The 69022-nt window shown below is 39.4% G+C and overlaps 2 protein-coding genes across 2 annotated transcripts; one reads left to right on the top strand and one right to left on the bottom strand.

The window, feature by feature from the left end:
• Positions 1-8489: 8489 nt before the first annotated feature.
• Positions 8490-54264, bottom strand: LOC128643969 (ubiquilin-4; the record flags this gene model as incomplete). Its single annotated transcript, XM_053696735.1, is given in 2 exon segments — positions 8490-8641; positions 54092-54264. Coding segments are annotated over 2 exon segments (290 nt in total), but the record flags the coding sequence as incomplete, so codon positions are not given.
• A 505-nt stretch (positions 54265-54769) lies between these two features.
• On the top strand, positions 54770-64891 carry LAMTOR2 (late endosomal/lysosomal adaptor, MAPK and MTOR activator 2). Its single transcript, XM_053696732.1, has 4 exons — positions 54770-54924; positions 60076-60238; positions 60655-60744; positions 63585-64891. The coding sequence occupies exons 1-4, from the start codon at positions 54857-54859 to the stop codon at positions 63639-63641; spliced, it is 378 nt and encodes a 125-aa protein (XP_053552707.1). The 5' UTR covers positions 54770-54856; the 3' UTR covers positions 63642-64891.
• The last annotated feature ends 4131 nt before the right edge of the window (positions 64892-69022 follow it).

The raw sequence follows: 69022 nt of genomic DNA, 5'->3' as shown, positions 1-69022 counted from the left end.
CAGTGAAGGGGTTAATTAGGGATCTTGTAGGGACCTTGAAGGGTTAATTTTAGCTTTAGTGTAGTAGACAACCCAAAGTATTGATCTAGGCCCATTTTGGTATATTTCATGCCACCATTTCACCGCCAAATGCGAGCAAATAAAAAAAAAAGTGACATTTTTCACAATTTTAGGTTTCTCACTTAAATTATTTACAAACAGCTTGTGCAATTATGGCACAAATGGTTGTAAATGCTTCTCTGGGATCTCCTTTGTTCATAAATAGCAGACATATATGGCTTTGGCGTTGCTTTTTGGCAATTAGGAGGCCGCTAAATGCTGCTGCGCACCACACTTGTATTAAGCCCAGCAGTGAAGGGGTTAATTAGGTAGCTTGTAGAGAGCTTGCAGGGTTAATTTTAGCTTTAGTGTAGAGATTAGCCTCCCACCTGACACATCCCACCCCCTGATCCCTCCCAGACAGCTCTCTTCCCTCCCCCACCCCACAATTGTCCCCGCCATCTTAAGTACTGGCAGAAAGTCTGCCAGTACTAAAATAAAAGGTGTTTTTTTTTTGTTTTTTGTTTTTTTAATTATTCAGCTGTGATGGACCCCTGCCTTAACCCCCAACCTCCCTGATCCCCCCCAAACACCTCTCTAACCCTCCCCACCTACCTAATTGCCACCATCTTGGGTACTGGCAGCTGTCTGCCAGTACCCAGTTTTCCCCAAAAAATAAAGTGTTTGTTTTATTTTTAAATGTTTTATTTTTATTTTTTCTGTAGTGTAGCTGCCCCAACCCCCCCCCCCCCCCCCCCACCAGATCCAGATCCTATTATTATTAAAAAAAATGCTAGTTTGCTGCCCCCCTCCCTCTTACCAAAATTCATTGGTGGCAGTGCCAGTGATTGCTGCGCGCGCGCGCGCACACACACACACGCGCGCGTGCACGCAGCCCCCCGCACGCTCCCGGCATCCGGCGTGCACAATGCACTTGAAGGAACCGGATGCCGGGTAGCGATGGGCCGCCCACCCTCCTCCCTGTAAGCTCCCACCCACCAACGAACGGCCCCATTGCTACCGGTGCAGAGAGGGCCACAGAGTGGCTCTCTCTGCATCGGATGCTTTCTAAAGGGTATTGCAGGATGCCTCAATATCGAGGCATCACTGCAATACCCTGAGAGCTGCTGGAAGCGATTGCGATCGCTTCCAGCACTCTCTTAGACAACTGACGTACCAGGTACGTCCATTGTCACTAACTGCAAGTTTTTGCAGGACGTACCTGGTACGTCAGTTGTCATTAAGGGGTTAATTCATCAAAATTGACATTTCACCGTTTTCTTCAAAAACTTACCTTTTAATCTTGAATGCCACTCCAGCGATTCCCCCGGCCGTTGGAAGCCTCTGCAGACGTTAGAAATGACAAATCAGGCTTCCTCCAATCACAGCTTCCCCCCCGGGGGAATCTTGGCGTGATGCAACACTGATTGGAGGAAGTCGGATTCGTCATTTTGGACCCGAAAAGACGGCTTGCGACGGGCGGAGGAAGTGCGGGAGTGGCTGCCAGGATTAAAATGTACGTTTTTGAAGAAAACAATGAAATGTCAATTTTGATGAATTAAAGTGCCCTTGTTTTTAATAGGTTTATTAAAAACCGGGCACTAATTCATCAAAATGGACCTTCACTTTAAAGGGTTAAAGGGACAGAAAAGTAAAAATTAAACTTTTATGATTCAGATAGAACATGCAATTTTAAACGACTTTCCATTATAAACTTGCTTTGTTCTCTTGGTATCCTTTTTTGAAGAATAAATCTATTTCAGCTCAGGAGAATGCACGCCTCTTTAGTACTCTATGGCAGCAGTGTTTTGCAACATTATATGTAACAGTATTATACATTGTTTACATTTAGTAAGAAATGGCTTTATAAATTTGCATAAAATGTGGTACAGAAATAGGATTGAGATACAAAGTATTCTTTAAGATTTACTTTGACAGTAAAACCATTTGCAAAACTTTGATCAGTCATGATGGGGGTTCATGCCCAGTTGTAGTCAGGGAACACTGAATTATTGATAGGTTAATAACCAATTTAGGTGAAATATTGTGTTTTTTCTTTCGCAATCACAACAAAACTATAAAGTTAACTTGTTAAGTAACTTTTTGATATTTAAAAGGGGTCTATTCCAATCCTGCTTTGTATTTTTTTAATATTCAAGGCCACCCAACTTATTATAGCTGATCATGTCATGTGTCTACCCAATTTAAAGGTGTAAGAAAACCTGACGTTCCAGTTATATAGCAAAAATAATTTGAATTTACACTTATGCTTAAATGCCATAGAAAAGGAAGCCAAAAATGCCTGAGATGAATAGGATTACATTGATGGGTTGTCATGCTGTTCAAGAGGAGATTTAATGGAAAACATGAAAAAGGACAGCGAAATAAAAAAGAAAGAAGCCAGAAAAACAAAATTTATGCTTACCTGATAAATTCCTTTCTCCTGTAGTGTGGTCAGTCCACGGGTCATCATTACTTCTGGGATATTAACTCCTCCCCAACAGGAAGTGCAAGAGGATTCACCCAGCAGAGCTGCTATATAGCTCCTCCCCTCTACGTCACACCCAGTCATTCGACCAAGAACCAACGAGAAAGGAGAAGCCAAAGGGTGCAGTGGTGACTGGAGTATAATTTAAAAAAATTTTTTATAGACCTGCCATAAAAAACAGGGCGGGCCGTGGACTGACCACACTACAGGAGAAAGGAATTTATCAGGTAAGCATAAATTTTGTTTTCTCCTGTTAAGTGTTGTCAGTCCACGGGTCATCACTACTTCTGGGATACCAATACCAAAGCACACGGATGACGGGAGGGACAGGCAGGCTCTTTATACGGAAGGAACCACTGCCTGAAGAACCTCTCTCCCAAAAACAGCCTCCGAAGAAGCAAAAGTGTCAAATTTGTAAAATTTGGAAAAAGTATGAAGAGAAGACCAAGTTGCAGCCTTGCAAATCTGTTCAACAGAAGCCTCATTCTTAAAGGCCCAAGTGGAAGCCACAGCTCTAGTAGAATGAGCTGTAATTCTTTCAGGAGGCTGCTGTCCAGCAGTCTCATAGGCTAACCGTATTATGCTACGAAGCCAAAAAGAGAGAGAGGTAGCCGAAGCTTTTTGACCTCTCCTCTGACCAGAATAAACGACAAACAGGGAAGACGTTTGTCGAAAATCCTTAGTTGCCTGTAGATAAAATTTCAGGGCACGGACTACATCTAGATTGTGTAGCAGACGTTCCTTCTTCGAAGAAGGATTAGGACACAAAGATGGAACCACAATCTCTTGATTGATATTCCTGTTAGTTACCACCTTAGGTAGGAACCCAGGTTTAGTACGCAGAACTACCTTGTCTGAATGAAAAATCAGATAAGGAGAATCACAATGTAAGGCAGATAACTCAGAGACTCTTCGAGCCGAGGAAATCGCCATTAAAAACAGAACTTTCCAAGATAACAGCTTGAGATCAATGGAATGAAGGGGTTCAAACGGAACACCCTGTAAAACATTAAGAACTAAGTTCAAACTCCATGGTGGAGCAACAGTTTTAAACACAGACTTGATCCTAGCTAAAGCCTGACAAAAAGCTTGAACGTCCGGAACTTCTGACAGACGTTTGTGTAAAAGAATGGACAGAGCTGAAATCTGTCTCTTTAAGGAACTAGCGGATAAACCCTTTTCTAAACCTTCTTGTAGAAAAGACAATATCCTCGGAATCCTAACCTTACTCCATGAGTAACTCTTGGATTCGCACCAATATAAGTATTTGCGCCATATCTTATGGTAAATCTTTCTGGTAACAGGCTTCCTAGCCTGTATTAAGGAATCAATAACTGACTCAGAAAAACCACGTTTTGATAAAATCAAGCGTTCAATTTCCAAGCAGTCAGCTTCAGAGAAATTAGATTTTGATGTTTGAAGGGACCCTGGATCAGAAGGTCCTGTTTCAGAGGTAGAGACCAAGGTGGACAGGATGACATGTCCACTAGATCTGCATACCAAGTCCTGCGTGGCCATGCAGGCGCTATTAGAATCACTGATGCTCTCTCCTGTTTGATTCTGGCAATCAATCGAGGAAGCATCGGGAAGGGTGGAAACGCATAAGCCATCCTGAAGGTCCAAGGTGCTGTCAAAGCATCTATCAGAACCGCTCCCGGATCCCTGGATCTGGACCCGTAACGAGGAAGCTTGGCGTTCTGTCGAGACGCCATGAGATCTATCTCTGGTTTGCCCCAACGTCGAAGTATTTGGGCAAAGACCTCCGGATGAAGTTCCCACTCCCCCGGATGAAAAGTCTGACGACTTAGGAAATCCGCCTCCCAGTTCTCTACTCCCGGGATGTGGATTGCTGACAGGTGGCAAGAGTGAGACTCTGCCCAGCGAATTATCTTTGATACTTCCATCATTGCTAGGGAGCTTCTTGTCCCTCCCTGATGGTTGATGTAAGCTACAGTCGTGATGTTGTCCGACTGAAACCTGATGAACCCCCGAGTTGTTAACTGGGGCCAAGCCAGATGGGCATTGAGAACTGCTCTCAATTCCAGAATGTTTATTGGTAGGAGACTCTCCTCCTGATTCCATTGTCCCTGAGCCTTCAGAGAATTCCAGACAGCGCCCCAACCTAGTAGGCTGGCGTCTGTTGTTACAATTGTCCAGTCCGGCCTGCTGAATGGCATCCCCCTGGACAGATGTGGCCGAGAAAGCCACCATAGAAGAGAATTTCTGGTCTCTTGATCCAGATTCAGAGTAGGGGACAAGTCTGAGTAATCCCCATTCCACTGACTTAGCATGCACAATTGCAGTGGTCTGAGATGTAGGCGTGCAAAGGGTACTATGTCCATTGCCGCTACCATTAAGCCGATCACCTCCATGCATTGAGCTACTGACGGGTGTTGAATGGAATGAAGGACACGGCATGCATTTTGAAGCTTTGTTAACCTGTCTTCTGTCAGGTAAATCTTCATTTCTACAGAATCTATAAGAGTCCCCAAGAAGGGAACTCTTGTGAGTGGAAAGAGAGAACTCTTCTTTTCGTTCACCTTCCATCCATGCGACCTTAGAAATGCCAGTACTAACTCTGTATGAGACTTGGCAGTTTGAAAGCTTGAAGCTTGTATCAGAATGTCGTCTAGGTACGGAGCTACCGAAATTCCTCGGGGTCTTAGTACCGCCAGAAGAGCACCCAGAACCTTCGTGAAGATTCTTGGAGCCGTAGCCAATCCGAATGGAAGAGCTACAAACTGGTAATGCATGTCTAGGAAGGCAAACCTTAGATACCGGTAATGATCTTTGTGAATCGGTATGTGAAGGTAAGCATCCTTTAAATCCACTGTGGTCATGTACTGACCCTTTTGGATCATGGGTAAGATTGTCCGAATAGTTTCCATTTTGAACGATGGAACTCTTAGGAATTTGTTTAGGATTTTTAAATCCAGGATTGGCCTGAAAGTTCCCTCTTTTTTGGGAACCACAAACAGATTTGAGTAAAACCCTTGTCCTTGTTCCGACCGCGGAACCGGATGGATCACTCCCATTAGTAAAAGATCTTGTACACAGCGTAGAAACGCCTCTTTCTTTATTTGGTTTGTTGACAACCTTGACAGATGAAATCTCCCTTTTGGGGGAGAGGATTTGAAGTCCAGAAGGTATCCCTGAGATATGATCTCTAACGCCCAGGGATCCTGGACATCTCTTGCCCAAGCCTGGGCGAAGAGAGAAAGTCTGCCCCCTCTAGATCCGTTCCCGGATCGGGGGCCCTCAATTCATGCTGTCTTAGGGGCAGCAGCAGGTTTCCTGGCCTGCTTGCCCTTGTTCCAGGACTGGTTAGGTCTCCAGCCTTGTCTGTAGCGAGCAACAGCTCCTTCCTGTTTTGGTGCAGAGGAAGTTGATGCTGCTCCTGCTTTGAAATTCCGAAAGGAATGAAAATTAGACTGTCTAGCCTTAGGTTTGGCTTTGTCTTGAGGCAGGGCATGGCCCTTACCTCCTGTAATGTCAGCGATAATTTCTTTCAACCCGGGCCCGAATAAGGTCTGCCCTTTGAAAGGTATTTTAAGTAATTTAGATTTAGAAGTAACGTCAGCTGACCAGGATTTTAGCCACAGTGCTCTGCGTGCCTGAATGGCGAATCCGGAATTCTTGGCCGTAAGTTTAGTTAAATGTACTACGGCATCCGAAATAAATGAATTAGCTAGCTTAAGTGTCTTAAGCTTGTTTGAAATCTCATCTATAGTTATTGAGTCAAGAGTCTCTTCCAGGGACTCGGACCAAAAAGCGGCCGCGGCCGTGACAGACGCAATACATGCAAGGGGTTGCAATATAAAACCTTGTTGAACAAACATTTTCTTAAGGTAACCCTCTAATTTTTTATCCATTGGATCTGAAAAGGCACAGCTATCCTCCACCGGGATAGTGGTACGTTTAGCCAGAGTAGAAACCGCTCCCTCCACCTTAGGGACCGTCTGCCATAAGTCCCGTGTGGTGGCGTCTATTGGAAACATTTTTCTAAACACAGGAGGGGGGGAAAAGGGTATACCGGGCCTATCCCACTCCTTAGCAATTATCTCTGTAAGCCTCTTAGGTATAGGAAATACGTCAGTACCGCATAGTATCTATCCAGCCTACATAATTTCTCTGGGATTGCAACGGTGTTACAATCATTTAGAGCTGCTAAAACCTCCCCTAACAGTACACGGAGGTTTTCGAGTTTAAACTTAAAATTAGAAATGTCTGAATCCATTCTATTGGGATCAGAACCGTCACCTGCTGATTGAAGCTCTCCGTCCTCATGTTCAGCATACTGTGACGCAGTATCAGACATGGCCCTATTATCAACAGCGCACTCTGTTCTCACCCCAGAGTGATCACGCTTACCTCTTAGTTCTGGTAATTTAGCCAAAACTTCAGTCATAACATTAGCCATATCCTGTAATGTGATTTGTAATGGCCGCCCTGATGTACTCGGCGCTACAATATCACGCACCTCCCGAGCGGGAGATGCAGGTACTGACACGTGAGGCAAGTTAGTCGGCATAACTCTCCCCTCGTTGTTTGGTGAAATATGTTCAATTTGTACAGATTGACTTTTATTTAAAGTAGCATCAATGCAATTAGTACATAAATTTCTATTGGGCTCCACTTTGGCTTTAGCACATATAGCACAGAGATATTCCTCTGAGTCAGACATGTTTAACACACTAGCAATTAAACTAGCAACTTGGAAAAACTTTTCAAAGTAATTTACAATAATATAAAAACGTACTGTGCCTTTAAGAAGCACAGAAAAAGGTTATGACAGTTGAGAACAAACTATAACATCAATCTTTTACGGTAAATACACAATTTTAGCAAAGGATTGCCCCCATTAGCAATGGATAACTAACCCTGATAGCAGAAAAAAAGTACAGAAATAAACGTTTTTTATCACAGTCAGCTACAACCTCACAGCTCTGCTGTGAGTGATTACCTCCCTCAAAATAAGTTTTGAAGACCCCTGAGCTCTGTAGAGACGAACCGGATCATGCAGGGAAGACAAGAGACTTCTGACTGAATTTTTTGATGCGTAGCAAAAGCGCCAAAATAAGCCCCTCCCCCTCACACACAACAGTGAGGGAGATCAGTAAACTGTCTTAAATTAAATAAAACGACTGCCAAGTGGAAAAAAAAAAAAAAACAGTGCCCACATCATTTTTTCACCCAGTACCTCAGAAAATTAAACGATTTAACATGCCAGCAAAAACGTTTAACATCAAATAAATGAAATGACATTAGAAAGCCTGTTGCTAGTCACTGCAAATTAGGCTAAAGTCTTATGCATACAGTATTATCCCAGTGAAGTGCCATTCCCCAGAATACTGAAGTGTAAAATATACATACATGACAGCCTGATACCAGTTGCTACTACTGCATTTAAGGCTGTTAGATTACATTAAATCGGTATGGCAGAATTTTCTCAGTCAAATTCCATTGTCAGAAAATAATATGCTGCTACATACCTCTTTGCAGGTTAACCTGCCCGCTGTCCCCTGATCTGAAGTTTACCTCACTCCTCAGAAGGCCGAGAACAGCAATATGATCTTAACTACGCCGGCTAAAATCATAACAACCTCAGGTAGATTCTTCTTCAAACTCTACCAGAGAAGGAACAACACACTCCGGTGCTGTTATAAAATAACAAACTTTTGATTGAAGGTATAAAACTAAGTATAATCACCACAGTCCTCTCACACATCCTATCTATTAGTTGGGTGCAAGAGAATGACTGGGTGTGACCTAGAGGGGAGGAGCTATATAGCAGCTCTGCTGGGTGAATCCTCTTGCACTTCCTGTTGGGGAGGAGTTAATATCCCAGAAGTAATGATGACCCGTGGACTGACCACACTTAACAGGAGAAAGCTAGTGCTTTATGTAAGTGTTATCTTTTATATAAATTATATGACAAACTTGTAACAATGCCAAGTCTTACTTCTGTGGCGTCTTGATGACCAGATGAACAGTAAGCCCATCCTTAATGTTATGCTGGTTCAGAGTGTCCCCGTCTTTCAAGATCTTCCCAGCAAAGATCAGAACCAGCTGATCCCGTTTAGCTTTGAACCGTCTGGATATCTCTTCCTTGAACTGGTAAATGACAAAAAGAAACATTTAAAAAGGATACATGGATATACGGCAGACATAAAATTGTAATACATCATTCTTTTTATTATACATTTGTATTAAAAATAAAACACTATTTGTATATGCTTTTACACATTATAATGTAAAAAAACCTATTCTCATATAAAAAGAGAAGTTTCTTTCTCATATAGTTGCTGGCTGAGGCCTTATAGAAACATGAGAAGATGCTAAGACACTGACAAAGGCTGGACACACAATTCATAAAACAGGAAGAAACTGGACACATGGAAATAGACTGCACCTCAAACCGGACTAGGTACATCTTGTGTATCCCTGCATAACCAGGGAGTGCAGTCCATTTCTGTGTTTTGTATGTATCTAGTGAGAGTACAAAGGGCTTGTGTCACCATTGTATGTAACGCAATGTGTTTGGTAGAAAGCATGCATTGTGTGGCTGTAGGTTAAGGACCCAGAGCCTATCAAAATTTGGCCAAATGCTGTAACTAACTGCTTTTTATCTAGCTGTGTGCTTGCAAGTGAGTGCCATATTTTGTATGTATGTAAATATGCAGTTCAATTAACAAGTCAGGAGGCTTGCTTTTCCCACAGAAAACCTCTGGATACATTGTTTCCAATGCGGCAAAATGATTCTGGGTAAGATATGCAAATGAGGTTCACGACTCACTTTTTTACTTCAGCCTGCTTTAACGCATATTCCCTTTATGCCATAGCATCGCTGTTTACACAGCTTTTAAGCTTAGTTAGGGTTAGTACAGTGATTCAGACCAACCGAGGACAGCTGTTTCGTGGTTTTTGCCACTAATCAGCTGGGAGAAGACAATCCCTTTATTACCTATTCCCCAGTTTTACATAACCAACACGGTGTTAACTCTGATTACCTTTTATCTAAGCCTCTGCAGACTGCCTCCTTATCTCAGTTCTTTTGACATTTTAGCCAATCAGTGCTGACTCCTAAATAACTCCATGAGAGTGAGCACAATGTTACCTATAAGAGAAACCTGAACTAGCAGTGTCTAACTGAAAAACTGTCAAAATGCACCGAGATACGAGGCAATGTTCTAAAATTTGTCTGGACGCATACAAATTCCAGACCCGCATCATTCCGGTGACGTGACAGCTGTTGGAGACTTGTGGCACTCACTGCGCATGCGCAAGCAGTCCGACCGAGCAAAATCAGATGTTTAAGTCGAAGAAAAGGGTTAAGAAATTCTATGGGCATTTGAGTTCATTGAGCATGCGCACACAACACTCACCGTGCATGCGCACACGGCCCAACTGCTCCCGATTAGCTGAATAAGCTGCATCAGAGAGTCCAGGATTTCTACAGGCGAGTTGCCTTCAGTGCGTATGCACGCGCTGCCGTGACATAAAAAATCAAACATACAATTTAAAAAAAATATAAAATATGTGAAGCCCAAATTATCAATAGTTACAGTATAGGGCACATTCCATTAAACAACTTCATGTAACAGTTGTCTTAAATTAAGGGGTACACAGGCTGGATCGTACAATACACAATATACTACTCCGTAAACACCATCAGCAAAACAACCATAATATTTCTAGACAACTGTTACATTTCATGGGGCCACAGGACACTATTACATGACGTTGTTTAATGGTATGCCATATACTCACTGCTGCAAATACAACCGCTGTAACAAGCTACCCCCAACCTTATGTCTCTGCACCCTAAACCTATAGACTGTGAGCTCTCCGGAGTAGGGCCCTCTTCCTCCTGTGCTAGATTTGTTAAGTTTTGTTATGTTTTGTATTTTATCACAAATATTTGTCATTGTATACCCCCCTATCATTGTACCCAGCGCTACGGAATTTGGCAGCGCTATACAAATAATAATAATAATAATAATAATAATACTGTAACCATTGATAATTTGGGCTTCACATATTTTATTATATTTTTTAAAATTGTAGGTTTGTTTTTCATTTCATGGCAGCGCGCTAATGCGCACTGAAGGCAACTCGCCTTTAGAAATCCTAGACCCTCTGATGCAGCTTTTTCAGCTGATCGTGAGCATTTAGGCCGTGTGCGCATGCGCAATGAACTCAAATGCCCATAGAATTCCTCAACCCTTTCCTTCTACGTAAACAGCTGATTTTGCAAGGTTAGGGCCGCTTGCATATGCGCAGTGAGTGCCACACTCCTCCAAATGATGTCAGGTCACCGGAAGTGATGCAGGCCCGGAATTTTTATGCGCCCAGACAAATTTTAGAATAGCGGTCTTCAATGGATTAGAAATTAGCATATGAGGCCAGGTACCTCCTACAAAAACGGTCACTCAGGGTTTTCAAGCGCTGGAAGCGATCGTGATCGCTTTCAGCTACTCATGTTATTGCAGTGTGATGCCTCAACATTAAGGCATCCTGCAATAATATTTTTTAGGCATCTGATGCAGAGAGAGCCACTCTGAGGCCCTCTCTGCATCGGCCAGTGATGGTGCGGATAGTTGGTGGATGGGAGCCATAGCAGGGAGGTGGGTGGGCAGCCCATCGTTGGTGAATATCCGAATCCTGTCCCACTGTGTGTTCCTGGAGCGTGCGAGGAGGTGGGGGCGGGAGCATGCGCACGCACGTTAAACCAACAGTAACTTAACACAGGAGTTAAGGAGGGAGAGGGGAAAAATGTTTGGGAAGGGATCTGGTAGGGGGAGGGTGGGTAGCTACACTATAGAAATTGGGGCTTTTATTTTTAGACAAAAAAAGGGCATTTTTTGTAGTAAATGGGTACTGGCAGACAGCTGCCAGTACCCAAGATGGTGGCCAATAGGTCGAGTGGGGAAGCTTAGAGAGCTGTTTTTTTATAAAAATAAAAACAACTTTTTATACTGGCGGACTTTCTGCCAGTACTTAAGATGGTGGTGACAATTGTGAGGTTGGGGAGGGAAGAGAACTGTTTGAGGGGGTTCAGGGAGGGATCAGGAGGTGCGATGTGTCAGGCGGATCTCTACACTAGCTAAAAACATAATTTATGCTTACCTGATAAATTTATTTCTCTTGTGGTGTATCCAGTCCATGGATCATCCATTACTTGTGGGATATTCTCATTCCCAACAGGAAGTTGCAAGAGGACACCCAGAGCAGAGCTGTCCATATAGCTCCTCCCCTAACTGCCATATCCAGTCATTCGACCGAAAACAAGCAGAGAAAGGAGAAACCACAGGGTGCAGTGGTGACTGTAGTTTAAAATTAAAAAATACCTGCCTTAAAATGACAGGGCGGGCCGTGGACTGGATACACCACAAGATAAATAAATTTATCAGGTAAGCATAAATTATGTTTTCTCTTGTCAGGTGTATCCAGTCCACGGATCATCCATTACTTGTAGGATACCAATACCAAAGCTAAAGTAAACAGATGAAGGGAGGGACAAGGCATGTACTTAAACGGAAGGTACCACTTCCTGTAAAACCTCTCCCCCAAAAATAGCCTCAGAAGAAGCAAAAGTATCAAACTTATAGAATTTTTAAAAGGTATGAAGTGAAGACCAAGTCGCCGCCTTGCAAATCTGTTCAACAGAAGCCTCATTTTTAAAGGCCCATGTGGAAGCCACAGCTCTAGTAGAATGAGCCGTAATCCTTTCAGGAGGCTGCTGGCCAGCAGTCTCATAAGCTAAGTGTATTAAACTCCTTAGCCAAAAAGAAAGAGAAGTTGCCGAAGCCTTTTGGCCTCTCCTCTGTCCAGAGTAGACAACAAACAAAGTAGATGTTTGACGAAAATCTTTAGTAGCTTGTAAATAATACTTTAAAGCACGAACCACGTCAAGATTGTGTAATAGACGTTCCTTCTTTGAAGAAGGATTAGGACACAATGATGGAACAACAATCTCCTGATTGATATTCTTATTAGATACCACCAGGTTTGGTACGTAGAACTACCTTATAAGGAGAATCACATTGTAAGGCAGATAACTCGGAAACTCTACGAGTCGAGGAAATAGCTACCAAAAAAAGAACTTTCCAAGATAAAAGTTTGATATCTATGGAATGAAGAGGTTCAAACGGAACCCCCTGAAGAACTTTAAGAACCAAATTTAAACTCCAAGGTGGAGCAACAGGTTTAAACACAGGCTTGATTCTAACTAAAGCCTGACAAAATGCCTGAACGTCTGGAACATCCGCCAGACGCTTGTGCAAAAGAATAGACAGAGCAGAAATCTGTCCCTTTAAGGAACTAGCTGACAATCCTTTCTCCAATCCTTCTTGGAGAAAAGATAATATCCTGGGAATCCTGACCTTACTCCATGAGAAGCCCTTGGATTCACACCAATAAAGATATTTACGCCATATCTTATGATAGATTTTCCTGGTGACAGGCTTTCGTGCCTGAAATAAGGTATCAATGACTGACTCGGAGAAACCACGCTTTGATAAAATCAAGCGTTTAATCTCCAGGCAGTCAGCCTCAGAGAAATTAGATTTGGATGGTTGAAAGGACCGTGAAGTAGAAGGTCCTGTCTCAGCGGCAGAGTCCATGGTGGAAAGGATGACATGTCCACCAGATCTGCATACCAAGTCCTGCGTGGCCACGCAGGCGCTATCAAGATCACTGATGCTCTCTCCTGCTTGATTTTGGCAATCAGACGAGGGAGCAGAGGAAACGGTGGAAACACATAAGCCAGGTTGAAGGACCAAGGCGCTGCTAGAGCATCTATCAGCGTTGCCTTGGGGTCCCTGGACCGGTAACAAGGAAGCTTGGCGTTCTGGCGAGACGCCATGAGATCCAGTTCTGGTTTGCCCCAACGATGAACCAATTGTGCAAACACCTCCGGATGGAGTTCCCACTCCCCTGGATGAAAAGTCTGTCGACTTAGAAAATCCGCCTCCCAATTCTCTACACCTGGGATAGGGATAGCTGATAGGTGGCAAGAGTGAATCTCTGCCCAGCGAATTATCTTTGAGACTTCTAACATCGCTAGGAAACTCCTTGTTCCCCCTTGATGGTTGATGTAAGCCACAGTCGTGATGTTGTCCGACTGAAATCTGATGAACCTCATTGTCGTTAGCTGAGGCCAAGCCTGAAGAGCATTGAATATCGCTCTTAGTTCCAGAATGTTTATTGGAAGGAGTGACTCCTCCTGAGTCCACGATCCCTGAGCCTTCAGGGAGTTCCAGACTGCACCCCAACCTAGAAGGCTGGCATCTGTCGTTACAATTGTCCAATCTGGCCTGCGAAAGGTCATACCTTTGGACAGATGGACCCGAGATAGCCACCAGAGAAGAGAATCCCTGGTCTCTTGATCCAGATTCAGTAGAGGGGACAAATTTGTGTAATCCCCATTCCACTGACTGAGAATGCAGAGTTGCAGCGGTCTGAGATGTAGGCGTGCAAACGGCACTATGTCCATTGCCGCTACCATTAAGCCGATTACTTCCATGCACTGAGCCACCGAAGGGCGAGGAATGGAATAAAGAACACGGCAGGAATTTAGAAGTTTTGATAACCTGGACTCCCGTCAGGTAAATTTTCATTTCTACAGAATCTATCAAGAGTCCCTAGGAAGGAAACTCTTGTGAGGGGGGATAGAGAACTCTTTTCCTCGTTCACCTTCCACCCATGCGACCTCAGAAATGCCAACACTATGTCCGTATGAGACTTGGCAATTTGGAAGTTTGACGCCTGAATCAGGATGTCGTCTAAGTAAGGGGCCACTGCTATGCCCCGTGGCCTTAGGACCGCCAGAAGCGACCCCAGAACCTTCGTAAAAATTCTTGGGGCTGTAGCTAACCCAAAGGGAAGAGCTACAAACTGGTAGTGCCTGTCTAGGAAGGCAAACCTGAGAAACCGATGATGATCTTTGTGTATCGGAATATGCAGATAAGCATCCTTTAAATCCACTGTAGTCATGTATTGACCCTCCTGGATCATAGGTAGGATGGTACGAATAGTCTCCATCTTGAATGATGGAAATCTTAGGAATTTGTTTAAGATCTTTAGATCCAAAATTGGTCTGAAGGTTCCCTCTTTTTTGGGAACCACAAACAGAGTAAAATCCCTGTCCCTGTTCCTCCTTTGGAACTGGATGGATCACTCCCATAACTAGGAGGTCTAGACAGTGTAAGAATGCCTCTCTCTTTATCTGGTTTGCAGATAATTGTGAAAGGTGAAATCTCCCTTTTGGGGGGGAAGCCTTAAAGTGCAGAAGATATCCCTGGGATATAATTTCCAACACCCAGGGATCCTGGACATCTCTTGCCCACGCCTGGGCGAAGAGCGAAAGTCTGCCCCCTACTAGATCCGTTACCGGATAGGGGGCCGTTCCTTCATGCTGTCTTAGAGGCAGCAGCAGGCTTTTTGGCCTGCTTACCCTTGTTCCAGGTCTGGTTAGGTCTCCAGACCGTCTTGGACTGAGCAAAAGTTCCCTCTTGTTTTGCATTAGAGGAAGTTGATGCCGCACTTGCCTTGAAGTTTCGAAAGGCACGAAAATTAGACTGTTTGGCCCTTGGTTTGGACCTATCCTGAGGAAGGGCATGACCTTTTGCTCCAGTGATATCAGCAATAATCTCCTTCAAACCAGGCCCGAATAGGGTCTGCCTCTTGAAGGGAATGCTAAGCAGCTTAGACTTTGAAGTAACGTCAGCTGACCATGATTTAAGCCATAGCGCTCTGCGCGCCTGGATAGCAAAACCAGAATTCTTAGCCGTTAGTTTAGTCAAATGAACAATGGCATCAGAAACAAAAGAATTGGCTAGCTTAAGTGCTCTAAGCTTGTCAAGTATTTCATCCAATGGAGTCGCTACCTGTAAAGCCTCTTCCAGAGACTCAAACCAGAACGCCGCAGCAGCAGTGACAGGCGCAATGCATGCAAGGGGCTGTAGGACAAAACCTTGTTGAATAAACATTTTCTTAAGGTAACCCTCTAACTTTTTATCCATTGGATCTAAGAAAGCACAACTGTCCTCGACAGGGATAGTAGTACGCTTTGCTAGAGTAGAAACTGCTCCCTCCACCTTAGGAACTGTCTGCCATAAGTCCCGTGTGGTGGCGTCTATTGGAAACATTTTTCTAAAAATAGGAGGGGGAGAGAACGGCACACCTGGTCTATCCCATTTCTTAGTAATAATTTCTGTAAACCTTTTAGGTATTGGAAAAACATCAGTGCACACCGGCACTGCATAGTATTTATCCAGTCTACACAATTTCTCTGGCACTGCAATTGTATCACAGTCATTCAGAACAGCTAAAACCTCCCTGAGTAACACGCGGAGGTGTTCAAGCTTAAATTTAAATGTAGATATATCAGAATCAGGTTGCATCATCTTCCCTGAGTCAGAAACATCACCCACAGAAAGAAGCTCTCCTTCAGCTTCTGCATATTGTGAGGCAGTATCAGACATAGCTCTTAAAGCGTCAGTATGCTCTGTATTTCATCTAACTCCAGAGCTATCTCGCTTTCCTCTAAATTCAGGTAGTCTGGCTAATACCACTGACAGTGTATTATCCATGACTGCCGCCATGTCTTGTAAAGTAAACGCTATGGGCGCCATAGATGTACTTGGCGCCATTTGAGCGCGAGTCCCTTGAGCGGGAGTCAAAGGATCTGACACGTGGGGAGAGTTAGTCGGCATAACTTCCCCCTCGTCAGATTCCTCTGGTGATAAATTTTTTAAAGACAGAATATGATCTTTATTGCTTAAAGTGAAATCAGTACATTTGGTACACATTCTAAGAGGGGGTTCCACCATGGCTTTTAAACATAATGAACAAGGAGTTTCCTCTATGTCAGACATGTTTATACAGACTAGCAATGAGACTAGCAAGCTTGGAAAACACTTTAAATCAAGTTAACAAGCAAATATAAGAAACTGTACTGTGCCTTTAAGAGAAACAAATTGTCAGAATTTGAAAAACAGTGAAAAAAGGCAGTAAATCAAACACATTTTTACAGTGTATATAACAAGCTAACAGAGCATTGCACCCACTTGCAAATGGATGATTAACCCCTTAGTTAAAAAAACGGATCAAAAAAACGATAGACGTTTTTTTAACAGTCACACCAAACTGCCACAGCCTTGCTGTGGGCCTACCTTCCCCACAAACGATTTTGGAAAGCCTAAGAGCCCTTTAGAGATGTCCTATAGCATTCAGGGGACTCCTGGAGGTAGCTGGATGTCTCAGTCTGTAACAGTTACTGCGCAAAAAAGCGCTAAATTAGGCCCCTCCCACTCATAGTAACACAGTGGAAAGCCTCAGGAAACTGTTTCTAGGCAAATTTAAGCCAGCCATGTGGAAAAAAAAAAAACTAGGCCCCAATAAAGTTTTATCACCAAAGTATATATAAAAACGTTTAAACATGCCAGCAAACGTTTTATATTGTAAATATAAAAGAGTATTACCTCAGAAAGTAAGCATGATACCAGTCGCTATTAAATCACTGTATTCAGGCTTACCTTACATAAATTTGGTATCAGCAGCATTTTCTAGCCTTCACATCTTCTAGAAAAATATTAACTGCACATACCTCATAGCAGGATAACCTGCACGCCATTCCCCCGCTGAAGTTATCTCTCTGTTCAGTCATGTGTGAGAACAGCAATGGATCTTAGTTACAACCTGCTAAGATCATAGAAATCACAGGCAGATTCTTCTAGTTTTCTGCCTGGAACAAAATAGTACAACTCCGGTACCATTTAAAAATAATAAACTCTTGATTGAAGCAAAATAACAGCTACATATCACCACTTCTCTCTTACTACCTCCATGCTTGTTGAGAGTTGCAAGAGAATGACTGGATATGGCAGTTAGGGGAGGAGCTATATTGACAGCTCTGCTGTGGGTGTCCTCTTGCAACTTCCTGTTGGGAATGAGAATATCCCACAAGTAATGGATGATCCGTGGACTGGATACACCTTACAAGAGAAATTAACCCTACAAGCTACCTAATTAACCCCTTAACTGCTAGGCATAATACAAGTGTGGTGCGCAGCGGCATTTAGCGGCCTTCTAATTACCAAAAAGCAATGCGAAAGCCATATAGGTCTGCAATTTTTAAACAAAGGGGATCCCAGAGAAGCATTTACAACCATTTGTGCCATAATTGCACATGCTGTTTGTAAATAATTTCAGTAAGAAACCTAAAGTTAGTGAAAAAGTGAATGATTGTTTTTATTTGATCGCATTTGGCCGTGAAATGGTGGCATGAAATATACCAAAATGGGCCTAGATCAATACTTTGGGTCGTCTACTAAAAAAAAAATTAAAAAAAATATATATTTTTATACATACACACGTGAAGGGTTATTCAGGGATTCCTTACAGATAATGTAAAAATGTAACTATCGCTAATTTTGAAAAAAAAAATTGGAAATAGGAAAGTGCTACTTGTACTTATTGCCCTATAACTTGCAAAAAAAGCTAAACATGTAAACATTGGGTATTTCTAAACTCAGGACAAAATTGAGAAACTTTTTAGCATGGGTGTTTTTTGGTGGTTGTAGATGTGTAACAGATATGGGGGTCAAAGAAAATAATGGTATCTTTAGAAAGTCCATTTAATGGCGAGAAAAAAACGGTATATAATGTGTGGGACAGTAAATGAGTAAGAAGAAAATGACAGCTAAACACAAACCACAGAAATGTAAAAATAGCCCTGGTCCTTAAGGGTAAGAAAACTAAAAAATGGTCTGGTCACTAAGGGGTTAAAAGGGATACAAAACCGGGGGATGCTTCCGGGCGGCGGCCATGATGGTCGCATATTTGAGAGGCTGAAGAGTCTGGCATATATTTTTGCTGCATATAGCCGGTCTATGGTACCATTTCTGATCACAGTTGATATACCCTAAAACTACAGAGTCTGCTGAACATTCTGATCTACGTTGTGTTACTAACTTCAGCCCTGAAGTACCGGAACGAGAAGGTACGCAGTAACGGCCTAGAAATAGGTCAGGCCTTCATCTAACCCCCCCGGTAAATCCGGGTACAACAGCTTGTTAAGCTGCGAAATAAGAGAGGCAACAGAGAGGAGAATCATCTCGCTAGGCGAACGTAGTCTGACTCAGAGCTTGAGCTGCATAGAAGGTGGAACTTTGTTTGACAAATGGAGGCCCTTGATCGGTGGGAGACTAGGGTAACTCAGCTCATACTGGTCTCCTTTAGGGATTTAGAAGACGAACTGCACAAATATCTTTTCCCACCACAAACTACCGAGGGAGTATTACCCACTAGCACCGACAAGCCGCTTTGGGATTATGGCTGTGAATACCCGCCTCCCCTACTGTCTCCGGTCGGCACAAAGTCACTTCATCCCTATCCTTTGATTGAGCTTGCCGACAATGCATCTGGAGGAGCCCCACGCCACCTGAAATATAAACAGGGGAATTCAGTGCTTACCGGTGCTAAGTGTGAGGTCGGTGCTAAGTGTGAGGTACCGGAGGCTTCCGATGCTAAGGAGCACTTGTTACCCCGGCCTACAGAGAGAGTGGAGGACTTTGCCAGTTTACTAGAGGAGGCTAATTACCTCTGCGGAGCTCGGGAAGTAGTGGCGGTTGAACCCGAGAAGAAGAGAAGGCTCTGTGTTGGTTCGATGGCCCCGTTAGCGTCGGATCCAGGGGGTGATATTTATGGCATGCACCCGATCCTGACTTGTGGAGATAGACGTTCCGGGAGGTAAACCCTATCCTGGTGGTCAACCCTGGCCCCTTCTATTATTCGGACAGACACTGGACCTTAATTTTTGGGACTGGCAACTTTATTCGGAGCCTCACCTTCATCTAGCCTTGGCCCGCTCAAGCCTCTGCTTTTTGCTCCGGGAGGAACTGTCATCGGAGGGTCCTGCTGCCTTTTCCATATTGGCAGAATGTTCTGACCGGTGTAGAGCCTCTTCCCGTTCAGGAATAGGCTAAACATTTTCATCCCAGCTAGTGGAGGACCTTTGTCAGCCTCTTAGTACTCCCACACAACCACTTGGACAGTCTAGAGAAACATTCCACTGCTGCCCCATTATGCCCTACATTATATATGGGTCAATATATATAAGATCTGGGGTCTGACTCTTTTGGACTACATATAGTCATTACTTGCAGGTGTTGTCGTTTTTCCTTTTTTTTTTCTTCCCCCTTTATTATTTTCAATTGCAGCACCATATACTTAATCCCTAATCAGAGGTGCACTCTCATTTTGGTACATATTTTTCTCTATACATGTTTAGTAAGTTATTCTAACCCCCATACTGTATTTTCTCATGACTGTTTATATTAATTGCTTAGTATGATGGTAACCAATGTTTAGATCTCTATCATTTAAGATGTGTATTTATATATGCTTATATTTGTGACATTAGGGCTAGTGGGCTATATGCGTCCAATTTAAATGGTTTAGAAACATTAACCACCCTATGTTTGGTTTAGTGCCTCCATGTAATAGTAATGCTTTTTATTTAAAAACATAGAGCCAACAGGTTCAGCTATGAATAAATCTTCCATGCCAGCCCTAGAGTTTGAAACACAGTGCAATAGTACTCCTGTAGAGGTTCGGGTGAGATGGAAAATAGTCCACAAACCCCTTATAGCTAAGTAAGCCATGACACAACAACTTACAATCAATAGTCTATGTTAGTGAGCCCACCTTCTTCAAGACCCCCCCAAGTAGAAATGGAATGGGACCCATTTCAATATTGATTGGATATTTGATTATCTGCATATATACTCTATTTTTTACCTTATACACGTCTATCACCTACCCTAGCCTCCCCTGGCAATGTTTGGAGTTAGATGGCAGAGGTACTAGGCCTCTACAACGCATTAACAGCACATTCTATAACTGTCTTTGGCTCCCTCGCTCAGTTTATAGCCAAACCCAAGCAGCTCTACAGCTCTTCTAGACCTGGATATCTGTTTTTGAGAAAGGCAGTAAATTTATTCTAGACCGCCACTTTGCCTAGTTGGTAGTTTACCATAATAGATTTAGCCTAAAATTCTGATTTTGTGACATAGGGATCTCCTCTCTGTATGATTAACTCATAATCCATATTGTTGAACTCATAACCCAGTTTGTTGACAAGATATCATATTATTCAATCCTTAGGCCCAAGAGTGGCTCATTTGCTATTTTATCTCCTCCTTATGGTCCCCCATTATACCTACAACGCAGTTCAGGAGGTCCAAGAGAGGCCTTGTTGGTTCCTTGGGGGAAATAATTTAATTCCATATTATATGTTATTATACTTTAGGAGGTTGTTTTTTTGTTTTTTTATCAGAAAACTGAGGTTCAATGCTCCAGTTGTATTTATATATTCAAGCAATTTGTGTGTGAATGGAAGATGTTATATGGTAAATATCTAACTGTCAATTTTGTGTTTGGCTCGACATCTCGAGTAATAACTTGCTTGTATTACTTATCTTAAAACCTCAATAAAAATTAAAAAAAAAAAAAAAAAAAAAAAAAAGGGATACAAAACCACTTTCCAATTTACTTTTATCATCAAATTTGCTTTGTTTTTTTTGGGTATTTTTGTTTAAAGGGACACTAAACCCAATTTTTTTTCTTTCATGATTCAGATAGAGCATGCAACTTTCTAAATTACTCTTACTATACATTTTTCTTCTCTTACTATCTTTATTTAACAAGTAGGAATATAAAGCTTAGGAGCCGGACCATTTTTGGTTCAGAACCTGGGTTATGCTTGCTTATTGGTGGCTAAATGTAGTCACCAACAAGCAAGCGCTATCCAGGGTGCTGAACCAATGGGCCAGCTCCTATGCTTTACATTCCTGCTTTTTAAATAAAGATAGTAAGAACGAAGAAAAATGAATAGGAGTAAATTAGAAAGTTGCTTTAAATTGCATGCTCTATCTGAATCATGAAGGAAACATTTTGGGTTTAGTAGCCCTTTAAACAAAAATACCAAGAGAACAAAGCAAATCTGATAAAAGTAAATGGGAAAGTTGTTTAAAATTGCATGACCTTTCTGAATCACGAAAGTTTAATTTTTACTTGACTGCCCCTTTAGTTAAAGTGTTTTAAATATTTTTCTTAATAAATTTTATTTTAATAAAGTGCTGCTTGTGTGTTTTTTTTTTCTCCTATAATTTTATTAGCTGCCCTTGGCGAAAAAAAGGGATTAAATGTGTAAAAATACCTCTAGATAAATACGGAGGTGTCTAAATTCTACAAATATATACTTGTGCAGTGGTTTTGAATTGGGTGACCGCTATTTAGTGTTGAGTCCAAGCATATGGTAGTATTTTACCTATATTTGCTATGATTTACTTAGATAGACATATGGTGTATTCCTAAAACCAGGACAACATAAATCTATTTGGTGGTATTTTTCTTTAGCTACACTAGTTTTGTAGAAATGGTTAAAGAAAACTGCATAAAAAAAATAATTTGACATTTAAGCATAGAAACTGGGAAAAACATTGCTAAGTATTGGCTATTGTATATAGACAGAAGAGGCCTTAAAGGGACAGTATACACTCATTTTCATATAACTGCATGTAATAGACACTACTATAAAGAATAAGATGCACAGATACTGATATAAAAATCCAGAATAAAACTGTTTAAAAACGTACTTAGAAGCTTTCAGTTTAGCTCTGTTGAAAAGGTAGCTGGAAAGCCCACTGCAAGTGGGAAATAAGACACTCCCCCCCCTCCCCCTTCTTTTGCATATGAAAAGACCCTTTACACAAACAGGAGCAAGCTGGAGAAGGTAGCTGACGGTATTCAAATAAAACTTTGGGGCTTGGTTAGGAGTCTGAAAATCAGAGCAATGTTCTTTAAAGATAAGCAAAATTATACATTTAAAAAAAAAAAAAACTTTATGGGCTTTATAAATAGATCTACAAAACATTTATGCAAAGAAAAAATGAGTGTATAATGGCCCTTTAAAGGGAGATTGTAAACTAGATTTTTCATTGCATAAATGTTTTGTAGATCCATTTATATAGCCCATCTGGTAGTGTTTTTATAAAAATGTATAGTTTTGTTTATTTTTTTAAGAACATTGTGCTGATTTTCAAACTTCAAACCAAGCCTCACAGTGCCAGATAAATACAGATGTCTACAGATTCCTGTTTATGTTATCCATCTTTTCATATGCAGAGGAGGGAGAGTGTCTGCTCTTTTTGTTTACCCATCCCCTTTCAGAGGGTGTCCCATACTACCTCAACAATGCTAAAGTGGGAGCTTCTAAGTAAGATTTTAAAAGGTATTTATCGTATTTTTAGATCAGTATCTGTGCATATTATTATTTATAGTAGTGCATATTACATGCAGAAAATGTGTATACTGTCCCTTTAATAGGCATATGAAACCCAAAAGTTTTTTTCTTAATTTGGATAGAACATACAATTTAAAAAAAAAATAAAAAAATTATGCTTACCCGATACATTTCTTTCCGGGCATGGAGAGCCCACGATTTAATTCCAATTACTAGTGGGACATTCAACTACTGGCCAGCAGGAGGAGGCAAAGAGTACCCCAGCAGAGCTGTTAAGTGTCACTTCCCTTGCCCATAATCCCCAGTCATTCAGCCCGAAGGAAAATGGAAAAAGATAACACAATGGTATAGAGGTGCCTGAGGTTTATACCAAATATTTGCCTTCTTAAATGTAAATAAGGGCGGGTCATAGACTCTCCATGCCTGGAAATAAATTTATCACGTAAGCATAAATTTTGTTTTCTTTCTATGGCATGGAGAGTCCACAATTCCATTCCAATTACTAGTGGGAACCAATACCCAAGCTAAAAGGACACTGAATAAAAGAGAGGGAGAACAAGACAGGCAGACCTAAACAGAAGGCACCAGCGATTGAAGAACTTTCCTCCCAAAGGAAGCCTCAGATAAGGCAAAAGTATTAAATTTGTAGAATTTGGAAAAAGTATGCAGTGAGGACCAAGTGGCCGCCTTGCAGATTTGCTCCACAGATGCTTAATTTTTGAAAGCCCAGGAAGAAGAAACAGCCCTAGTGGTACAAGCCGTAATTCTCTCAGGAGGCCGATATCCAGTTGTATCATATGTTAATCGGATAACAATTCTCAACCAGAGAGAGAAAGAGCAGTAGAAGTGGCCTTCTGACCCTTAGGCTTACCAGCGAAAACAAGGACAGTAGACTGCCAAAAATCTTTAGTTGCTTGTAGATAAAATTTTATAGCATGCACAACATCCAGGTTGTGTAAGACGTTCCTTCTGAGGAGGATTCGGAAAAAAAAAAAAAAAATGAAACCATTTCTTAATTGATGTTGCGATCCGATACCACTTTGTAAAGAAATCCCAATTTAGTACGAAAGCTCGGAAACTGAGCCGATGAAATAGCAAGTAGAAACAAAACTTTCCATGGTAACTTAATATCAACCGAATGCATAGGCTCAAACGGAGCCTGCTACAAAACTTTAACCCCTTAATGACCACAATGTACCCTGTATGTCACTGGTCGTTAAGGGTTTTTTCAGGACATAATAGCACAAGTCTAGCAAGAACACGCTATTAATGCCGTCCCTCCAGAAGGCTTTGTGGAATAGAGCAGTCTCAACGCTGGTGGCAAGACCATGCTATAAAACAATCAAGTCCCAAAAAAAGCCCAGCGACATACAGGGTACGTCGCTGGTCCTTAAGGGGTTAACAAGGTTAAGGCTCCAGGGAGGAGCAACCGGTTTAAACACAGGCCTGATTCTGACCAAGGCCTGAAACTAAGATTGAACATCTGCCAGACGTTTGTGCAAAAGAATAGATAGTGCAGAAATCTGATGCTTCAGAGTACTGACTGACCAACCTTTATCCAGGCCCTCCTGAAGAAAGGACAGAATGCGAGGAACCCTCACCCAACTCCAAGAGAAACCCTTCGATTCGCACCAATACAGTTATTTACACCATACCTTATGGTAAATTTTACGAGTAACAGGCTTACGAGCCTGAAGCATAGCATCAATGACCTCAGAAAAACCACGCCTAGCCAAGACTAGGCGTTCAATCTCCAAGCAGTCAGCTTCAGAGAATCCAGATCCACAAACCAGATCCTGCAAAGCCAAGCAGGATCTATTAGAATCACAAACACCCTCTCCTGCTTGATACGAGCAATCACTGGAGGAAGGAGAGCAAACGGGGGAGGGGGGGGGGACAGGTACCCTTGAATGAAGTTCCAAGGCACCGCCAGAGCGTTTATCAGAGCGGCTTGTGGATCTCTTGATCTTGAACCGTACTTTGGAAGCTTGACATTTAGATGTGACGCCATCAGATCCAACTCTGGAACCCCCCACCTGAGAGTTATTGTAAAAACCTCTGGATGGAGAGACCACTCCCCGGGATGAAAGGTCTGCCTGCTCACAAAATCCGTTTTCCAGTTGTCCACCCCTGGGATGTGGATGGCAGAGGAGTTAATCGTGAGACTCCGCAAACTGGAGAATGCGATATACCGCCTTCATTGCTAAGGAACTCAGAGTTCCTCCCTGGTGATTGATGTATGCCACTGAGGTGATATTTTTCCGATAGAAATCTGATAAACCGAACTAAAGCTAGTTGAGGCCAGGTTACTAAGGCATTGTAAATTGCTCTCAACTCTAGGATGTTTATGGGAAGAGAAGACTACTTTCGAGTCCAAAGACCCTGAGCCTTTAAAGAACCCCAAACTGCTCCCTATCCTGAAAGGCTGGCGTCCGTGGTCACAATCGCCCAAGATGGTTTTAGGAAGCATGTACCCAGAGACAGATGGTCCTGCGAAATCCACCAAGAAAGTCTCTTGATATGGGATCCAGAGGTATCCTCTGCGATAGGTCAGAGTGGTCTCCGTTCCATTGTCTGAGCATGCATAACTGCAGAGGTCTCAGATGGAACCGAGCAAACTAAATGATGTCCATGGAAGCAACCATCAGACCAATTACTTCCATACACTGAGCCACAGATGGACGGGTAGAGGACTGAAGTGAAAGACAAGAAGCCAGAAGTTTGGATTTTCTGACCTCCGTCAGAAAATTCTTTATGGACAGAGAATCTATAATCGTTCTGAAGAAACACACCCTGGTGTCTGTCACCAGGGAACTCTTCTCCAGATTCACTTTCCACCCGTGGGAATGAATAATAGACAACATCTCTGTATGAGATTTTGCTAACTGAAAAGATGGTGCTTAAACCAAGATGTCGTCCCGATAAGGCGCCACGGCCAAAAGGGCCCCTAGGACCTTTGTAAAGATTTGAGGAGCCATGACAAGGCCAAAGGGAAGAGCAACAAACTGGAAATGTTTGTCTCGAAAGGCAAACCGTAGGAATTGGTGGATGTTCCCTGTGAATGGGAACATGCAGATACGCATCCTTCAGATCTATGGTAGTCATGAACTGACTTTATTGAACCAAGGGTAGAATGGAACGAATAGTTTCCATTTTGAAGGACGGAACCTTGAGAAATTTGATAACATTTTAGGTCTAAAATGGGACGAAAAGTTCTCTCTGTTTTGGGAACCACAAAAAGATTTGAATAGAATCCTTGACCCTGTTCCTCTACGGAAACTGGAACAATCACTCCCAGGGAAGATAGGTCCTTTACGCAGTTTAAGAAGTCCTCTCTCTTTACCTGGTTTGCAGATAACCTTGACAGGATAAATCTGCCCCTGGGGAGACGAGACTTGAATCCTATTCTGAATCCCTGAGATACTACCTCCACAGCCCAAGTATCTGGGATATCGCAGATCCAAGCCTGCCAAAAAAGGAAAAGCCTGCCCGCCACTTGATCCAAGACTGGATCGGGGGCGGCCCTTTCATGCCGAAGCATGGAAGGCTTCTTGGCTTGCTTCCCCTTGTTCCAAGGCTGACTGGATCTCCATGAGGACCTGGATTGCTCTGGCTTGAAAGAGGAAGACTTTTGTCCTTTGAAGTTACGAAAGGAACGAAAATTAGAATTCTGGCGACCCTTGAGTCTATTCTTGTCCTGAGGTAGGAAAGATCCCTTTCTACCCGTAATTTCGGAGATTATCTCAGCTGGACCAGGACCAAATAAAGTCTTGCCCTTTTAAGGTAAAGACAGAAGTTTGGACTTGAAAGATACATCTGCAGACCAAGATTTTAACCACAGAGCCCTGCGAGCTAGAACAGCAAGGCTAGAAATCTTGGCTCCCAGTCTAAGCACTTGCATGTTTGCATCACAGATAAAAGTATTGGCCAGCTTAAGAGCCCTGATCCTATCTTGGATCTCCTCTATAGTCGTCTTCTGAAATCAGGTCAGACAAGGCATCGCACCAATAAGATGCTGTCCCTGCAACCGTAGCAATACTTGCAACTGGTTGTCACTGTAATCCCTTATGAATGTACATCTTTCTTAAGTAAGCCTCTAGCTTCTTATCCATGGGATCCTTGAAAGAACACCTATCCTCAATAGAATAGTAGTTCTCTTGGCTAGAGTAGAGATAGCTCCCTCTACCTTGGGCACTGTGCGCCATGAGTCACGTTTAGAGTCCGCAACAGGAAACTTTTTTTTTTTAATAAAAAAAAAAAAAAAAAAAAAATTATGCAAGAACTTACCTGATAAATTAAATTTCTTTCATATTGGCAAGAGCCCATGAGCTAGTGACATATGGGATATACAATCCTACCAGGAGGGGCAAAGATTCCCAAACCTCAAAATGCCTATAAATACACCCCCTCACCACACCCACAATTCAGTTTAACGAATAGCCAAGTAGTGGGGCGATAGAAAAAGGAGTAGAAAGCATCAAAAAAAGGAACTGGAAATATAATTGTGCTTTATACAAAAAATCATAACCACCATGAACAGGGTGGGTCTCATGGACTCTTGCAAATATGAAAAATGAATTTATCAGGTAAGTTCTTACATAAATGTTTTCTTTCATGTAATTGGCAAGTCCATGAGCTAGTGACGTATGGGATATTAATACCCAAGAGTCACTAGAGAGGGAGGGATAAAATAAAAACAGCCATTTTCCGCTGAAAAAAATAAATCCACATCCAAAAAATAAGTTTCTCTCATAATTGAAAAGAAAAAACTTAAAACATAAGCAGAGGAATCAAACTGAAACAGTTGTCTGAAAAACTTTTCTACCAAAAACTGCTTCCGAAGAGGCCAACATCAAAACAGTTTAGTAAATGTATGCAAAGAAGACCAAGTTGCTGCTTTGCAAATCTGATCAATTGAAGCTTCATTCTTAAAGGCTCACAAAGTAGAGACTGATGTAGTAGAATGAGCTGTGATTCTCTGAAGCGGGGTCTGACCCGACTCCAAATAAACCAGATCAAAAGCTTTAGATAAGGGAAATGGACCAAGCACCCTGGGGATACCTCTAGCTGTGTACAAAGGCCGCCTAGCCGGCCAAAGGAAGAAGAATTTGGTGGTGTAATGTACAAAGTTCCTAAATGAAAGGCCGAGGTGATAATGAATGAGAACGTACCTAATGAGATGTGTGTAAGAAGTTTAATCCCAACAAAGACACACAAAAACATACAATAAAAACAAACAGTGATAATAAAATCATACAATAAAAATTAGCATGGATCCATTTAAACTGTACAGTGATTACAAATGACAGGTAAATTACAGTAATTGCATATAAGAGGTAAGAATGATAACCTGTGCAATAATTACAAGTGACAGGTGGAGTACATAAACTTGGTGTTAGTACCAAATATGGAGCTAGTGAGCACCAGTGGTAGCAAAAGAAAAAATAAAAGTCCAGCAACAAATGAAATGCAAATGTCCAAAAGTCAATCATGTCAATTGGTCCTGTGTGAAGAAAAAGATCAAATGGATTCCTTAGTGAAGCGAAGCAAGTTGAAAAATCCAAAAAGTGAAAAAAATGTCTACAATCAAAAAATTATGAAAAAATGTGAAAAGTGGGGATTAAAATAAAACCAAATGCAATGAGTAAATGTAATGCAGTAATCCTCAATGAGAAAAACAAAAGGTGGGGTGCTATATACTTCTTTAATATATAGCTCTGCAAGTCCCTGTAAGAAATTAAAAAATAGTGTAGACGGTACAGGTCTATTAAATATTAAAATAGTTCTTACCAGTTGTCGACGCATTTCGGCCTATATAAGGCCTTTTTCAAGACAGTAATAAATTAGGGGCATCAATGGCTTTATATAAGATGACTGATCAAATCATAAGTGGTCATTTTGGCGCCAAAATAGTGATACGCCCACTTCCTGTTTAGAGAATTGTGGGTTATTGAGATGCGCCCACTTCCTGTTTAGGGAATTATGGGTTGTTTTTTTTAAGATGCATAGAGATTATTGCAAATATAGTTATAGCGTGAAGCTTATAGAACATAGAGACAGAAGTATAACAGATACGGAGGTGCATCATCCTAATATAGTGATGTTGGCATATGTTTCACTGACCATTCCATGAGTGTATGTTGATCGGCCGTGTCCATAGCGTAATTTCCGGTATAGGTAAATTACGTAATTTCCGGTTTCTCTTTTACCGGAAATGTATATGGGGATAATTAGAAGCGACACATAACTGTCGGCAGTTAAAAAAAAAGGGAAATTACAATAGTTAAGGATGTCGGGAACATGATCCCGAACTGGCGACAGTTAAATGAGGCCATAATATGAGGACATATATAACTAGCTTCTAGTACGATTATGGTCCTGTAGGACTGATCCTGAGGGGATGGGGATTAACAAACAAAAAAAAAACAATTATAATTAGATTCCATATAAATATAATTAGAAATGTATATATTAGCCAATTATGGTGCGGGCAAGTGGCATTATTTTTGTTCTCGACATCCTTAACTATAGTAATTTCCCTTTTTTTAACTGCCGACAGTTGTGTCACTTCTAATTATCCCCATATACATTTCCAGTAAAAGCGAAACCGGAAATGACGTCATTTACCTATACTGGAAATGACGTTACGGACATGGCCGATCAACATACTCATGGAACGGTCAGTGAAACATATGCTAACATCACTATATTAGGATGATGCACCTCTGTATCTATGTTATACTTCTGTCTCTATGTTCTACAAGCTTCACGCTATAATTATATTTGCAATAATCTCTATGCATCTCAAAAAAAAACAAAACATAATTCCCTAAACAGGAAGTGGGCGTATCTCTATGCATCTCAATAACCCACAATTCCCTAAACAGGAAGTGGGCGTATCACTATTTTGGAGCCAAAATGACCACTTATGATTTGATCAGTCACCTCATATAAAGCCATTGATGCCCCTAATTTTATTACTGTCTTGAAAAAGGCCTTATATAGGCCGAAACGCGTCGACAACTGGTAAGAACTATTTTAATATTATTTAATAGACCAGTACCATCTACACTATTTTTATTTTTTTTATAGGGACTTGCAGAACTATATATGAAATACAAGAAGTATATAGCACCTCACCTTTTGGTTTTCTCATTGAGGATTACTGCATCAGGTTTTATTTTTATCCGCACATTTCTTCATAATTTTTTGACTGTACATTTTTTTTTCACTTTTTGGATTTTTCAACTTGCTTCACTTCACTAAGGAATCAATTTGATCTTTTTCTTCACATAGGACCAATTGACAGGATTGACTTTTGGACATATGCATTTCATTTGTTGCTGGACTTTTATTTTTGCTTTTGCTACCACTGGTACTCACTAGCTCCATATTTGGTACTAACACCAAGTTTATGTACTCCACTTGTCACTTGTAATTATTGCACAGGTTATCATTCTTACCTCTCATATGCAATTACTGTAATTTACCTGTCATTTGTAATCACTGTACAGTTTACATGGAGCCATGCTAATTTTTATTGTATAATTTTACTGTATGATTTTATTATCACTGTTGTTATTGTATGTTTTTATGTGTCTTTGCTAGGATTAAACTTCTTACACACATCTCATTAGGTACCTTCTCATTCATTATCACCTCAGCCTTTCATTTAGGCGCTTTGTACATTACACCACCAGAGTCAAAAGCTTTAACCAAGATGCCAAGGAAATGGGAGAAGCTTTCTGACCTTTCCTTGAACCAGAAAAGACAACAAAATAGACTGGAAGTCTTCCTGAAATCTTTAGTAGCTTCAACATAATATTTCAAACCTCTAACATCTAAAGAATGTAAGGATCTCTCCAAAAAATTCTTAGGATTAGGACACAGAGGGAAGAACAATCTCCCTATTAACGTTATTAGCATTCACAACCTTAGGAAGAAATTCAAATGAAGTCTGCAAAACATCCTTATCCTGATGGAATATCAGAAAAGGAGACTCACAAGAAAGAGCAGATAATTCGGAGACTCTTCTAGCAGAAGAGATAGAAAGTGTTTTTCCTTTTGGCTAAGAAAGTAGTTTAATGTCCAAAGAATGCATAGGCTCAAAAGGAGGAGCCTGTAAAACCTTCAAAACCAAATTAAGACTCCAAGGAGGAGAGATTGATTTAATGACAGGCTTGATACGGACCAAAGCCTGTATAGAACAGTGAATATCAGGAAGCTTAGCAATCTTTCTGTGAAATAAAACAGAAAGAGCAGAGATGAGTCCCTTAAAGGAACTTGCAGACAAACCTTAATTCAAACCATCCTGAAGAAACTGTAAAATTCTAGAAATTCTAAAAGAATGTCAGGAGAATTTATGAGAAGAACACCATGAAATATAAGTCTTCCAAACTTGATAATAAATCTTCCTAGAAACATATTTACGAGCCTGTAACATAGTATTAATCACTGAGTCAGAGAAACCTCTATGACTAAGCACTAAGCGTTCAATTTCCATACCTGCAAAATTTTAAAAGATTTGAGATCCTGATGGAAAAACAAACCTAGAGACAGAAGGTCTGGTCTTAAAGAAAGTGGCCAAGGTTGGCAACTGGATATCCGAACAAGATCCGCATACCAAAACCTGTGAGGCCATGCTGGTGCTACCAGAAACACAAACGATTGTTCCATGATGATCTTGGAGATCACTCTTGGAAGAAGACCTAGAGACAGGAAGATATAAGCAGATTAGTAAAACCAAGGAACTGCTAATGAATCCACCGACTCCGCCTGAGGATCCCTGTAACTGGACAAGTACCTGGGAAGTTTCTTGTTTAGATGGGAAGCTATCAGATCTATTTCTGGAAGACCCCACATCTGAACAATCTGAAAACACATCTGGATGGAGAGACCACTCCCCCGGATGTAAAGGCTGACGGCTGAGATAATCCGCTTCCCAATTGACTATACCTGGATATGTACCACAAAAATTAGACAAGAGCTGGATTCCGCGCAAGAAAGAGATACTTCTTTCATAGCTAGGGGACTGTGAGTCCCACCCTGATGATTGACATATGCCACAGTTGTGATATTGTCTGTCTGAAAACAAATAAATAATTCTCTCTTCAACAGAGGCCAAACCTAAAGAGCCCTGAAAATAGCACATAGAGTTCTAAAATATTAAATGGGTAACCTCGCCTCTTGAGGTTTCCAAACTCCTTGTGCTGTCAGAGGTCCCCAGACAGCTCCCCAACCTGAAAGACTTGCATCTGTTGCGATTACAGTCCAGGTTGGACGAACAAAAGAGGCCCCTTTAACTATATGATGGTGGTCTAACCACCAAGTCAGAGAGAGTCTAACGTTGGGATCTAAGGATATTGACTGTGATATCCTTGTATAATCCCTGCACCACTGATTCAGCATACAAAGCTGAAGAGGTCTCATATGAAAACGAGCAAAGGGAATGATTGAGACTGAAGGTTTTGACAAGCTGAAACCAATTTCATTTGTCTCGTCTGTTATAGACAGAGTCATGGACACTGAATCTATCTGGAAACCTAAAAAGGTGACCCTTGTCTGAGGAATCAAGGAACTTTTCGGTAAATTGATCCTCCAACCATGTCTTTGAAGAAACACTCGTTGATTCGCGAGAGATTCGGCAGAATGTAAAGACTGAGCTAGTACCAAGATATCGTCCAAATAAGGAAACACAGCAATACCCTGTTCTCTAATTGCAGAGAGAAGGGCACTGAGAACCTTCGAGAAAATTCTTGGAGCTGTCGCTAGGCCAAAAGGAAGAGCGACAAATTGGTAATGCTTGTCTAGAAAAGAGAATCTCAGAAACCAATAGTGGTCTGGATGAATCGGAATATGAAGATATGCATCCTGTAAGTCGATCGAGGACATATGACCTTGCTAAACAAAAGGCAGAATAGTCCTTATAGTTACCATTTTGAAAGTTGGCACTCTTACAAAACGATTCAAAAATTTCAGATCCAGAACTGGCCTGAATGAATTTTCCTTTCTTTGGAACAATGAATAGATTTGAATAAAACCCCAGACCCTGTTCCTGAAACAGAACTGGTCTGATTACTCCTGAAAGCTCCAGATCTGAAACACACTTCAGAAAAGCCTGAGCCTTCACTAGATTTGCTGGGACGTGTGAGAGAGAAAAAAAATCTTCTCACAGGGGGTCTTACTCTGAATCCTATTCGATACCCTTGAGAGACAAATACTCTGATTCACTGATTTTGGACAGAATCAGTCCAAATCTTTTAGAAACCTTTCAATCTGCCCCCCACCAGCTCAGCTGAAATAAGTGCCGCACCTTCATGCGGACTTGGAGGCTGGCTTTGGTTTCTTAAAGGGCTTGGATTTATTCCAACTTGAAGGTTTCCAATTGGAACCAGAATCTTTGGGGGAATGATTGGCTTTCTGTTCCTTCTGTCAAAAAGAATGAAAACGATTAGAAGCTTTAGATTTACCCTTAGGTCTTTTATCCTCAGGGAAAAAAACTCCCTCCCCCAGTGACAGTTGAAATAATTGAATCCAACTGAGAACCAAATAAATTGTTACCTTGGAAAGAAAGATGGTAATCTAGACTTAGATACCATGTCAGCATTCCAATATTTAAGCCACAAAGCTCTTCTAGCTAAAATAGCTAAAGACATAGACTTAAGATCAATTTTGATATCAAAAATAGCATCACATAAAATTATTAGCATGTTGAACCAAGCGAACAATGCTAGACAAATCAGAATCTGTTTCCTGTTGCGCTAAGCTTTCTAACGAAAAAGTTGATGCAGCTGCATCATCAGCCATGGATATAGCAGGCCTAAGAATATAACCAGAAAATAAATAAGCTTTCCTTAGCTAAGATTCAAGTTTCCTATCTAAAGGAACCTTAAAATAAGTACTATCTTCCATAGGAATAGTAGTACGTTTGGCAAGAGTAGAAATAGCTGTTTACTAATACAACCATAGACAGTTGCAAAAAAACTTTTTTTTTGCAACCGTCTATGGTTGTATTAGTAAACATATGTTTATATGTACACAGCACCTTAGGGCTTAGATTACTGTCTTTAAGGCCATAACTGTATTATTATTAGCCCATCCCTACGTATCATATATTAGTAGTGCCATCACACTTTTCCCTTTTTGAAGAGTAGAAATAGCCCCATCAACTTTGTGGATTTTTTCCCCCAAAACTCCAATCTAGCTGCTGGCAAAGGATACAACTTCTTAAACCTAGAAGGAGGAATAAAAGAAGTACCAGGCCTATTCCATTCCTTAGAAATCATATTAGAAATATGATAAGGAACTGGAAAAACCTCTGGAGTAACCACAGGAGGTTTGTAAACAGAAAATAAACGTTTACTAATTTTAGTATCAAGAGGACTAGGATTCCTCAATATCCAAAGTAACCAACACTTATTTTAATAATTTACGAATATACTCCATCTTAAAGAGATAAGTAGATTTGTCAGTGTCAATATCTGAGGTAGGATCTTCTGAATCAGATAGATCCTCATCAGGAGGATAATTCAGTATGTTGTCGGTCATTCGAAATTTCATCAATCTTATGAGAAGTTTTAAAAGACCTTTTACGTTTATTAGAAGGTGGAATAACAGACAAAGCCTTCTGAATCGCCCCAGCAATAAAAGCTTTAATATTCACAGGGATATCATGTACATCAGATGTTGAAGGAACAGGCATTGTACTAGTACTGTTGGATACATTCTCTGCATGCAAAAAGCTTGTCATGACAACTGTTACATACTACAGCTGGAGATATAATCTCCACAAACTTAAACAGATACGCTTATCTTTGATAGAACTGTTATCAGGAAGCAGGATTCCAACAGGGGTTTCTGAGACAGGATCAGATTGAGACATCTTGCAAATGTAAGAGAAAAAACAACATATAAAGCAAAAATGATCAATTCCCTTATATGGCAGTTTCAGGAATGGGGAAAAAATGCAACAAGCATAGCCCTCCGAGCATAAAAAAAGAAGAGCAAGAGGCATATAGGAAGTGGGGTTTAAATAATTAAATTATTTGGCGCCAAGAATGACACACAACGCAAATGAATTTTTTTGCCGCTAATGACAACCGGAAATGATGCAACTCGCGTCATGGCAGACGCAACCTTGTGCAAGGAAACCTGACGTCAACTAAGACGCCGGAAATGAAGAATTTGCATCACCGAACGAAACCTTCGTGCCAAAAAATTATTGCGTCAGCAAACATGACTCATGGCAAATATAAGTACAATACATATATTTAAAACTTTATATTAATACATAAAGTGCCAAATCATAGAGAGTGTCTTAGGTAATGAAAACATACTTAACGAAAGACACCCATCCACATATAGCAGATAGCCAAACCAATCCTGAAACATTATCAGTAGAGGTAATGGAATATGAGAGTATATCGTTGAACCTTTGAAAAGATTTACCGTGAGGCAAACCATAGAATCAAATAGATGATGCTCAATTCACATCCCTCTGACAAACACTGTACTCTGAGAGGAATCGGGCTTCAAAATGCCGAGAAGCGCATATCACAGAAGAAAATCAAGCACAAACTTACTTCACCACCTCCATAGGGAGGCAAAGTTTTAAAAATGAATTGTGGGTGTGGTGAGGGGTGTATTTATAGGCATTTTGAGGTTTGGGAAACTTTGCCCCTCCTGGTAGGATTGTATATCCCATACGTCACTAGTTCATGGACTCTTGCCAATTACATGAAAGAAAAATGAATTCCCGTTTTTTTACCATTCCTGAGCTATAATTTCCGACATATCGTCTGGAACTAGAAAAACTTCCACAGTTGAAGGAACAAAATATACTCCGTTTAGTTTACTAGACTTCTTTGGGTTCTCAGCGACAGATGAGCTGGAGTCTTCCAAAGTAGCAAGGACCTCCTTTAAAAGTAACCGGAGGTGTTCTAGCTTAAAGGGACACAGAACCCAATTTTTTTCTTTCAGAAATGATTGGATCCACTCTCCCAATACTGCCTTAAGAAAAAACAGCAGTACTATAAACAGACACCGTCCTTAACAGCACAGGAGGAATTCTATAATCTCATTATAACAGAGCCCAGACAATCATATAACCCACTGTTATAATATATGTCCATCTCAGCTTCAAAAAAGTCCCTACGGTAATGCAGTGCCCCAAAATCTGCAATTTAAATATATATGTTCTTTATACAGAAACATAAATTTCCCCAGAGTACCATCCACAGAAATCTTCCCTAATTAACTCTTAGAGTGCTGGCCTGGTACCTTCTAACCTAGAAGGGAAAGCATTTACCTGTGGAAGTGGCTGTCAGGCAGGGAACAGCTTCTTAGGTGTGACAGATTACTCCACATCTAACAGTAACCTGTAGAAAAGAAAAAAAAAAAAAAAAAGAAAAAAAAAAAAAAAGGAGTAACCAACTCTGGTTTTCTATAAAGCAAGGACCACCTTGCCGCCTTTTAACTGCTAAAAGCCCCCATTACTCTTACTAAAGAGATAGACATGGACATAGCATAGCCCCAATCCTTGCTTACAGGGAAAAGTACCCATTAAAGGATTAAATCTTCTCAGACACTCCTCTTCGCACATCTTCCCGATGATAGAGGCAAATAATGACTGGGGATTATGGGTAAGGGAAGTGACACTTAAAAGGATAATGAATCCAAATGTTTTCTTTTGTGATTCAGATAGAGCATGCAATTTTAAGCAACTTTCTAGTTTACTCCTATTAACAAATTTTCTTCATTAGCTTGGTATCTTTATTTGAAAACCAAGAATGTAACTTTAGATGCCGACCCATTTTTGGTGAACAACCTGGGTTGTTCTTGTTGATTGGTGGATAAATTCACCCACCAATAAACAAGTGCAAAATTGGCTGGCTCCTAAGCTTAGATGCCTTTTTTTCCAAATAAAGATAGCAAGAGAATGAAGGAAAAATTAATAGGAGGAAATTAGAAAGTTGCTTAAAAATTGCATGCTCTATCTGAATCACGAAAGAAAAAAAATTGGGTTCAGTGTCCCTTTAACAGCTCTGCTGGGGTGCTCTTTGCCTCCTCCTGCTGGCCAAGAGTTGAATATCCCACTAGTAATTTGAATGAAACCATGGACTCTCCATTCAATAGGAAAGAAAATTCAAATTTACTTATATAAATATATAATTTACTGTATTCTCTTGGTATCCTTTGTAGAAGAAGCAAACTAAGTGCTTCACAATGATGGACAGGCACTAAACCACATCAGTAGGAGAAAAAAAAAAACAGCAACAGAGGTTCCCACCCTTTGAGTCTTTTACAGCTTTAATATGTTCCAAAAACATAATTTATGCTTACCTGATAAATTCCTTTCTTCTGTTGTGTGATCAGTCCACGGGTCATCATTACTTCTGGGATATAACTCCTCCCCAACAGGAAATGCAAGAGGATTCACCCAGCAGAGCTGCATATAGCTCCTCCCCTCTACGTCACTCCCAGTCATTCGACCAAGAATCAACGAGAAAGGAGAAACCAAGGGTGAAGTGGTGACTGGAGTATAATTTAAAAGATATTTACCTGCCTTAAAAAACAGGGCGGGCCGTGGACTGATCACACAACAGAAGAAAGGAATTTATCAGGTAAGCATAAATTATGTTTTCTTCTGTTATGTGTGATCAGTCCACGGGTCATCATTACTTCTGGGATACCAATACCAAAGCAAAAGTACACGGATGACGGGAGGGATAGGCAGGCTCATTATACAGAAGGAACCACTGCCTGAAGAACCTTTCTCCCAAAAATAGCCTCCGAAGAAGCAAAAGTGTCAAATTTGTAAAATTTGGAAAAAGTATGAAGCGAAGACCAAGTTGCAGCCTTGCAAATCTGTTCAACAGAGGCCTCATTCTTAAAGGCCCAAGTGGAAGCCACAGCTCTAGTAGAATGAGCTGTAATTCTTTCAGGAGGCTGCTGTCCAGCAGTCTCATAGGCTAAACGAATTATGCTACGAAGCCAGAAGGAGAGAGAGGTAGCCGAAGCCTTATGACCTCTCCTCTGACCAGAGTACACGACAAACAGGGAAGACGTTTGTCGAAAATCCTTAGTTGCCTGCAAGTAGAACTTGAGGGCACGAACTACATCCAGATTGTGTAGAAGACGTTCCTTCTTTGAAGAAGGATTCGGGCACAGAGAAGGCACCACGATCTCTTGATTGATGTTCCTGTTAGTGACTACCTTAGGTAAGAACCCAGGTTTGGTACGCAGAACTACCTTATCTGAATGAAAAATCAAATAAGGAGAATCACAATGTAAAGCTGATAACTCAGAGACTCTCCGAGCCGAAGAAATAGCCATTAAAAATAACACTTTCCAAGATAACAACTTTATATCAATGGAATGAAGGGGTTCAAACGGAACTCCTTGTAGAACGTTAAGAACAAGGTTTAAACTCCATGGCGGAGCAACAGTTTTAAACACAGGCTTGATCCTAGCTAAAGCCTGACAAAAGGCCTGGACGTCTGGATTTTCTGACAGACGCCTGTGTAACAAGATGGACAGAGCTGAGATCTGTCCCTTTAATGAGCTAGCCGATAAACCCTTTTCTAAACCTTCTTGTAGAAAGGACAATATCCTAGGAATCCTAACCTTACTCCAGGAGTAACCTTTGGATTCGCACCAGTATAGGTATTTACGCCATATCTTATGGTAAATCCTTCTGGTAACAGGCTTCCTAGCCTGTATCAGGGTATCAATAACCGACTCAGAAAACCCACGTTTTGATAAAATCAAGCGTTCAATTTCCAAGCAGTCAGCTTCAGAGAAGTTAGATTTTGATGTTTGAATGGACCCTGTATCAGAAGGTCCTGTCTTAGAGGTAGAGACCAAGGCGGACAGGATGACATGTCCACTAGATCTGCATACCAAGTCCTGCGTGGCCATGCAGGCGCTATTAGAATCACTGATGCTCTCTCCTGTTTGATTTTGGCAATCAATCGAGGAAGCAGCGGGAAGGGTGGAAACACATAAGCCATCCCGAAGTTCCAAGGTGCTGTCAAAGCATCTATCAGAACCGCTCCCGGATCCCTGGATCTGGACCCGTAGCGAGGAAGTTTGGCGTTCTGGCGAGACGCCATGAGATCTATCTCTGGTTTGCCCCAACGTCGAAGTATTTGGGCAAAGACCTCCGGATGAAGTTCCCACTCCCCCGGATGAAAAATCTGGCGACTCAAGAAATCCGCCTCCCAGTTCTCCACTCCCGGGATGTGGATTGCTGACAGGTGGCAAGAGTGAGACTCTGCCCAGCGAATTATCTTTGATACTTCTATCATTGCTAGGGAGCTTCTTGTCCCTCCCTGATGGTTGATGTAAGCTACAGTCGTGATGTTGTCCGACTGAAACCTGATGAACCCCCGAGCTTTTAACTGGGGCCAAGCCAGAAGGGCATTGAGAACTGCTCTCAATTCCAGAATGTTTATTGGCAGGAGACTTTCCTCCTGACTCCATTGTCCCTGAGCCTTCAGAGAATTCCAGACAGCGCCCCAACCTAGTAGGCTGGCGTCTGTTGTTACAATTGTCCAGTCCGGCCTGCTGAATGGCATCCCCCTGGACAGATGTGGCCGAGAAAGCCACCATAGAAGAGAGTTTCTGGTCTCTTGATCCAGATTCAGAGTAGGGGACAAGTCTGAGTAATCCCCATTCCACTGACTCAGCATGCACAATTGCAGCGGTCTGAGATGTAGACGTGCAAAGGGTACTATGTCCATTGCTGCTACCATTAAGCCGATCACCTCCATGCATTGAGCTACTGACGGGAGTTGAATGGAATGAAGGACACGGCATGCATTTAGAAGCTTTGTTAATCTGTCTTCTGTCAGATAAATCTTCATTTCTACAGAATCTATAAGAGTCCCCAAGAATGGAACTCTTGTGAGAGGAAAGAGAGAACTCTTCTTTTCGTTCACTTTCCATCCATGCGACCTTAGAAATGCCAGAACTAACTCTGTATGAGACTTGGCAGTTTGAAAGCTTGAGGCTTGTATCAGAATGTCGTCTAGGTACGGAGCTACCGAAATTCCTCGCGGTCTTAGTACCGCCAGAAGGGCACCCAGAACCTTTGTGAAGATTCTTGGAGCCGTAGCCAATCCGAATGGAAGAGCTACAAACTGGTAATGCCTGTCTAAGAAGGCAAACCTTAGATACCGGTAATGATCTTTGTGAATCGGTATGTGAAGGTAAGCATCCTTTAAATCCACTGTGGTCATGTACTGACCCTTTTGGATCATGGGTAAGATTGTCCGAATAGTTTCCATTTTGAACGATGGAACTCTTAGGAATTTGTTTAGGATCTTTAAATCCAAGATTGGCCTGAAAGTTCCCTCTTTTTTGGGAACCACAAACAGGTTTGAGTAAAACCCTTGTCCTTGTTCCGACCGCGGAACCGGATGGATCACTCCCATTAATAACAGATCTTGTACACAGCGTAGAAACGCTTCTTTCTTTATCTGGTTTGTTGACAACCTTGACAGATGAAATCTCCCTCTTGGGGGAGAGAATTTGAAGTCTAGAAGGTATCCCTGAGATATGATCTCTAGCGCCCAGGGATCCTGAACATCTCTTGCCCAAGCCTGGGCGAAGAGAGAGAGTCTGCCCCCCACTAGATCCGGTCCCGGATCGGGGGCCCTCGGTTCATGCTGTCTTTGGGGCAGCAGCAGGTTTCCTGGCCTGCTTGCCCTTGTTCCAGGACTGGTTAGGTTTCCAGCCTTGTCTGTAACGAGCAACAGCTCCTTCCTGTTTTGGTGCAGTGGAAGTTGGTGCTGCTCCTGCTTTGAAATTCCGAAAGGGACGAAAATTAGACTGTCTAGCCTTAGCTTTGGCTTTGTCTTGATGCAGGGCGTGGCCCTTACCTCCTGTAATGTCAGCGATAATTTCTTTCAAACCGGGCCCAAATAAAGTTTGCCCCTTGAAAGGTATATTAAGTAATTTGGACTTAGAAGTTACATCAGCTGACCAGGATTTTAGCCACAGCGCCCTACGTGCCTGAATGGCGAATCCTGAGTTCTTAGCCGTAAGTTTGGTTAAATGTACTACGGCCTCCGAAATGAATGAATTAGCTAGTTTAAGGACTCTAAGCCTGTCCGTAATGTCGTCCAGCGTAGCTGAACTAAGGTTCTCTTCCAGAGACTCAATCCAAAATGCTGCCGCAGCCGTAATCGGCGCGATGCATGCAAGGGGTTGCAATATAAAACCTTGTTGAACAAACATTTTCTTAAGGTAACCCTCTAATTTTTTATCCATTGGATCTGAAAAAGCACAGCTATCCTCCACCGGGATAGTGGTACGCTTAGCTAAAGTAGAAACTGCTCCCTCCACCTTAGGGACCGTTTGCCATAAGTCCCGTGTGGTGGCGTCTATTGGAAACATCTTTCTAAATATTGGAGGGGGTGAGAACGGCACACCGGGTCTATCCCACTCCTTAGTAACAATTTCAGTTAGTCTCTTAGGTATAGGAAAAACGTCAGTACTCGCCGGTACCGCAAAGTATTTATCCAACCTACACAATTTCTCTGGTATTGCAACAGTGTTACAATCATTAAGAGCCGCTAAAACCTCCCCTAGTAATACACGGAGGTTCTCCAATTTAAATTTAAAATTTGAAATATCTGAATCCAATCTGTTTGGATCAGAACCGTCACCCACAGAATGAAGCTCTCCGTCCTCATGCTCTGCAAGCTGTGACGCAGTATCAGACATGGCCCTAGTATTATCAGCGCACTCTGTTCTCACCCCAGAGTGATCACGCTTGCCTCTTAGTTCTGGTAATTTAGCCAAAACTTCGGTCATAACAGTAGCCATATCTTGTAATGTTATCTGTAATGGCCGCCCAGATGTACTAGGCGCCACAATATCACGCACCTCCCGGGCGGGAGATGCAGGTACTGACACGTGAGGCGAGTTAGTCGGCATAACTCTCCCCTCGCTGTTTGGTGAAATTTGTTCAATTTGTACAGATTGGCTTTTATTTAAAGTAGCATCAATACAGTTAGTACATAAATTTCTATTGGGCTCCACCTTGGCATTGGAACAAATGACACAGGTATCTTCCTCTGAATCAGACATGTTTAACACACTAGCAATAAACTTGCAACTTGGTTACAATCTTATTTAACAAAAACGTACTGTGCCTCAAAGAAGCACTAAACGATTAAATGACAGTTGAAATAATGAACTGAAAAAACAGTTATAGCATCAATCCTTAAAAACAACACAACTTTTAGCAAAGGTTTGTTCCCATTAGTAAAGTAACAATAATTAAATTTGAAGCATAAAAATTACAGAGCAACGTTTTTAATCACAGTCAATATATAAGTCTCACAGCTCTGCTGAGAGAATCTACCTCCCTCCAAAGAAGTTTGAAGACCCCTGAGTTCTGAGAGATGAACCGGATCATGCAGGAAATACAAGAGTAACTGACTGGAAATTTTTGATGCGTAGCAAAGAGCGCCAAAAACGGCCCCTCCCCCTCACACACAGCAGTGAGAGAGAAACGAAACTGTCACAATTAAAACAAGCAACTGCCAAGTGGAAAAATAATGCCCAAACATTTATTCACTCAGTACCTCAGAAAATGCAAACGATTCTACATTCCAGCAAAAACGTTTAACATAATAAATACCTATTAAAAGGTTTAATGTACTTTTAACAGAGTAATTCCAGTGAAATACCATCCCCAGAATACTGAAGTGTAGAGTATACATACATGTCATTATAACGGTATGGCAGGATTTTCTCATCAATTCCATTCAGAAAATAAAAACTGCTACATACCTCAATGCAGATTCATCTGCCCGCTGTCCCCTGATCTGAAGCTTTTACCTCCCTCAGATGGCCGAGAAACAGCAATATGATCTTAACTACTCCGGTTAAAATCATAGTAAAAACTCTGGTAGATTCTTCTTCAAACTCTGCCAGAGAGGCAATAACACGCTCCGATGCTATTGTAAAATAACAAACTTTTGATTGAAGTTATAAAAACTAAGTATAATCACCATAGTCCTATCTAGTCGTTGGGTGCAAGAGAATGACTGGGAGTGACGTAGAGGGGAGGAGCTATATGCAGCTCTGCTGGGTGAATCCTCTTGCATTTCCTGTTGGGGAGGAGTTATATCCCAGAAGTAATGATGACCCGTGGACTGATCACACATAACAGAAGAAATATCTGTTACACACTGGTATACAATTGCTGATAAATAGCTCCTTTATTTTTATTTTGCTATTTTAAATAGCTGATTTTGAATGTTGATACTACCATCTATACTGAAAATATAAATATGTGTTCCATATGGAAAATCTGTTTAAATAAGACAGCAAGCAGCAATCAAGTTCCCAGTTGGAATGGAAGAGATAGAAAACAAATTAAAAGGAAAATATCACCTAAGCAGCGTTTTCCCCAGAAAACTTTGCCAGCTTGGTGGGGGCAGTGTAATAGTTTCTAATTTAAAAGCATCTTCTGCTATCCAAAGCACAAATTCATTGCATAATTTAACAAATATATCTAATGATAATTTGAGCAATACACATTGATGAATTTTAATATTAGCTGACTTTACTTTCTTTTTGCCTAACATTTTAGCAGGGTGGTAAAAAAAAAATCAGCCGGGTGGTGCACCCATTAAAAAGGTCCTGAGGAGAACACTGCTAAGTATTGGCCATTGTATATAGACAGAAATAAGATAAGGAGGCCTTAAAAAGTGATAGAAAATTAAATTGAGTTTCATTTCTTAATTCAGATAGAACATACAATTTTAAAAATGTTTCCCATTTACTTATATTCATATATAATTTGCTCTATTCGCTTGGATCCTTTATAGAAAAAGCAATACACATGGGTGACCCAATAACAGGACACATGTGCAGCCACAAATCAGCAGCTCCTGTGACTATCTAGGTGTGCTTTTCAAGAAAGGATACTAAGAACATAAATTTGATAAAACTAAATTGGAAAGATATCTAAAAACACATGTTCTATCTGAATCAGAAAAGAAAAAATGTCCCTCTTAATAGGGATCAAGATAAGTTTCTATGTTTATTTTTTATTTAAAGGGACACTGAACCCAATTTTTTTCTTTCATGATTCAGATAGAGCATGCGATTTTAAGCAATTTTCTAATGTACTCATATTATAAATTTTTCTTTGTTCTCTTGCTATCTTTATTTGAAAAAGAAGGCATCTAAGCTAAGTAGCCAGCAAATTGTTTGTTCAGAACCATGGACAGTACTTTTATATTGGTGCTGTCCAATCAGCAAGGACAACCCAGTTTGTTCACCAAAAATGGGCTGGCATCTAAACTTACATTCTTGCTTTTCAAATAAACATACCAAGAGAATGAAGAAAATTTGATAATAGGAGTAAATTGGAAAGTTGTTTAAAATTGCATGCTCTATCTGAATCACGACAGAAAAAATTTGGGTTCAGTGTCCTTTTAAATGAGAAACAAGCCGTTTTGCCTCTTTGCACTCATGGGGACTGTGTCCTGTGACAGGATGAGACATGCTCCTAAGTCACTAGTTTTCAAACCTGTCCCCAGGCCTCCCTAACAGGCCACATTTTGTGGATATCTGAGATGGATGAGAGCAGGTAAAATAACCTTGTTTCACCCAAGGTCATCTAGAACAGTGTTTTTCAACCAGTGTGCCGTGGCACACTAGTGTGCCGTGAGAGATCCTCAGGTGTGCCGCGGCAGACTGACAACAGTGCGGGGGTGTCCCTCTTTCAAATTTTGAAATATTGGGAGGTATGTGACAGGCTCATCAGGCATCATTTACAACCATGACATTGACATTCATTCACAGACAATCATTATGATTGTTTGTGAATGAATGTCAATATGTCATGTATAGTTTGTAGGAGGCATGGCATGACAGCACAGTACAGTGTGTGTATGTGTGTGTATATATATATATCCTGTATTAGGCTACAATGTGTGATTTTGTAACATTTTGGGATGGTGGTGTGCCACAGGATTTTTTAATGTAAAAAAAGTGTGCCACGGCAAAAAAAAAGGTTGCAAATCACTGATCTAGAAAACCTGGCCTGCTGGGGAGGCCTGAGGAAAGGTTTGAAAACCAGTGACCTATATGAAACCTTGGGGTGAGCAGTTGTAACAGGATTAGCATAACCGTTCCCTGCTCATTTACTGTTCTATGAAACAGGTTAAAGGGATATGAAACTCAAATTTAATTTGCGATTTAGACAAAGCAAACAAATTAAGTTCCAGTTTACTTTTACTGGCAAATGTGCTTTGTTCCTCTGGAATTCTGTTGAAGAAATACCTAGGTGGGTGTCTGGAGCCCTACATGAAAGGAAATAATGCTGCCATGTATTGCTCTTGAAAATGGAAAACATTATTGCAAAACTGCTGAAAGAGTGCTCCAGACACGCACACTCCTGAGCTTACATTCCTGCTTTTACACAAAAAAGAGATGGAAGACAATTTGATAATAGAAGTAAATTAGAATGTTTAACATTGCATGCTATATCTGAATTTTGGGTTTTATGTCCCTTAAAGGGACACAACTTTCTAATTTACTCCTATTATCAAATTCTTTTCATTCTCTTGGTATCTTTATTTGAAAGATAAGAATGTAAGTTTAGATGCCGGCCCATTTTTGGTGAACACACTGTGTTGCTCTTGCTGATTGGTGGGTAAATTCATCCACCAATAAACAAGTGCTTTCCATGGATCTGAACCAAAAAAATAGCGTAGATGCCTTACTTTTCAAATAAAGAAAGCAAGAGAACGAAGAAAAAATAGGAGTAAATTAGAAAGTTGTTTAAAATTGCATGATCTATCTGAAACACGAAAGAAAACATTTGGGTTCAGTGTCCCTTTAAGCTTTTTAAGTTAAAGGGACAGTTAACACCTTGTAAATAAAATAAATTTCTTGTGTTGAATATTACACATTTATTAACATTAAACACCCAAGCCAACACTTTCCCAATGTTAGACATGGATTATAATAGAGGAAAGTGACTCAAATCATTCACTTACAAGATAGAGAAAAAATTGCTGATTGTGACAAGATTTTTTTTTTATTATTATTATTGGGAACAGGATGATGGCAAAAAAAAAGAATTATATATATATATATATATATATATATATATATATATATATATATATATATATATATATATTAGAGCTGCAACAACTAATCTGCATAATCGATAATCGATCAAAATAGTTGTCAACGAATCTCATAATCGATTAGTTGGTTTGCAATTAGTTGGTCTGCACAGCACCAGCTGCTTTACTCCAATGAGCTCCTGCACATGGTGTTTTGTTTTATGGTTATGCCCTTAGCCTAAAGGACATCTACATTTCACTTTTTCAGGACACTATAAGTTTCTTTTTAAGTTTACAACTACTCCTGGCTTATCTGCAACCCAGAAATAATGAGTTGTCATTTGGATTGTTTATATTAAATCAGGTGATTTGGGACTATGCTTTGCATGATATAGTGCTGAGCTTATTATTTACACCAAGCCCTGCATTGATGGCATTTGTTATATGAATTGATGCCAATATTACGTTTGCACAATTTTTAGCGGATCGCTTGCTATTGCCGATTATATATACTCTATAGATAAGTGTAAGGCTGTGTCCTGTTACTGATATATTGGTGCCAATTTATCAATGTCTGTCCGACATGATACGCTGTAGTGTTTCATGTCCGACAGACATCGCTGAATGCAGACAAGATACGCTGTCGGCATTTAACATTGCACAAGCAGCTCACCAGAACTGCTTGTGCAATGCCGCCCCTTGCAGATTCCCACACAATCGGCTGCTTTCAGGGTGGTGTCAATCAGCCCGATCGTATAGGATCGGCTGCAGACCGCAGCCTCAGAGGCAGCGGACCAGTTATAGATCAGCGGTCTTAAGAGCCAATTTTTATTAATTGGAATATGTACCAAATTCAACCTCTGTAAGTATATATCTTATTTTAAGAATGGACTAGATATTTTTCCCCTAACATTATAGCTGGTTGTTTACCATTGCATATAGATATATACAAGATATGCTTATGTCAGAATGAAGTCCAGGCTTACTTTGTTAAGAGGCCCCTTGCATTGGTGGAGAGCTAGCAAAGATAAATAGCCCACCTTAGTGAAATTGGCAAAACCCTACTTATGCATCGCAGGCACCTCAACACCATCTGAGCGCCTGTCCTCTGCTGCAGGCAAAATAGCTTGCAAAAAAGTATGCCAGCCTCAGCCAGGAGCATGTGGACATATAACATTTTTGCATTTCAATGCAAAGTTTCTGAAAGAGTGAATAACAGAATGTTATAAACAGTAGTAGTCTACCTATTACTAGTTCTCTCTCTCTTCAAACAGTTTGTAGATTTGTTTTGCTTAATTATAAAAATTTGTTCTGCTGCTTAAAAATTGGACCAACAGTTCTGCTAATGTAAAGTTGTAAAGTTTTAGTCTGAAGTTAATATTTATAACACTCAGTATGTGGATTTTATTTTAACTATAGGAAAAAAGGATTTATTTTTTATCTGATTAGTCGATTAATCAAAAAAAAAAATAGTCGGCCGATTAATCAATTATGAAAATAATTGTTCGTTCCAGCCCTAATTAATATATATATATATATATATATATATATATATATATATATATATATATATATATATATATATATATATATATATATATAGTCTTAAATGGATATTGTAATTTTTCTCCCAAGTAATGGGTTCCCCAGTGATCAATTTTACCTGCTGGAATGAATTAAAACAAATAGCTCATTTATCTTTATTGTGATATTTGAATTAGTTGATTTTGACAGTTGAACATGCCACCTATACTGAAAATATGAATGTTTGTATGCTTTGTAGGAAAGGTAAGTAAAGAGGAGAGAACAATGCAAATTAACCCCCCAGTGAGGATAGTAAAAAGGCATTTCAAATGGATTATTTTACTCATTGAACTGATGTTTATAGTAGTACTTGCTACTACTGGAGAGTAGTTGGAAGCAAGTCTACTGCTGATTAAATGAAGTATACTTGTGAATGTAAAATCTAAATAGGAGATGGCAGAGGGTGAGAATACACATAACATGTGAGGAAGCAGTTTGACCAATGGTTCACATTGTATCAATGCCATTCTTATTTAAAAAGACATCCCCATAAAAGAAATTGAATGAGAAGTTTGACTCCTTCAGAACGTTTATGCAATTATGCCACTCCCCTAAGACATACCCTTACTTTGACCTACTCTATCCTACAAGTAACGCAGGATACACTACTTATTGTATAGAGAGATGGAATAATTACAGATTAATATTACACCAGTAGAGGCACAACAACTTTGTAGCACAGCTAAATCATCCATATCCAGTATATGATTGGAACTCAATGTGAAGTTATTACAAATATGGTATTATGTTACTAACAGCCTTAAAAAGCTTTTACAATCTCAACATGCTACATGTTGGCGTTTTGGGAGCCCTCAGGTTAAAGTGTCATATGGTGGTCCTGCCCCATGCTTTCCATTCTCTGGAAAGACGTAGAACAAGATACCTCTAAGTTACTTGAAATCCCACTACCTCATGACCCTTGTTTGTGGCTTTTTAATAGAACACCTAACAAATTTTCTATCTAAAAAAAAAAAAATGTTTAACAGTGATCAATAGTGTAATATATCTTATGGTCATGAAGTAGAAAACGAATAAAGTTCCCACATTACCACAACAGATCTGTCAATGTAATTTCATTAAAAAATTAGAAGAGTTCTGTTTTATTAAATATAATTGTAAGCTGGTATATGACCAGATGTCAGCAAACTGGGAATATTTTATTGCAAATAAATTCAGTAAGTTATAAGGTTCATGGTTGGTATTAAAGGGATACTAAATCCAAAAACAAATTCTCATGATTCAGATAGAGCATGCAATTTAAAGCAACTTTCTAATTTACTCCTATTATTTTTTTTTTCCCTTTGTTCTCTTTCAATCTTTATTTGAAAAAGGCATCTAAGCTAAGGAGCCAGACAATTGTTGGTTGAGAGCCCTGGACAGCATTTATCCACCAATCAGCAAGGACAACCCAGGTTGTGAACCAAAAATGGTCTGGCTTATAAACTTACATTCTTGCTTTTCAAATAAAGATAGCAAAAGAATGAAGAAAAATTAATAGGAGTAAATTAGAACGTTGCTTAAAATTGCATGCTCTATCTGAATCATGAAAGATAGAATTTGTGTTCAGTGTCCCTTTAAGGCATTATTTGTTTTTCTCCTCTTACTGGATCTATTAAGTGGACAAACTTGATTTTGTAGTAGTTCACTATGTTGTTTAAAGGGACATTATACACTAGATTTTTCTTTGCATAAATGTTTTGCAGATTGATCCATTTATATAGCCTGTACAGCTTTTTTTTTTTTTTTTTAAATGTATAGTTTTGCTTATTTTTAAATAACATTGCGCTGATTTTTCAGACTCCTAACTAATCCTCAAAGTTTTAGGAGAATAATGATGTATACCTACTCCAGCTTGCTCCTGTTTGTGTAAAGACTCGTTTCATATGCAAAGGAAGGGGGAGTGTCTGCTTTTTTGCTATAAAAAAGATTCAGCCTGAGGAAACAGTACATGATACTGAGAAACGCATTGCTGTGTTTTTAATGTGTTTAAATAAACACGTTTATTATATACAAATTTGCTTCTCTCTGGATACTCTTGTTTGGAGTAATTCCTATACTGCTGGAGGCGGAACAGTGTCTTTCCTGACAACATAGCCTCTTTGGTGAACACCATTTTGGCTTCTGGGAGTCTTTGCTTGAGAGGAGAGTTTACCGGACAACTCTGAGGTTCCGGTTTGCCCAGCCAGCACCACATCTTGGTGCTTTTCTACACGTGAGTGCATTTGAGCTACAATTTATATCTTGATACATTATACAGAATTATGCTATGTGGCGCCTTCTCTGCTTCTTTATAGATTTGCTATAAAACCACTTGCAGTGCGTATTCCAGTTAACCTTTTCAACAGTACTAAACGGGGAGCTTTAAAGGGACAGTCTAGTCCAAAAAAAACCTTTCATGATTCAGATAGAGCATGTAATTTTAAACAATTTTCCAATTTACTTTTATCACCAATTCTTCTTTGTTCTATTGGTATGGGTGTTAGTTAATGTTTTTCATATAGATAACACTGTGCTCGTGCACGTGAAGTTACCTGGGAGCCATCACTGATTGGCTAAACTGCAAGTCTGTCAAAGAACTGAAATAAAGGGGCAGTCTGCAGAGGCTTAGATACAAGATAATCACAGAGGTAACAAATATATAAATATAACTGTTTATGCAAAACTAGGGAATGGGTAAAAAAGGGATTATCTATCTTTCAAAACAATAACAATTCTGGTGTAGACTGTCCCTTTAAGTTAGTTATTAGATGGTTTTATACTGGATTTTTGGATCAGTATCTGTGCATATTATTATTTATAGTAGTATCTATTACATGCAGTTAAATGAAAATTGGTGTATACTGTCCCTTTAAAGGGACAGTCTACACCAGAATTATTATTGTTTAAAAAGATAGATAATGCCTTTACTACCCATTTCCCAGCTTTGCACAACCAACACTGTTATATTAATAATAATTAAACCTCTAAATCTGCCTGTTTCTAAGCCACTACAGACAACCACTTATCACATGCTTTTTTATTGGCTTTTTACAACAAGAGACAGCTAATTCATGTGGGCCATATAGATAACAATGTGCTCTCTCCTGTGGAGTTGTGCATGACACTGCAATAACTGGCTAAAATGCAAGTCAATAGATAATAGCCATGTGATAAGGGGGCTGTCAGAAGAGGCTTAGATACAAGGTAATTACAGAGGTTAAGAGTATATTAATATAATCATGTTGGCTGTGCAAAACTGGGGGATAGGTAATAAAGGGATCATCTATTTTTTTTTTTTTAAACAAAATGTCTGGAGTAGACCGTCCCTTTAATTAATATTAAACGTGTTGCTTATTAAAAGGGACAGTCTAGACCAGAATTTTATTGTTTAAAATAAGATAATTCCTTTATTACCCATTCTCCAGTTTTCCATAACCAACACTGTTATAATATACCTTTTTACCTCTGTGATTACCTTGTATCTAAGCATCTGCAGACTGCCCCTTTATTTCAGTTCTTGTTGACAGACTTGCCTTTAGCCAGTCAGTGCTGACTTCTAGGTAACGCCACGGGCGTGAGCACAATGTTATATATGTGGCACACATGAACTAACACCCTGTAGTTGTGAAAAAATGCCAATGTATTCCGATAAGAGGCGGTCTTTAAGGGCTAAAAAAATTAGTATATGAGCCTCCTAGGTTTAGCTTCCAACCGAGAATACCAAGAGAACAAAGCAAAACTGATAAAAGTACTTTGGGAAGTTGTTTAAAATTACATGCCCTATCCAAATCATGAAAGTTAATTTTTGACTAGACTGTCCCTTTAAGTAATCTACATTAAACAGTTGGGTAATGGTAAGGAGATATTTAAAGGGACAGTCAACACCAGAATTTTTGTTGTTTAAAAAGATAGATAATCCCTTTATTACCCATTCCCCAGTTTTTTGCAAAACCAACACTTATACAGGTGGCCCTCGTTTTACAACGGTTCAATTTACACCGTTTCAGAATAACAACCTTTTTTCCCAGTCATGTGACTGCTATTGAAAAGCATTAAGAAGCAGTGCATTTATTAAAATAGCCAGTAGGTGGAGCTGTCCGCTTGTGTTGCAGCAAAGCCAAGCAAGCTGAAATTAATCAGTTTAACCAGACCTGAGCTATCGAGCAGATTTCAAAGGAACAAGATCTTTCTGTCTATAAATCAGTCCAGATTGGAATGCATAGAAATAACCGTTTGCATAAAAATGCAAGTGAAGTCTGTGTTATGTGATTATTTTATTATTGTTTATAATGCTGTTTAGCAAATGTTTTTGTTCATTATCTTAGTTTAATTATATATTCTGCATTGTGTGATTATTTTATTAGGTTTATAATGCTGTTTAGCATTTAAAGTCTTCATTTCAAAGCTTTAAAAATAATGTATTAGGTGTTACTTATGACAATTTTGAGAGGGGTCTGGAACCTATCTCCCTCACTTCCCATTGACTTACATTATAAACTGGGTTTCAATTTACAACGGTTTCGATTTACAACCATTCCTTCTGGAACCTAACCCCGGCGTAAACTGAGGGCTACCTGTATTAATACACTTTTTACTTCTGTGACTAACTTGTATCTAAGCATCTTCTGACCGCCCCTAATCACATGACTTTTAGTTATTTTGCATATAGTTGCATTTTAGCCAATTAGTGCAGTGTCTGCCACTAGCGTGATCACAATGCTATCTATATGGCCTACATGAGCTTGCTCTCCCCTGCTGTGAAAAGTAAATAAAATAGAGGCGGCCTTCAAGGGCTTAGAAATTATCATATGTGCCTCCCTAGGTTTGCTTTCAACTAGAATACCAAGAGAACAAAGCAAAATTGTTGATAAAGGTAAATTGGAAAGTTGTTTAAAATGACATGCCCTATTTGAAAAATGAAAGTTTTTTTTGGACTCGACTGTCCCTTTAATATTTATACTATAAACACACACTCTTTATATCCATGGATATCTAAAGTAAATAAGCTACAAAAAGGCATAAGGATATATTCCTTGCTCAAAAGGAACAAATCTGACGTTGCACTTTTTATTAAGGAACATAGAAAGTATTTTGGGCATGTTTGATATTAAACTATACTGAACTTTTTTTGGAATTTGAAAAACAAATTACCATTGCAGGTGATTTGATTGAACAGAATGTATTTATGAGTGAAGAATAACTTCTTACTTAAAGGGATAGTAAACCCATTTTTTTAATTTCATGATTCAGATAGAGCATGAGATTTTAAGCACCTTTCTAATTTACTCCTATTATCAATTTTTCTTTGTTCTCATGCTATCTTGATTTGAAAAAGCAGTACTGTAAGCTTTAGAGCCAGACCATTTTTTGTTCAGCACATGAGTAGCACTTGCTGATTTGTGGCTAAATGTAGCAAACCAATCAGCAGCTCTACCAAGGTGCTGAACTAAAAAATGGGCCGGCTCCTAACCTTTTATTACTGCTTTTTCAAATCAAGATTACATGAGAACAAAGAAAAATTGATAATAGGAGTAAATTAGAAAGTTGCTTAAAATTGCATGCTCTATCTGAATCATGAAAGAAAAAAATGAGGGGTTAGTATCCCTTTAAAGCAACCAAAAGCAAGTAAACTTTTTAAAGACTTCTCATTTGAGAAAGTGCTTTTGTTTTAAACTGGTCAGTGGATCCTGGGACATACCAATGGACTGATGTTTCTTTAAATTGTAAAACAAACTTCTATTATAACCAGTACGAATCTTATAATATTGACTATGTATTGTTAGATAACCATGTTGTATTAATATGCATATATTAATAAACTGGTTTTCAAATCCAAAAATAAAAATATATTGTGAGGATTCAAAATGTTTGAGTTAGATTTACTTATTTGGAACAGGCCAAAAGTTTTTGAATGAATACAATGAAAGGGAGGATGGTCTCCTGGGGCTTCCACATGGTAAGATAAAAGTGTATTTGCTGGTTTTGATGAGGCAAGAAGCTTGTGAGGGAATATTATCACTAAAATAGGGCAAAGTGGAATGAGAATTCCTGTTTAAGATGAGGCAATATGGGTTAAGAGGAACAAGCTGGTTTGGATGGGGCCGGTTTTAAGGGAGCTTGCTGATTCAGAAGCGGGTCTAGAACTAGAAAACATTACTTCTTGCCAATGAGTTATGGACAAATCTTCACAGATAACAGAGAAAGCAAGGGATTATAAAGAGGTGTAAAGGTTACAGTGTGACAAACTGAAAGGGTCTCTGGGGATTATAAAATATCCGTAACCTCGATATCTTTAAGGTGTAAAGACAAGGTTGTGGGGGGCAAACAATGTGAGCTTGCAGACAGGAAAGTGCACTTCAACCTTAGTTTAATAAGTAATCTTCTCAAAAACTCTAGAAAGCTCCCTATTCATTAGATTTTCTTACGGACACTCCCCCTTAGCTTAAGGGCACACAGTCTATCTCACCGGTCCTATTAAATCCCCTCCAGCACTGAAATACAAATATTACACACCGCTTAAAATACCATACAATCCCCTTTATAAATATGAAAGCCGTAATCCCGCCTTTAACTGCGGAACCCCCTCACCTCCCGCACGGACGCTGTCTCCCCAATCATAATCTCCTCCTTATCCTTAGGTGTTTTGACGGTGACCCGAATAAGGCCTTTCTCCGGCGCCTGCACGGCAGTACCGGAGGCCGCACCGTCAGCACCGCTCTCCGCCATCTTTTTTGCAACCCGCCCACCCCGAGGAGGAGCAATAAGGGGATGGGAGACTAAGTAAGTCTCCTATTGATGCAGCGGTTGCCCGCCTCTTGTGTCTGACTACATGTAGAGCGCCCCTAGCGGCCGAGAAGATGACCGCGCAGGTGCACATTACATGCTGCGTCACGGTTCTTCAACCACGTGAAAATCTTAGCCAATTATAGCTACGGTTAGGGAACTGACATCTATTAGCAGTCGCTATGGTAACAACAATGACCAATTAGCAATTGGTTAGGTAGCATCGCTTAAAATTCAGAGGTTTGAAACGCATGCTTAGGTCCATACCTTTCCGGAAGTTGCTGTTGCCATAGCAATAGAGTCAACTATGTTTTCTTTGTTTCTATAATGATATACTAGCCCAATTTTACGTTTGCTTGTACTTCCATCTTTGCGATAAGCAAATAATGAAACGCCTGACCCTCATAAATGCAAACGTGGTTTATTCGTACATAATACACAAACTACAATTCCCAGGATTCCACAGTCTCATTTCCTGTCACTGGGTTTCGCGAAGTATCACATGCTTTCTGCAGCGTGACCACGGAACGGGAAGCTGGGTGATTGTGTGTTTATCACTGGAGCTGTATTATGTTGCGTCCCAAGGCTTTGACCCAGGTTCTGAGTCAGGCGAATACGGGGGGCGTGCAGAGCACCCTGTGAGTACGGGATCAATGGGGAATATACTTTCTGAAATGAGCAGTTTCAAAATTACTGTTATTGTTTTTTTCTTATAATGAAAATTTATTTTTCTTTTAGGCTTCAGGGGCTGTACTATGTGGACTATGGGCGAATAATAAGAATTCGAAAACTAGAGCAGTTAGTCACGAATCCTATTAGACTTTATATCAATACCAATTTAAAAGGACAATAAAGCCAAAATAAAACTTTCATGATTGAGAAAGACCATTCGTTTTAACATTTTTCTATTATTTTTTTTCTTGGTATCCAATGTTTCAGAGCAGGCTCTGGAGGTATATAAAAGTATGTAGACACCAATCAGCAGCTAGCACCCAGTAATCTATTGCTGTTCCTGAGCCTACCTTGGTATGATCGTCAACAAATTAAGAGAAAACAAACATTTGATGACAGAGGGAAGTTGGAAATTTGTTTAAAATAGCAATGCTTTATCTGAGTCATGAATGTTTAAAGGGACACTGAACCCACATTTTTCATTTGTTATTCAGAAAGAGCATGCAATTTTAAGCAACTTTCTAATTTACTCCTATTATCAATTTTTCTTTGTTCTCTTGCTATCATTATTTGAAAAATAAGGCATCTAAGCTTTTTTTTTGTTTCAGTACTCTGGACAGCACTTTTTTATTGGTGGATGAATTTATCCACCAATCAGCAAGGACAACCCAGGTTGTTCACCAAAAATTGGCCGGCATCTAAACTTACATTCTTGCATTTCAAATAAAGATACCAAGATAATGAAGAAAATTTGATAATAGGAGTAAATTCGAAATTTGCTTAAAATTTCATGCTCAATCTGAATCACGAAATTAAAATTTTGGGTACAGTGTCCCTTTAATTTTGACTTTAGTTATCCTTTAAGCATGTTTGTGAGCAACATAAAAGACTAAATTGTTGACAGGGCAGATGAACCTTGTGATTATTATATTTTCACAATGTTATGTTTGCATTTTGTGAAATTCATATTTAACTTTTTAACTCATTTTGTTTTTACCCTTTTCTACATTATTTAAGAGGGACTTGAAACCCCAAACTTTTCTTTCATGATTCAGATAGATCATAACATTATAAACAACTTTCCAATTGAATTCTATTATCATTTTTGCTTCATTGGCTTGGTATCCTTTATTGAAGGAGCAGCAAAGCACTATTGGGGGTTTTCTGAACACATCAGCAAGACAATGACAAGAGGCATATCTGCACAGCCACCAATCAGCAGCTAGCTCTAATCTCCTGAGTCTACCTAGATGTGCTTTTCAACAAAGGTATAAAGAGAATGAAGCATATTAGATAATAAAAGTAAATTTGGAAAGTGGTTTAAAATTGTATGATCTTTGTAAATCATGCTAGAAAAAAAGATTCTAGATTAAAGATTCTAAAACATTTGGGCATACAAGAAAGTCCTGGGAACAATATTTAACGTTTATGTTCTAAAGTAGCATCAAAGGATTAACCCCTTCCCGCCTAACTGTGCTGGGTTTTAGCGCCGTTAGGACAGCATGGAACATCCTAGCCGTTTGTCTGTCCTAAAGCAATAGCTGCTTGCTGAATGGGATTGCGGGCTGGAGGGTGTGCCTAGTGTTATAGGCACTCCCCCTGACCCGATACCATCATTGAAAGCACACAAATCGCATGAACGATTGTGTGATTTCAATTTTTATGTATTTGTTTACATCAGCACTTTGATCAGATATATATATATATATATATATATATATATATATATATATATATATATATAATTAGTCTGTTAATAATATAATAGTAATATCAGGTTTTTAAACAATCTTGGTACATTTGGATTTTATAAAATTATATTTCTGACCACAGGCTGCCATTCACTAAACTCTGGTTTCACTGATGTATTTCAAATTAAAGGCAAGTTCTGAGTGAATTGGCACTATTTCCATTAAAGGGATAGGAAAGTCAAAATTAAACTTGCATGATTCACATAGAGCATGTCATTTTAAGACACTTTTAAATTCACTTCTATTTTCAAATGTGCTTCGTTCTTTAAGTATCCCTTGTTAAAAAATGAATATGCATGTATCATACACAAGTGGGAGCTGCTGCTAATTGGTGCCTGCACACATTTGTCTCTTGTGATTGGCTAAATAGATATTTTCAGCTTCCTGTTAGTAGTACAATGCTGTCCCTTCAGCAATGGATAACAAGAGAATGAAGAAAATTGGATAATAGAATTAAATTGGAAAGTTGCTCCAGGTCCTCCACCCTTTGCAACGGGTGGAGGACCTGGAGCGGCTGTCATGTTTAAAACGTAAGGTTTTTTTTTCCACAACAGGAGTGAAAGGAAAATTTTGATGAATTAAAGTGCCCCTGTTTTTAATCAAATGTTTAACCTCTTAAGGACATATGACGGAATTTTTCCGTCATAAAACAATTGAGCAAACTGAAAGCTGTGTCCGTAAAGGGAAAACCGGACACTTTAGCATCAAAATTGACATTCACTTTAACGTGAAATAAGAGATTACCCTTTTTCAAACATGGGGTCTCTTGCCCTTCTAGAATAGCAGGTGATTTCCATAGAAATTATTACTTACTAGGTGATATTTAGGGTGCTCTGGGCTTTAAAAGGGATGTTACACCTCAAAATACACACTGAAATGGGGCAACTGACCCCTCCTTTGAAATGGCAGAGGACTTTCTTTCAAATGAATGGTGAAATACCCTGATCACCTATGTTACCCTCCTTGCATAGATGGACATGAGCGTTTGGACAGGGGTATGACCCATCCATTAATTTTCAAACCCCTCTTTAAAGTTAGAATTTTGAGTAATTTTTAAAATGTATCTAATGTTTGTTATACTTTGATTACTCATTTTCAAAATGGTGCAAAGTGCCAACAGTTATAAATTGTATCTTCTGATTTTCAATTAGTCATTTTCATTAAAACATGTAAGTACAGAAACCTGAGTTTTAGTGACTAGGGAATGTGAACTGATTCCATATGATGAACCGCAACATGTGTGTATATATGTATGTGTGTGTATATATGTATGTGTGTGTGTATATATGTATATGTGTGTGTGTATATATATATATATATATATATATATATATATATATATATATATATATATATATATATATATATATATATAATTTTTTTTTGTGAAATAAATTTTATTGACATTTTTAGAACTTGTATACAGTAGGTTTTACAGAATAAACAAAATGACTATTAGAAAACATAGAACAAAACATCACTGTGTCAGGTTGGTATTCAGTAATTAAAGAAAAAGCTGGAAGCATCCAGAAAGTTAGTCTGATTCTGTCCCACATAAAAGGGGGGGGGGGGGGGGCATGTATAAATCTCTACTCTCCAAAAAAAAACCTCAATCAGAACTGTGGACCCGGAAGCACAATTTGTTCAAAAAGCATTTCCACCCCTCCATTCCCTGAATATTTGATTTTTTTTTTTTAAACACTTATAACAATAAGTGTTGTATTAAAGGGACACTGAACCCAAATTTTTTCTTTCGTGATTTAGATAGAGCATGCAATTTTAAGCAACTTTCTAATTTACTCCTATTATCAAATTGTCTTCATTCTCTTTGTATCATTATTTGAAAAGCAAGAAAGTAAGTTTAGATGCTGGCCCATTTTTTTGTGAACAACCTGGGTTGTTCTTGCTGATTGGTAGATAAATTCACCCACCAATAAACAAATGCTGTCCAGCGTTCTCAACCAAAAATTGTCTGGCTCCTTAGCTTAGATGCCTTCTTTTTCAAATAAAGATAGCAAGAGAACGGAAAAAATTAGAAAGTTGCTTAAAATTGCATGCTCTATCTGAATTGTGAAAGAAAAAAAATTGGGTTCAGTGTCTCTTTTAAGCTATGGTAGTTTTTGTTGGACTAACTATGCAGTTGATTACCGTGTATAGTATATGAAAGGAAAATTATTTATTTTGTTGTTTATTTTTTTTATTGCATTTCATAAAGTTGTGCCTTTCTATATTTGGGTTGTTTTTAAAAGTGCCCTGGATCTAATGTGTAAATGTAGTGAGCGCAGGGGGTGTGAAATGGCTAACAGACATATTGGAACCTGTAAATGTAACCTGTTTAATATAAATGTGCAGGTGGTTACTTTTGCTTCCGTACAAATTACCTGATTTTGAGGAAATGTAACACAGATGCCCATGTGTCTGTTTTCAACAGCGTAATCAGTGTGCAACTGTGAAAAAATGCAAAAGCTACTGACCATGAAAGGGACATAAACACCTTCTGTTGTCTTCCTATACAATGACACGTCCACCTACCACTAGCCTCATTTGGAGGAGCCAACGTGGGCTTGAGTTTGTACACAACAAGGCTAGCTGCAGTCATAAATTTAGTATAAAATGTATTGTTTAGCTGTTCTTCTCTTTTAAATCCAATCAGGGAGAGATATGTAGCAGAGTTAGCCTTAAGTCAGCAGAGTGCATTTCTGGTTCTGAGAATAATAAAATTCAAAGCTACATTACATGAAAAAGGAGGCAAAATAAATATGAAAGTATATTGCAAAGTTGTTTTTTTATGGAAAACTAAACTGTTAATATTAAAGGGATAGAAAGGTCAAAATTGAAATTTGCAGAAATGCATTTAAATAGAAGCATTGTTGCGATATACTTCCTTTAGTAAAAATGCTTCTAGCAAAAGGTATAGCTGTTTTTCTGCGGCATACGCACATATCCTGTGCATATATACTGGCCCTGTGCACCGGTATTGCTTCTATGAAGACATCATTTGTGTCATACAAGCCATCACTCACTCTCTGAGCAGGCATGGAGGTTGAATACTGGAGCACGGCCATCACAGGATACCTGCATATGCCGCAGAAAAACAGTAGTGACTTTTACTAGAAGCATTTTTGCTAACTGTAGTATACTTCAAACATGCTTTTATTTAACATTGAAATGCACATTACAATTTTGCCCTTTCTATCTCTTTAAAATCTTAAGGTGTTTTCTGTCCCTTTGAAAATATTCTAACCCCATTATCTTCAAATCAAAGTTTTGTACAGGGATGTCCATTTCTAGAAAATAAATGTTGCGCTTATCATTCTATAATTGTAAATATGTCATCTAACTTCTCCTATTTTGTGGCTTTTCCAGACTTTTGAACAATGAAGGTTCTCTACTTGCGTATTCTGGCTACGGTGACACAGATGCCAGAGTTACAGCTGCTATTGCTAGCAACATTTGGGCTGCCTATGATAAGAATGGACACCAGGCCTTCAACGAGGACAATCTTAAATTCATCCTTATGGACTGCATGGTGGGTGAATCCTGATTGGTTACACTGATTAGACATTCTTTACATCCAAGATGACCTGGCAACCTTATTCTTGTGCTATAATGCATTGTTATTTCCTTAACCTTATTCTTGTGCTATAATGCATTGTTATTTCCTTAACCTTATTCTTGTGCTATAATGCATTGTTATTTCCTTAACCTTATTCTTGTGCTATAATGCATTGTTATTTCCTTAACCTTATTCTTGTGCTATAATGCATTGTTATTTCCTTAACCTTATTCTTGTGCTATAATGCATTGTTATTTCCTTAACCTTATTCTTGTGCTATAATGCATTGTTATTTCCTTAACCTTATTCTTGTGCTATAATGCATTGTTATTTCCTTAACCTTATTCTTGTGCTATAATGCATTGTTATTTCCCTTGTTTTCCCTTTAGGAAGGCCGTGTGGCAATTACAAGAGTGTCCAACTTGCTGTTGTGCATGTATGCCAAAGAGACTGTTGGGTTTGGAATGCTGAAGGCCAAGGTGAGGTAGCACAGTCAGGCCTATACTCAATAACTTATTAGATTCACAGACGAATCACAGGGTGACATATGTCTCCATCAGTACTTGAGCAATCGGTTGGAATGACTGTCACTAATGTATGTGGGTATTGACCCATTTAATACTATATGACCAAATATGTCTTATTCATTTGTATATTTATCCTAATTAAGTTTACACTGAAAATATTACATTTTCCTTGCACTATTTATGTATATAGTGAAAGCAAAAGTAAGGGCCCCATCATTTGAATATTTTTGTTCTCTGGCCCGTAGATTCAGTAGTAGTGTAGCCATATATGAGAGGCTTCATTTCTGCAATAGCTGCTGGAAGCTTCCAGAGTAATTACAAAAAAATAAAAAGGGTGAATTTGTATAAAACCTGCATAACTTTGACATTTTATGTTTGTTCCGTGAGACCACATAATTATTAAAATCCTGAGTCTTAGGGCAAATTTCAGAAACTTTACAAGTTGTAATATATTATTATACCTTTTAATTCCTTTGAAAAACATTTTCTTGTATTAATAATTCCTGAGATCTGTTTCAGGGTGCAGTAGATAACAATTTGCCTACCTTAATTACATCTTGTACTGATTTCCAGCACTTTGGGCAAGATTTATTAAAAGGACAGTAAAGTCAAAAATAAACTTTTATGATTCAAATAAAGCATGCTATGTTTCCTATTTACTTCTATTATCTAATTTTCTTAATTCTCTTGGTGTCCTTTGTTGAAAAGCATACCTAGGAGGGCCCCAGATCAGCAATGTACTACTGGGAGATAGCAGCTGCTGATTGGTGGATAAACATATGCCTCTTGTCATTGGCTCGCTGGATGTGCTCAGCTAGCTCCCAGTAGTGCATTGCTTCACCTTCAACAAAAGATAGGCTTCATTATCTTGCTATCTAATAATAGAAGTACACTGGAAATTATATGTTCTATCTAAATTATGAAAGAAACCATTTGTGGCTTCATGTCCGTTTAAGCCCTGGTTTCTCAACAGCCGGGCCGTGGCCCAGTACCGGGCCGTGATAGCCCTGCTGGTGGGCCCTGACCTGTCATGCCCCCACTGCACACTCTTACCCCACTGCAAACCAGGTGCAGACTGAGACCAATCAAGGCCCCAGGAACACTGTCTCACACTGACCAAAATGTATTAAATGGTATGCAAATGTACATGGTAGCCTTCCTGCCCTGCCCCCAACAGGCCCCTCATCCTACAGAGCCAGGACCCCCAACATTAAGGGCCAGAGAAAGGGCACCCAACCTCCAGGGCCAGACCCCACACTCCATGGCCCTCACAGCGACAGACCCCTGCCAGGGCCCCCACTAAACCCACACTTATTTGCTTAGTTACTGATAGGGCAACTGAAAACTCCATCTTAAGGAATGCACCAAGATCCGTGGAGATACCATTTGTGGGCCCCCCTACTTGCTGGTCCCTTGGCCCAGGTCCTATTTGCCTGGTTGATCAGCCCGCCCTTGCTGCTCACTAGATTAGAAAATATATATATATATATATATATATATATATATATATATATATATACTACTGGGCCCCGGACATGTCTAGCTCAAATTTACCGGGCCTTGAGGTCACTTTGGTTGAGAACCACTGGTTTAAGCTGCGTTCTCCACTTTTGTTGAGCAAGCTTACAACAACAAATGTAACCAGCAGAAACTGCTTTTTTTTGCCTCTCTACCACCTCTGAGGTAGCAGAATAAATCATCCAGCCATTCACTCATTTGAGGTGACTGGCATGCCCTGCTCTTGCTCAATTATTTGCATAAGAGAGCTCTTGTGCAATGGTAAATTTTGATATGAGATGCTGCATTGCAAATGGCGATTGAAAGCTGACATTGGGGCCGATTTAACAAGGTCCATATCGGCCCCAATGTCTCTGTTTCCGCCAGAAACAGCGGTCTTAAGACCGCTGATCCTTAACTCGTCTGCCGCCTCTGAGGCTACGTACATAAATCCTCCCGATCGCATACGATCGGGTTGATTGACACCCCTTGCTAGCAGCCGATTGGCCGCAAATCTGCAGGGGGCAACATTGCACAAGCAGTTCACCAGAACTGCTTGTGCTATGATAAATACGCTGTCGGCATTTATCGATGTCTGGCGGACATGATACGCTACATCATATCATGTCCGCCAGACATTGATAAATCGGCCCCTACCTGAGAACTTGTCCACCTGCAATCTTGATAAATGTTCCTCTTTATATTGTTTCAAGAAGTAGGAGAAGCCTGAGTAACACAGCAGCTAAGTTACAGGAATATTAAACTGTGAGATTGTTACTTTATCACTGAATATATAAATGTCCGTAATTGACCTCGGAGAAATACCAAGGGGAGATGGTTTTAAACCTAGGGATATTAAAGTCAACATTACATTTTCATGATTCATAGAGAACAGGCAATAAAAAAAAAAAAAGTTCTATTATCAAAATTTCTGTTGTTGGTATCCTTTGTTGAAGAGCATACCTAGGTAGGCTGAGGAGCGAGCACGTGTGTGTGTGTGTGTATATATATATATATATATATATATATATATATATATATTATTTTTTTTATTAATACACTTATTTCTTCAATGTTTAAACAACTGCTATAATTTAAAAATAAAACATTGCATAATATTTTCAGACTAGTCTTTGCAGTGAATAAATCATTATCTGTTTAAGCAGCATGCACAGTATATTGGCTCAAGTTAAAATAGTACTATTTTGCATGTGTTTGATCTATTTGTTTTTTTTATATGTTTTATAATTAATAGCTTTGTTCTTTAATGCTATGTATATTTGCATTGATTATAGGCCCAGGCACTGGTGAATTATTTGGAGGAACCGCTCAACCAGGTTTCGGCATCGTAAGAAGAACTTACAGAGATTACAGGGAACAATTAACTTATAGAGAAGCTGTTCAGAAGGCTGCAAATACAGCATGCTGATACATGAAGGACTGTGTCCATTTATTAAATAGAATCTGTTAAATGTAATTTGCTACCTCTGCTAACCACAATATGTAGCCAAAGTGGCTAGCAAATGCATTGCAAAAGCATATGTTCCTGTCTTATTTGGGCGCACAAAGGGTTAGTTACCATATATGTATTTTGTCCGCTTTACTAACTGATGCTTTACATTTCTGTTTAGGACAGACTAATTGTCAGTGTATGCTCGGCATTCAAATTGAATATTATGAAATAGGAATATAGTTCCGTAAATAACTTTTTTTTACCACTAAACATTTAATACATTTTATTCTATATCCGTTCTTAAGATTCAAACTGGTTAAGTAAATGGGTTATTTATTATTATGTTAAAAATCAAGAAGATATTGTTTTGCAGTGAAACCTTAAATACCACATGTTTAAATATATAGATAATTATTGGGTTGATCCCTTTTATAGGTTTCTTAGAGTGAAGCAAAGAGGATGTTTGTGTCTTTTAAAAAAAAAAAATTAATTGCATACTGTAGTATTCATTAAGCACAATATTTCCAGCTGCTAGTTAAATGCCTTATGAATTAAGTTTGTTACTTTTTGCAACATTGATTCATGGTAAATCCATTGGGACATTAAAATAATAAAGAAAAATCACACCTACAGAAGAACATTATTTAGATGTTACATTTATTTTCCACAAAAAAAGGGTTAAAACTGTTATATTGATTTTGAGACAAACAGGAAGTGCACTTTGGTGAACAGTGACACACCCATGAAAAAAGCCCTAAATCTGTAATACATTTTAAATGCCCACTATCCGACACAGCAAAGAGAAAAAAATATGTGTTAATGTCCCTTTAACCCTTTTATTGCTTGAAGGATTATATTGTATTCAGCGATAATGGAGTTTTGAGGGGATAGTGTTTGTTTAAGGGAACTTTCATGCTGATATTTTCTGCATATATAAAAACAAGTCCTGTTTTGCCTCTAATTTTGTGACATTTTGGAAGTGCTGTTCACCCCTTGCTTCTTTATACTTTATTGTACTGTTCACTTACAGCACAGGAGCTGGTAAAACAATGTAGTTTGCAAATTGTCTTGGTCCGCAGATGTGCTTACTGCTATAAACTTATATAATGTACTGATGCTATTTTTTCAGAATAAAATAAAGAAACATTATGAATTTATTTATTAATGAAATAGAAACAGATTTTAAGGCAAATAAGAGACATAAGGCCCATCAAGCTTAAAGAGACATGAAACACAAAATTGTTCTTTCATGATTCAGATAGAATACGCAATTTTAAACAACTTTAACATTTACTTCTATTATGAAATTTGTTTCATTCTCTTGGTATCCTTTGTTGAAGGAGCAGCAACATACTACTGGAAGCTAGCTGAACAAATTGAAAGAACCAATGGGAAGAGGCAAATATGTGCAGCCAACAGTCAGCAGCAAGCTCCCAGTAGTGCATTGCTCCTGAGCCTTTCTAGGTATGCTTTTCAACAAAGGCTACCAAGAGAACGAAGCAAATTAGATAATAGAAGTAAATTGGAAAGTTGTTTAAAATTACATGTTCTGTCTTTTAACTAATACCTTTCGTATTATTACATATATATATATCATATCCACATAAGTGTTTAGATTTTTTTAGGATTTCATATCCCCTCAAATATTATTTCATCTTATCAACTTTATATTTTCGCCACATATTTATTGTTTGTCACTATATTCATAACTTGCACTATTTACTTATATATATCTAAAAGTTCACATACAGCTCCCCTTACCTGTATCACCTTATATTCTTTGTTGAAGAGCAAACCTAGGTAGGTAGTTTGCATGTGGCTGGAACACTGTATGGTAGCAGTTTGTGCAAACACTGCTGCTATCTAGTGCTCTTTAAATAACAACTGATAAAAAGCATTATTGTAAAACTGCTGCCATATAGTGCTCTGGACATGTGCACGTCCCTGAGACTACCTACCTGTTTTAACTGAGGACACTAAAGTAAAGTAGATTTGAAAATAGAAATAAAAAATAAATTTAAACTTTTATATTTGTATTTTCACTCTTGTCTAAATCATGAAATAAAGTTGATCTTTAATGTTAATTTAAGAGACAAAATAACTAATCTTAAAGGACATTGTAGAACAAAAAATCAGTACAGCAGGTAACATTTTCATTCTGAATCTAGCTCTGTGATGGCTTACCTTGGCAAACTACATTTCCCATGATGCTTAGGCACTCTGCAATCTATTTAAGCATCATGGGAAATGTAGTTCCAAAACATCAGGGGTGCCAAGATTAGCCATCGCTGCCCTAGCTAATATATGATTTACCCCGGTAAAGGGTGAAACACATGGATACATTTGTGCTCTGGAGCTGCTCACATTGCAGCACTTACACAGAACATAGCTATTGAGCCAATCGTGAGCTGCAGTCACACACCGAAACCAATCGCTGGTTTTTACCTCCTCAGAAGCTGCAGTAAATTAAAACATTATTTTTTTTTCACCCCCATTACATTGTGCTTTTTAAAGCCAATGTAAATAACATGTCTGTTTACTCTAAAATGTTGCCTCAGAAAGAAACAGATCTACACAGAGATGGACAGTGAGATTATCAGTGGATTCCTGTTTGCACTGGAGAAGATCAAATGCTTCCTCAGCGTTTGCCTTTGTAAAACCTACATGCTGCTGTGTCTGAATCCACTTGTGCATGGAGTGTACTGTTCCATAGGCTTTGTCATTTGTAAGTCAAATCTACTGCTGTCTGAATCTCCAGTTGGGAAACTATAGGTAAGGACTGCAAATATACATGGGAAAGTAGTTCTAAATAGGTGGCTTCATTAGGTGAAGTTAAAAGGTAAGCTGGCTGTAAGAGGAAAAATTAAAATAAAATGTATGAGAAATGCGTCTTTGTGTTTATTTATGTATATGAAATAGCAGTATTTGTTCTTTTAAACCACAACCCATTAAAATTAGTTGTTTGCAGGGAAATCAGATCAAATATTTTTTATAACTTTCTACACACATGCCTGCTCCTTTATATTATCTATCCATGTATACCAAAGCCTAGTACTTTGAGAAAACAATTTACTATTTGTAAACAATTCAGTACACTCCAGCAGGTACAATGGATCATTGGGAATAGATAAAAGGGGAGAAAAATGTAGGGTACACTGCCCCTTTAAGTTTCTTGCATTATTTACATTGGTTAAAAGGACATTCTGGCCAAAACAGAAATGTGCACAAGGGCATTTCAGGCTTTAATAGAAGCATATTTGTAATATACATGTATGAACAAAAATGCTAGTAGAAGATATCACTCAGCAGCATATGCAAATATGCTGTGCATACCTAGTATACCCACCTTGAAATACTCTGCCTGCTTAGAGATCTAGTGCAGGGGTGGGGGGTTGTCATGTCAGTGTTGACTCATTGTGTGTCATACCAACCCTCTGAGAAGGCGGTCTTGTTACAATGATGTCAACAAACAGCCAGCCTCAAAATAACTGGTAGGTAGCCCTGCAGCCCCATCTAAACATTCCTTGTTCTAAATCATTAGCCCATACCTAGTACTGAGCATCTGATACGGACAAGGATAATGCTGTTAATGTAATGTGCACCTAGGAGATAGCTGCTGATTAGTGGCTGTTTTTTGTCATTGGGTCACATAATGTGTTCAGCTAGGTGTCAGTAATGCATTGCTGCTACTTCAGCAAAAGGATACCAAGAGAATAAAGTAAATGTGAAAATAGAAGTAAATTGGAAACGTGTTTAAAATTGTATTCTCTATCTAAATCATGAAATAAAAATGTTTCATGTCCCTTTAACTGCCAATACCCTTACAGCAGCCCCTTTTTTATCTGCTCCCTCTTATTGCTATCTACCACCAGTACAAGGGAATACCTTTTAAGAGGCAGTCACCAAAATATAAATGTCTTCCTTAAAGGGACAGTAAATTCAAACTACAAATGTATCACAAATTAAATGTTAACCCTTTTTCATGAAAAACAAACAAATCTGTTTACTTTGATTTTAAGATACCAGGAAGTACAGAATTGCTAACTGGCTGATAAGATGATCTCACCCATTCCTCACTTTATAGTGTCAGTTATGACCGCTCAGTCATGTTTTGTTGGATGCACTGCAATGGGAACATTATTAGGGGCTAAACAAAATGTGAAAAAACTAAATAAAAGAATGTGTTACTACCCAGAATCCTCAGCAGCAGTGAAAACAATGTAGAGTGGTAAAAACAAAAAAGGTTTCTGAAATATATTTATGATTCCTCCAGTGGTAATGGTGTAGTGCGCAAAAGAAGGTCAGAATTATGAGGTTTTTGTATGTTGTTTCTAATTGTAAATATATTTCTTGATGCTTTGAATGTATCAACATGTTTTAATTATTTAAATTCAAGATCCTATAAAACCTACCCCTGCGTTGCAATGGTAATTCTTTTTATATTGGTGCTATCATAGTCTGTTCTTCCTTAGAAGAAACCCATCCTTGTTTGCACAGCATACATATTGTAAATGTCTGTGTATACACCGCGTTTATAATTAACCCAGAAACCACCGCACCTGACTAAGGTGCAAAAGAAGATATATGCTGTATACTATTTCATGTCATGCTTTTTTTTTTTAGGTTTTGATTGGCATAAATATTTAGAGGTTGTATGAGAGTATATAAACAGCGCTGTATACAGCAAATATAAACTAGAAATACACAATGTGTAGAAAAAAAACACTTTATTTTACTGACAGACCATGTCTTAGAACATTTAAAAAGATATAACATATACCTATTCACAAAGCAATAGTATTAAATGCTGGTATTGTATATAGTCCTAACACATAGGTTAAAAAAACTTTTTGCACAATGGAGGGCAAATTAAAGTTTTTGAGATGAAATGGAGCACTATTGTCCCCACTTTCACACAATATACAAATTTACAACATACAAATATGCAGTATTAACCTTTTAAAAAACTAAAAATCATATAATACTCTGATAAATAAAGAGCGAGAGAAACTGCAAACACTTGCCTGGCCAGACTCTGTGGGCGCGATCCGATATCGATCGCAGTTTGCGGCGCAAGCGAGGGAACCGGCGTCGCCCGCAGTTTCAGCTCGCAACTCGAGCCATCCCATATAGGTCGCCGTCAGATGCTAACGTGCCGTAAGTCTCACAAACCAGCGATGTCCAGAAATCTGCGTAAGTACAAATTTCTGGCGTCGCCAGTGACTTGCGCCACGTTAGAAACTGCCGGCGCCTATAAAACCTGACTAAAGTTTAAAACAC

Source organism: Bombina bombina, unplaced genomic scaffold (genome assembly GCF_027579735.1).
Source record: "Bombina bombina isolate aBomBom1 unplaced genomic scaffold, aBomBom1.pri scaffold_476, whole genome shotgun sequence".
NCBI lineage: Eukaryota > Metazoa > Chordata > Amphibia > Anura > Bombinatoridae > Bombina > Bombina bombina.
The sequence above is the reverse complement of the archived record's forward strand: the minus strand, read 5'-3'. Positions and strand labels throughout refer to the sequence as shown.

What these genes read in the sequence shown, in the direction of transcription:
- LAMTOR2 (XM_053696732.1), top strand. Translation starts at nt 54,857, where the DNA reads ATGTTGCGTCCCAAGGCTTTGACCCAGGTTCTGAGTCAGGCGAATACG. An exon ending in GGGGGCGTGCAGAGCACCCT is followed by an intron (nt 54,925 to 60,075) that starts GTGAGTACGGGA and finishes TGGCTTTTCCAG; the next exon opens with ACTTTTGAACAATGAAGGTT. An exon ending in TCATCCTTATGGACTGCATG is followed by an intron (nt 60,239 to 60,654) that starts GTGGGTGAATCC and finishes TTTTCCCTTTAG; the next exon opens with GAAGGCCGTGTGGCAATTAC.